Below are 63082 nucleotides of genomic sequence, written 5' to 3' on the forward strand. Positions count from 1 at the left end.
CCTGGCTGGTGCCAGAGTGATCCACAGAGACTGTTCAGCTTGGTTAGCCCTAGCATAGAGGCTGTCATCCAGGGGGTACTTATTCCTGACTCCAGGGAATGAAGTCTGTTATTGGAAAATCACTTGGCTTCTTGGGGCCTTAGTCTCTCTATCCTCTAGGTTTTGGTGGGACTACACTGGCAGGATTTTCTTTTTCTTTTTTTTAATATTTATTTATTTATCATGTATACAATATTCTGTCTGTGTGTATGTCTGCAGGCCAGAAGAGGGCACCAGACCTCATTACAGATGGTTGTGAGCCACCATGTGGTTGCCGGGAATTGAACTCAGGACCTTTGGAAGAGCAGACAATGCTCTTAACCTCTGAGCCATCTCTCCAGCCCCCACTGGCAGGATTTTCAATGAGCTTCTGCAAGCCTGAGAAATTAGATGAAGAACTTCAGGCCACGTTTGTTTCCTGCCTCATTTTGAAACTCACCTTGCTAATAACAAAACTATACAAAGGCAGCCGGGCAGCAGTGGCACAGGAGACAGAGGCAGGTGGATCTCCAGGTTTGAGACCAGCCTCGTCTACAGAGTGAGTTCTAGGATAGCCAGAGCTGCTACACAGAGAAACCCTATCTTGAAAACAAAACAAAAACCCGAAACTATATAAAGGCACAATAACAGAGGCAGCAGCAATCTATGGAAACTTAGTCTGATGTAGGCACTTGGCTAAGCCCTTCTCTTGTCTGAGTTCTGGGGGCTTAGAGGAAGCTACTATCAACACCATCTACAGATAAGGAAGCTGGAGTCAGAAAGGGAGAGTGACTTGCCCAAGGTCACGTAACTGAGTGACTGAGCTCCATAGATTAGCAACCCACAGTCCAAGGGGACTCTAGACCTTGGCCATTTTCCTTCCATATAACCTGTAATGTTGAGGCATGCCCTCTGCATGCTGACTTCTGACTGCTTTGGCAAGTTTAGATTCTGCGACCCGGCTAGATGCATGCAGAGGAACAGGTCAAGGACCCTACAGACAAACGTAGGACCTGGACTAATTTAGCCTTAGTCCCCTGTACCATCCTGTGTGGCCTCAGGCAAGGATTTCCCCAAGCCTTGCTTCCTTCATCTGTGGAAATTCACGAGTGGGAATATTTGAGGTACCCCAGAGGTAGGCCATTAATTAGACAGCAGGTGGGTCTCTTGTCTAGCCATTTGCAATCCCCTCTACTCAGAACACTGCCCGAGTCACCCCCTTTGGGCATGGGAGAGGCTCCTTGCCAAGGGCACAGAGGTAAGAGGAGCTACAGTTACTTGGGGTTCTTTCAGATCCCAGTGTGCAGCTGGGGAGAGAAAGAGGTAGAAAACCGGGGGTGGGGGTGGGGTGGAAGGTGGTGGTGTTGTAACCCTGCTCCTCCGCACCCTCAGTCTATATCTCATCGTATCTCATGACCACTGACAGTTGAAACACTCATCATCTTTTAGAGAAGCTGAGCTACATGTCTGAGGTCACATAGTAAAGGGGTGCTGGGCTGGGGGGCAGGGCCACATAGAGCCTAAACATCCCTGCCTCTGCAGTCAACAGGACTGGCCTTCCCAGACTGAGGGAACACGGCTGGGGCGTCAGACCTACGAAATGGCCTTGAGCAGACCTTTCTGAGCCCCGGCAGGGGTGGGGGGGTCTTCAGGGGTGCTCTGATCTGAGCATTGAACAAGCTGAACAACCCGGTCTAATATCCACTACCTACTGCTCATCTAGTCTCTCCTCACCATCATCCTCTAGGCTCCCCGGGATTGACTTCTTGTGGGAAGCATTCTCTGCCCTCACATCTTCCTGGTTATGTTCACACTTTCTCAGGAACCTGGGTTGAGGTGGAGCATCAGGATGGGGCTTGGCACCTGGACAGGGATGGTGACAGAGGCAGGGAAAACAGACATTTTACCTGAAGGTGGTCTCACCAAGCCAGTACTCACTTAAGCCTAGAGAGGGCTTAGTTAGGCGTTATATCTCAGGCAAAGTGAATGCCATGTGCAAAGGCTCAGAGGAAAGACGTTGTGGAATCTGTGTATTCATCTTCCTGGAGTTTGGAAACTGACAGGGGCGGGAGGAAAGCCTAGGTCACCTGTGTTAATGGCAGACCCGAACTTGGGATCTCACTCACTCTAAGAGGTTTGGGATCAGCCCCAGGGCCAGGAAGCAATTCCTGAATACTTTCTAAGGGGATCACACTGCTGCCAAGAAGAGAAAAGATTTCCAGGGCTGAGGGAGGCAGTCTCTTGAAAAGAGGGGACTGCAAAATGGGCAGACAAGAGACACAGGGCAGTGTGACAGTGGGGACAGGTGAATGGAGAAGTCAGGTGGAGGATACTGAAGCATGAGGGTGATACAATGTGTGCAAGTTCCCACAGTGCCTGGGGGTTGGCTGGGGTTGAGGCTAAGAATAGGGGCTGGAGTCAAAGACAGATCAGGGCAACGGCCTAGAAGCCTGCGCCTCTGGTGCCTTCTGACTTGAGAAGGCACATCCTAGGGAAGAAAGGTCATCCTGTATTCCTCAAGGTTGTAGCTTACTGAGAATGTGTCACCCCCGTGGGGGCCGAGACTGGGCTGACCCTGGCCTTCCTGAATGTCTGGCAGAGGGAGAAACATTCTTGGGGCTTCTGGAGGACTCCAGTGTCTGGTATGGATGGTGTGGAAGCAGAGGTTTGGAGACACAAGAGGAGAGGTAGACTACTTCCCCAGTCTCTATTCCTGCTAACCTTCCTATTCATAGGCCCCGCTGGCACCTCAAAACACATGCATGAAATCATCCCTACCGCAGCCCCTAGAGGCCAGCACTCTGAACCCACTGATCCCTTTGTGTTCCTTCCTGACCTCCAAATAGCGCCCCTTCCCCCATCCTGGCCAGAAGCAATCCACACCCAGGGAACCTAGCCTCCCATTCTACCAAGCCAGCAGGCTTGGTCTGGGAACATGAGGGAGCTAGGGCAGACCTCAGCATGAACTTCCCAAGCATCTAGGTTATAAAACCTGAGGACAAATTAAAAGTCTAATTCATCTTTTTCTTAGAGCTTTCAACTGGGTCCCAGATCTCCTTTGCACCTGGAAACTCCTATGATCCTGAGCCTGGTACCTGTGGCTAGGGCCTCGTTTCCAAAGCCTACTTTAAGAGAGTTCGGTATGGCTGGATGACAGAAGCCAGCTGACTCCCTACCTACATGTGGCCTACTTGAGAGCTTAAATTCTGTACTCCAGTCCTTGACCCAAATTCTACCCCATATCCAGAAATTATAGCCTTGTCCTGACACCTCATTTACCTTGTAGTCGTAGGTCCTGGGGTGCTGGCATCAGTACTGACTGTGGGGTTTTTTTTCTTCTTTTTTCTTTTTTTTTTTTAACCTCAAGGGCTCACAATTCCTCCTGTCCAAGCCTTTTCAACAACCTGGCTGCCTGCCTAGCCATTGCGGCCAAGATGGCCACAGCCTATGCCCACAAAAGGCTGTGGGCAGAAGCTTGGCCCAGACCTGTGAAGGTGGTGGGTTGGGGTTAGGTGGGCAGCAGCTGGAGGGGAGGATTCCTCTTACACTAAGGAGGCACCTCCCTTGCCAACTGCTGCCTACCATGAGCTGCTGGGATTGGCAAATGGGGCAAGGTCTGGAGCAGAGGGACGGGCAAGCCCAGCTGCCTGTTTCTAGTGCTGGACACAGGGTTGGGTTCTCTGTGGCTAATGTTAATTTCGTGTCCAGGCAGCCCCAGGGGGTGTGGCTCTTACAGCTGAGGAAGATGAGGCTGAGGGTGTTGGCACTTGCTCCAGGTCACACAGTCAGTTAACATGGTGACTGCATACTGCCTCTTCCCAGCCTGGGGCCTCTGTCCAGGGGTTAAGCTTCCGGAGAGGCCCTGGTCAGAATGTAGTGGGGTTGGGCTCATGAGAAACAAAGGCTTTCTCCAGAAGGGCCATGTGTGTGGGGCCTGGCTGGATGCTAAGAGCTGGATGGAAAGGCATTCCAGGGGCAAACCAGAAACTGAGCAGAGACGAGAGGGAGAGAGAGCGGGGCTTGGCAGAAGTGCCCCAGGGCCTCTCTACCTCCAAAGGACTTGACTGTAGGCTGCTGGGTCGGGCTCTGCTGGTCCAACTGGCCCAACCACTTTTCCTGGGCACTACCCACTGCCTCTTTGCAGAATCTTACCAGGAGATGCCAAATGAAGTCTGCCAGGGGCCTCAGCTCCCACTTCCCAGTCTCCAGACAAGGATAAAGAGGTCATGAGCTCCAGGCTGCTCTGTTCAGCCTGAAAGAGTCGGGGCCAGGTCATATTTCTCTGGAAGGGAATGTGGGGAAACTGTCTGGGGCGACCTGTGTGATTACACTCTCTTCTTTAAATGGGCTTCTTTTTGTTTTAAAGGACAGACACATTCTTTTCCCATTCAAACAGCCAATGGATCTTTTTTTTTTTTTTTTTGGTTTCTGTGGCTCTCCCTGCCTATCTGTCATCTCCAGCTTTGGGTCCTCACCGGGCTTGGTCCTCACCAGCAAGGCAGTGACAGGGCAGGTGTTGGTGTCTTGGCAGCGTCCAGGTAGCTATACGACCCAGGAATAGAGCTGGTCTTTTATAGTGCCGCCAGAATCACATGGAGGACTGGCACCTCCCCCTCCTTGCTGGGAAATGCTTCCCTAGGGCAGGGAGGGGCAAGGCTGCAGGCCTGATCATATCAGTGCACAGTCCCAGTGCACAGTACCAGCGCACAGTACCAGCGCACAGTCCCAGGGCAGCAAGGGAAGAGAGACTACAAGGTGGTACAGTAGAGGCTGGGGTGGAAGGGTGAAGGGTAGGGGTGTGGTGTGGTGGTCAGGGATGCAGTTGTAGGTGCGGGCTTGTGTGGCTTGAGTCTCTGGAGGGACTGTCTACAGCCCTTGGCTTCTTCAAGGACCTTTCATCCCAGGGATACTTCATCCCCTGTCCTTAGTTTCCTGTATCCGCCAAATGTTCAGGGAGCCATCATCCACAGAGGAGCTGAGACAACCACGCAGGAGCAAGTAAGGGACTGGTAAAGCCACCCCTGTCTCACTCTCCAGCCTTCACCTCTGTGGGCAGGCACACTAGTGGAACCCTGGCCTTCACCCCTGAGTGGGTTCTGGGGAGATCAGGATGTTCCTTGTAGTCTGTAGCTGACACTGGTGACCAACCCCAGCTCCACTGCCCATCTTTGCTGCTCCCAGGTCCCTGTGAGGAACTGGTACAAAAGGGGCTTGCTCAGGAGACAGCCTGGCCGGAATTGTGCTAAGGTCAGTGCTGGGCTCCACCCACGAGAACCACAGGAAAGCCCTGTGCTCTGCTGTCTCCCAGGCACTTTCCCCATTTCTTCCCAGGAATTCTCAAGTTCACTAAACAGATTTATGGAAGAGGAATTACAGGGAGGATTAGGCCAGCCCTGCTGACTTTGTGTTGACAGCTGGAACCAAGCCAGGTTGAGCTTGCTCCTCTGGTCTCAGAAGCCCCATCTCAACCACCAGATGTCATTATTAACATCTCCATTCCACAGATGAGGAAACCTACACATAGTAAAATCACAGGTTCAGGGCAGAGCAAGACAATCACCGTTCAGCTCTTCCCTGCCATGTGGCACCACCCATAAGGTCTTTCTGGTCTGACTTAGCTTGTCCCTCACCTGGTGCCAGAAGCTGAAGCCTCTGTGACTGCCTTGGTGACCTGAGGCCTAGGCATGCCCCACGCGTCCTTCCCATCTCACTACCCCCAAAAAACCCTGCCAGGCTCCGCTATTCCCAGCAGTTGCCCAAATATATCATTCCTCCTGCCTGTGTTTCCTGTCCCAGAAATATGAGTCTGCTCTCTTGAGCAGGCCAGTGTTCTGGGTGTGGTGGAGGTGGCTGCCCTGACAGCCAAAGCTTCAGGGCTAGAATAATGACACAGGCAGAACCAGAGCAAATGGTACTGAGCACAGGACAAAAACTAACTGCTGATCGAGATGAAATGGGCGACCCTGTCCCGTCTTTAGCTGGTGGCTCTCAGGAACAATGGCTGTTCTTTTCAGGTTGCTTCTTTGGATCCTAGACTTCTCCTTTAGAGGTCTTAGGACCCTATTTTGCTCATGGTTTGGGATAGTGCCAGGGTGGCAGGAATCTCTGTCCTTTTCTCTATACAAACCCTCCAGAGAGCCCTCAGTGGTTACTGTTCAGTTCCACCCACCTCTGGTCCCTTGGCTTTTCCTTAACCTGGAGAAGAAGGGATGAAGAGGAGGAAGTGGGGGGGAGGGAGGAAGAGAGAAGGAAAGAACTACTTCTGGGGGCTGCTTTGAGCCCAGCCTTCCTGAAGGATTTAAACCCGTGTCATGAGAGACAATCCAGAACCCCTTCAGGGCCAAAAGCCTGAGACTTAGCACAATGGCCATTCCTATAACCCTAAACATACAACATAGAGACCAAGTCCTTAGCAGACATCCACCCTGGCTGAGAGTGTATCTATTCTCTCCTTGCTCTCTCTCCTTTCTCCTATCTCTCTTTACATGGCATGGCCTCTTTCATAGGTGAGAATGGGTTGGGGAGGTGTGGTCCTGAGGATGCAGTCAGGGTCATAGACTCAGCATGTGATAAAGTTTCCTTCGTAGCCTCAATAGGCCCTTATTAGGTTGGCTGGCGACAGCTCATCTTGACCCTGCCCTGGACTACCCATGTTGTACCCAGCTCCACAATGCAGTGGTTCTAGCCAACCCGGTCTGAAGCCCTGACTTCTACACAAGCCTATCTTCTCTAAGGCCCTTTGGCCAGTCTCTGGAGCAAAGCCCACCTGCATCTCTCTTCTGCCCTTGCCAGAACATGGCCAGGTCAGTCTTAGCTGCTCTGCATGTCATTATGTCACAGTCCCCCTTGCTAGTCAGCAAAGTTGCCCTTAACTATGGTCCTCATTTCTTGGGTGCTTGAGGATCATACACAAGGCACATATCCAGCACCTAGGACAGAGCCATCCCCAGGTAGCCCCCATTATCAAACACAGTTATTCTTCATTGCCTTTTTCCAAGGCAGAAAGCAACAGGTGGGAAGAAAGGTTTGCTGGCTGGTCCGGAGCTCCCCAGTAGCTGGCTCTCTCGCTGTGGTCCCTGGCACGGGGTAGGTCCATTGTTGATGCTAATGGGAGAGGCTCAGTTTAGCTGCTGTGGATCTGGAGGAGGAGCTAGATAGGGTGATACCTGATTCCAGGTGGGCAAAGGTCACCTGAAGCTTACCTTGCACACCCTTTCCTTTAGTTCAGCCCCAGGAAAGCTAAATAGGGCCCCTCAGCTCAAGGAAAGGCCATGGATAACAACTGGGCATCAAGGAGGAGTCCTCTGTGAGGAGACAGAGCCAAGATAGGCAGAGAAATGTTGGTAGGAAATGACCCAGGACACATTCAAAAGCCTGATGAGAGAAGAACGTTGACTGTCTTTCCAAAAGGAATCCAATCTGGCTAGAGTCAGCTTTGTGGGAAGAATCCACTGTCACAGGATGGGGCTGGAGACCTAAATTTTCGAGCTCGGTCCATCTTTCTTCCAGGGAAAAGGGACCCAGGAACCTTCCTCTGTCTATAGCAGGATGAGTTGCTATGGTTTCTTCTCCCTAATCCAATCCTCACTGGACATTTAAAATAAGATTTGGAGCCCTCCATCACTGTCAGGTTCCCCTATCCCTGGAAGTCTCAGGCCTCCAGAGAGGGGTCCACTTCTCTGAGAGTCAGATCGCAAAGAGCTGTCTAGACTTTTATTTCTTCTAAGTGGTACCCCTAGAAGGAGTTCAGGTACCTCAGAATCCTAGAATCCTCTTTAGCCTCCTGGGAAGGGTCATCTTTTATCTATTTGTCTGTTTGTTTATTTATTGGGGCGGGGGTTCGAGACAGGGTTTTTCTGTGTAGCTTTGGTGCCTGTCCTGGAATTTGTAGACCAGGCCTGCCTCTGCCTCCCGAGTGCTGGGATTAAAGGCTTGCACCACCACCGCCTGGCTATATTGTTTCGTTTTTGGTTTTTTTTTGGAGACAGAGTCTTACATGCCCAGCCAGGCTAGCTTCCACTTGCTATGCAACTAAGTCTGAACTTGAACTCCTTTCCTGCCTTCGCCTCCTGAGTGATGGAGTCTCACTCTGACCCTCCATCTGTGGTTTACTCTGTAGTGGGAAACAAACTCAGGGCTTTCTGCAAGCGAGACAAATGCCCTATTATTCGACTTACATGCTCGGCCCGGGAAGTCACTTCTTTGGGTAAGTATAATGTAACATCTTAGTGCTCTGGGCTTTGGAGACAGAAAAATGGACTCCCTGGCTTCCATTTGGTTCTCAGACTTTGGGCCCAGGGGGCCCTTAATGAACAAATTAATGAATGAGTTATGGCCGATGATCAAGTTCCTCTTCTGGAAAGAAAGCTTATGCTCTGATGGAAACGAGGGGAGCTCGGGACCATGGGCACAGGAGAGATTGGGAAGATGGAGATAGAGGTAATTCCCAGAACTATCTGAGGGGCAGCGCCTAGCAGACTGGCTAGAGCCTTTCGCGCTGGAGACCTCCCAGCTCCTTCTCTCGGGCAGGGCTGGGATCGGTAGGCCTGGCGGCGGGCACTGAGCCCGTTCGTTCGCGGCCCGGCTCAAGCCAGCAGGAAGAGGAGTGAGGCCAGGCGAGGCGGGCCAGCTGGCCAGTGGGGAGTCCCGCGCGTGGGCGCGAGTAGTTGGGGAACCCCCGCCGGTGCCTCCCAGGCTCCATTGTATGTGCTGTGCCCCCACCTTGGCCTCAGAGTATAAAATAGTCCCCAGAGATGGGATGGCTTGCGTGCTACTGGCGGGCGAGGCGCAACTGAGAGCCAAAGAGGCCTGAGAGATCAGGGGACTGAGACCTGAGCTGAAAGAGGCTGAGACGCACCGGACCCCCAGTTCTCGTGGGCGGAGTTTCGAAGGGGTGGGCCCCGTGGGCGGGTCCTGAGTGTGGGCGGGGCCGGGGCCGGCACCTGGGTGAGGTCGCTCAGCCCCGCCCCCTCTCACTTCCGTGTGCCGCGGCGCCAGAGCAGGAGGCGGCGGCCGCGGGATCCCGCGAGCGGCCCCCGGACTTCTACCCTCAGTGCCGGGACCCTGCCGGTCCCCACTGGCCGCCGGGCCAATCCTCACCAGGCTGGTGCTGATCTCCCCGTCCACGCGCATCGGGGAAAGCCGCGCCGCGAGACAGACCCCGGTCCTCCGGGACCCCTGGCGGCTGGCCCTGCGTCGGGAGGTGAGTGCGAGCTGGGCCCGGGCGCGGGGTCCGAGCTAACTCGAGGGCGCAGCGGCCTTTTGCCCCTCTTCTCTCTCCGATGGCTTTCTTTCCCCTCTTCCTTCCCCGGTTCCTGGTTCTGAAACTGAGAAACTGAGCCATTAGAAGCCGGAGTCCCGCCGAGCACGGAGACCCGCCGGTGCCTTGGTCTCCTAGTTGTTTCTGACCTTCTCTTCGACGGCAGGAGCCCAGGCCTTACTGCTCCCGGCATCTTTACCCTTATGGGTGCCTTCAACCCCACCGAGGGTCCATGCGATCCTCCGGAATCTCCCTGGGGGCCTCTACACGTTCGTCGGTCCCCACCCCCTCTTGCCTGGTCCTCCTCTCCCAGGCCGTCTGCCTGCCCCCTTGCCGTCTGTGTACTCCGTCTCCCTACCCCCGCCAGGCCCGCCGCCCTCTCGACCCAGTCCTCCCGGAGCCGCGCCCCCGGCCCACGCTCGCAGGCCCCTGCCAGTCCAGCCTTCGGTCCTTTTCCACCACGGGGCGGAGGCCGGGCCGCCCGTCGTCCTAGCCTCCTGCGCCTGGGTCCCAGGCGGGCGGACCGGCGCGGCGCCTCCTCCTCGCCCTATCTCTTCTCTCGGTCTCAGTGTCTTTCTTGGCTCTCCGTCTGTCTCTGGGCTGGGCGTGGCTCCAGTTCTTACCATTTCCCCTGTCCTCTCCGCCCCTCGGAGCCCCCTCTCCCGGTAGCCTTTGCCTGGTGCTGTCAGTCTCTGTCCCACAAGAGAGACGCCACTCCCTCTGGGGGGCCTAGTAAGGTGATAGGGCAGCAGTGATGGGAGTGCCCTGCCCTGCTGGCTGGCATCGGAGAGGGAGACCAAAACCACCACCACAACGGTTCCCACTTCCCCAACTTCCCCGGTATAGGGGAGGGGAGGGAAGAGGGCCTCACTAAGCAACCCCACTTAAACCTGTCAGGAGGATTTAGAATGAGTGGGGGGCGTGGGATTCCTTTCTCCTCTGGTTCCTACCCTGGGCCCTTGGAGGAACTTAACTTCTGTTGCTGTCTGTGTTTGGGCCTGTGGATATGTTATGTATCTTGTCTTCTTGTGTATTGTTTGTCACTGTAGGACTTTCTCCGTGTGTCCTGTTCCACGTGTGACTTGCTTGTATGTTTATGACTGTCTGTGTGTCTTGAGGCTCCACGCGTGACCCTTACAACGTTATACGTCATGTCTTGGCAAAGGCGAATTGCCATTGGTCTCCCCTCTATTTTGTGATATGTGTCTTTGCTTGCTCATGTGTGTATATGTATTCCTATGTGTCCCAAAAGTCCTATGTGCACCATGTAATGGTGACCATCTGGTCTTTAATTATAGGAGCCCACACTATAGGCGGGCCAACCCACAAGGCTTGTGTGTGAGTGTGTCTGTTTAAGAGTGCCTACAATCGTTTTCGGTTCTTCCCCCGCTGCTGCTGATCTTCTATGCCCAGGCTGATCTGGTATAGAGGGAGGGGACTGGTCCTTGGGTTTCCTCGTTCCTGCTGTGGATCAGCCTGGGTGTGGTGAGCAGCCCAGCCGAGGGTGGTTGTGGTGTGCTGGTGTGTTTCCTAAGTGGCAGTATCTGTGTGATGGTGTAAAGGCTCTGGTATATGACAAGACCATGCTGAAGGTGACACTGGCAATCCGGGGCTGTAATGGGATAGTGTGACTGGTAGGAGACTTGTGGTCTGACAGTATGCAGGTGTTGAGGCGTGACAGTGGCTGCGGATAACAGCAACAGGAGGGTGTGAGAGGGTATGGGCAGTAGGACTAGGAGGGATGCTGGGTGCCCAGCTGTGGATAAGCTTACGGGAGAACAGGAGGTACTGGGTGTGTGTACTCTGCGTGCAGAAGCCCAGCCCTGGCTGCCGGAGAGAAGGAGAAACCTGGAGAAAGTTCTGGGTTTGCAGTGGTATGCTCAAGACTTCAGGTTCTGGACCAAAAAAGCCATGGGCTCTGTAAGAGTAGGAGTCCCTGGGAGGCAGAGGCAGGCGGATCTCTGTGAGTTCGAGGCCAGCCTGGTCTACAAGAGCTAGTTCCAGGACAGGCTCCAAAGCCACAGAGAAACCCTAACTCGAACCCCCCCCCCAAAAAAAAAGAGTAGGAGTCCCAAGCCAGGTCTCTGTATGCTGAGTTTTCTTTGTAGAGCAGAGAAATCGAGGACTCAGATTCTTCAGTAGTCTTGGCTACTGCACATATGAGGTCTTATGTGGGGACCGTTCCTGGCTGGCTGCCCTAGTCTTCTGGAATCTGGGACCATATTTCCCTCATAGCGTGTCGTTTGCCTCTTCCTGCCTCCCTGACTAGGCTGCAGGCAGGAAGGAGGATTCTCCAGAGTACCAGAACCCAGACCTGTTCAACCCTGCTCAGCCCCGCCCCAACCGACCCCCAATCTCTGTAGCTATGGTGGGGGGAGTGGGGGTGACTCAGAACTGTGATTATTGCAGGGTTCTGACACCATTTATCTGGCACAGCTAATTGGAGTTTAAATTTAAACCAGAAATTATTTAAGTACTGATGGCAAGATAAAGCCTGAGGCTGCTACTGCTTCAGGAAGTAGAGATGGGGTCTCTAGTTGGGGGAGTGGGACTTCTTTGTTGTTTTTCGAGAAAATGCTTCTCTATGTACCTGCCCTGAAACTCCCTCTGCAGACCGGGATGACCTCTGACTCGCAGAGATCCACCTGCCTCTGCCTCCCAAGTGCTGGGATTAAAAGTGTGCGCCACCACTGCCCTGCAAGGGGGTGGGACTTTTTGAGGAGACCTAGCTTGCAGTGGGAATGCCAGATACTTAGGCTAGGGCCCTGTGCTGCCTTTGCCATTCCTCCTGGTCAGGATATCTCTGGGCCTCAGTGTGTTCAGCTGTACAAGGGTGTGATAGTCATGTGGGAATCACTGAGACCACTGAACAAGGACCGAGATGAATTACTGTTACTATTCTGTCCTCTTGGTTTCTTAGTGGCACTGAAGACTGAACCCGGGACCCTACTTGGAAGATCACTGAACTCTTTTCTTTTTTAGTTTTTGAAACAATCACATTAGGTTGCCCAGTCTGGCCATGAACTTTCTTTCCATGTAGCACACATCCACCTTGAATTTTTGCTTTTTCTGCCTTGGGCCCCTGAGTAGCTAGACTTACAGGTTGTGTTTCACCGTATTACGGTCATCTCTTGCTTTCACTGTGAATCTAGCACAAGAGCTGGCAAGACATGTTTTGAAGCCTCAGAGCCACCTGGGGCATTGGAGCAGTAATATTCCCCCCCAGTTAAAAATTAGGCTTACAGTTGGGCATAGTGACACACCTTTAATCCGAGCACCCAGGAGGTAGAGGCAGGTGGATCTTGCAACCAGGGATACACAGAGAAGCTCAGTCTCAAAAAGGTAGGGGTGGGCAGAAAGGCTCACTCAGTTTACATAGTGAATTTGAAGCCAGTCTGGGTGACATGAGACCCTGTTCTTATCTAAAACAAGAAGGGGGGGTCAAAGGAATTGTCTGTGGTTGGTGCTTGATTGCACCCTGCAACTCCGAAACCTTTAGGTCCACCTCCTTGACAGGAGGGTCAGAACAGGTGTTCACCCCCCACCCCTACCGTGTTCCATGGTCTCCTTACCATACTCGAAATGTTCTGGGCAAGGACACAATGTTCTAGACCCTAACATGGAAGGGACATGTAGCTGGTTCCCAGGAGAATTTGAGCCTAACAGCCAGCTACAAAAGAGAAAGTCAAGCCCAGGGAAGCCTGACCTCCTTCGCCCAGCAATGCTGAGCCGGCCTGTGCTGGCTGTGCGGAGGCTGGCTGGTGCTGGAGCCTGTTTGGCTGAGCCTCCCAGCTCAGCTGTTTTCTCCTGTTCCTACAGGTCTGCTGGGAATTGGCCCAGGCAAGGGCGTTGGGCCTACTTACTTCTGGTGGTTAGTGAGTGACTGCTGTAGCAGGAGCCGGGAGGCCTGGGTAGGATGGATCGTCTAGGGCAGATGGGCACGGCACTGTGCCAGGGTACCCTTTCTCTTCAAGACTTGTTTTCTTCCATTGGGACTGGCTGGATTCCAAGTTGCATTAAAAAGCTGTGATCTGGGTGTGAAGCAGAGTGTCCAGCGGAGGTGCCCATTGCTTTGTCCATAAGGGGCTTCCTGCCTGATACCTGGCTATAGCTTTGACCTTGGAGTTCAGAGGACTGGAATCCCAGTACTGAGAGAGAAGATGCTATGACACTGCTTTTGGTCAGTTTGAGGGACAGTAGCATGTAAACCAAGGGTTGCGTCAGCTTTCCCGTGCTTCCTCAAATTGCCCTCATGTCGCAGGAAACAGGTTCACCTGTGCCCCGTGGTGTGTTGAGTGCTTGTCTGGAATAGGATGGCGTCTCCCAGGGGGACCGAGTGGTCTCCTTCTCCCTTGTCTCCTCAGCCTCCTGATTCAGAGCTGAGCTCTGCTGGGCACTGTCTTTGAGGGATGCCAGGGGAAGGCTGCAAGACTCTGAAGTTAGCAGTGCCCCTGTTGGGCCAGGCTTGCTTCCTTGAGCCCCTGTTGACATAAAGTCCTGTGACCTAGGTGCCCCAGCTCTGTGGTAGTGTGCTTAGTGTGTGAAGCCCTCGTATAAGCCCCAGCACCCAAAACAGAAAAAGAAAGAAGAAACAGGAGGAAGGAGGAAGGAAGTAGTTCTCTGTGTGCCTGGAGGAGCCCCCGTGAGCAGAGGTCTGCATGTGCGTACACACATGCATGTGTGTGTCCTGGAATCCGCGGACTGACAGGGCAGGCTGGCAAGGGTGGTTTCCCTTCAGGAGTCCCTTGATCAGCCCCCATTCCCACTCTCTGGCTGTTAGCCACTGTTAGTGCAGGGCTTGTGAAGGTGTTTGAAGCATCTCAGTGTGGAGAGGGAGAAGGTTGAGGTTCTCACTCCAGTGGGAATAGGATAAGGGTCTTCTCTGGGTCTTCTATCTATTCATCCTACCCCGGACTTGGTGGGGAGGGGTTGATCTGCTTGGGGCTTTCAGCTGCCTGAAGTCAGGGAAGCCAGCTCCTCCCAACACTTAAGCTTTAGGTTTATCTGTCGAGGACCCGCCTCCTGCAAACTCAGACATCCTCTGGCTGGCTGGCAGAGACTGCACGTGCTCACACAGGTAGACAATGCCAGGCTGCACTGGACATATTCGCCCCAGGCACACACTGCCTCCATGTAAGCACAGTTATTCACATGCACCTCCTCAAGGAACACACTTATATACTCCTGCAGAGACGTACTTCCTTCTCTGACTATCCACACACATCACACAATGCTCATGCTAGGTCAGATGGGGAGCCCTGGTCTGAATTGTTACCCACTCTGGCAGTCAGAGTCTGTCACCTGACTGTGAGGGTCTAGGTGGAGCTGAAATCACCAGGGCTAGCTGGGAGGTGGTAGTGCACGCCTTTAATCCCAGCACTCAGGAGGCAGAGGCAGGTGGATCTCTGAGTTCAAGGCCAGCCTGGTCAACATAGATTGCCAAATCCACATAGAGAAACCCTGTCTAAAAAAAAAAAAAAAAGAAATCACCAGGGTTGGAGGAAGTTAGGCCATAGTGTGAGGGGGATCTGCCCACATGACCTAGGCCCCCAGACTGACCAGGGTTTGACGTTGGAGATAAGGGCACAAGTGTGGAGGAGGGTTCTAGTCAGCTGCTGCAAGCTGTGGCTAATGCCACAGAAGAGGAAGTGAGTGGGCTGTTTGGTCATGGGGCCAAGGTCATCATAGGCCAATGGGGGACCTACAGCTGCTTTGTCCTCACATTCTACCTGGAGAGAGAGGAGTTGCTGAACTCTGCGGCCTGCCCAGCAGCACATTTTCCTCCTGGGGTCCAGTCTCCGAGGCTTGGGCCCAGGAAAGAGACCCAGCTGGTCCAAGATGTTTCTGGAGACTCACTTCCTCTGGGCTGCCCAGGAAGTGGTTTCAGAGTAGGACTGACCAGCTCTGCCTGAGGCTTGCTTCACCCCAGTTCTGCCTGTGAGGGGAGTAGTGTCTGACCCGTGGGTTAGGCCAGTTGACCAGGCTTTCTATACCAAGACTGTCCAGGCTTGTCTGAAACTCTGGTGGAAGACAAGGGCCTGAGACCAATAAGTTGCCTGCAGCCCCACAACCCCAGGTCCTCCCTTGTTCCAAGCCTGTAAGCCAGAGCACAGGAACTTCAGCACCAGTAGGCACTGCCACCTGCAAGGGGCTGTGTTCTGAAAATTAGGAAGCACCAAGCAGCCATGTGGATAAATCTGTGCAAGTGGTTTTCACACCCAGTACCTTGGTTTCTTTCTATGACAATGATGTTTAAATTCACTTTTATGAGCTACTTGGGAAACAGCAGATAATGTATGCAAAATAGCAGCAACTGGCTGAATGGTGGTGGTGCACTGCTTTGATCTAAGCCCTTGGGACACAGAGGCAGGTGGATCTCTGCGTTCAATGCCAGCCAGGTCTACAAAGTGAGTTCCAGGACAGTCAGGGCTACACAGAGAAACCCTGTCCTGAAAACAAAAACAAAAACAAAAAAACCCCACAACTATAAAACAAACAAACAATAGCAGGAACTGAAGGCACGGAAAGCACTTAGTGCTTGGTGCAGAGTGACTAACTATTCAGGTCTATTAAATGATATTAATAATGTGCCATTATTGTTTGATGGGCTGGGACTGGCCGGGTGCCACAGCTACCTGGCTATTAGGTCTGTGACTCTCTCATTCTGTTAGTTCTGCTGCCACCCACAATAGTAGGCATTGGGGAGGGCTCTATTGATTCGGTGTTCCTATGTCCTCTTCAGAAGGGGCCCCAGGGCAGAGTAGCTATGCCCAGTCAGCAGCACAGTCTGCTCCTATTTGTGTCCCCTTCACTCCCTTTCAAAATGAGGAAAACAGATCTCACAACAGTGTATGACGAGAAGGGAAAGGCAGCCCACAACTAGCTGCTTAGGGCTCTTCTCTGCTCCTCTCTGCTTGGGCCCATAATGAGGAGGTAGGTGGTGAGCCCTCTTATCCGGTTGCCTATCCTTGGGACCCCTGAAGTCACCCTTTGGGTCAGAGAATGGTCAGGCATTTGGAAATGATTAGGTTGGAAAGTGGGGCTTGTATGCCCATCCGCGTTGTATCACTGATGTGTAGCAGTTAGTGGAGGAACCGTCATGTCCCAGGAATACAGAGAAGGTCAACTTGTCTTTGCCCATTGCTGTTTGGGACCAAGAAGCTGAAAGTCTCTGGCGATGAAGAATGGTAAGGATGGTGGTGTAGCACACAGGCCCAGGAGGTTGGAGGGCTGGAGACCAATGGAAGCTTGTGCCAAATGGCTATCGTGAAGTTACAGGGGCAAAGGTGGGCAGAGCAGGGGTGTCCATGTGAGACGTGATGGGAAAGAGCCACTGTGATGGGTAAGGTGTAGGAAAAGAGAACACTGCACACACAGAAGCTCCTCATAGAAGGAACTTGGTTTCAAGGAAGTGAAAGGGTCCCTATAGCCAGGGCACAGGGATGAGGAGAAGGCAGCTGCCCTCAGGGAGGCCAAGGCTACAGGTAGATAGATCTGGTAGGAAACACTAGGAGCTGAGTCAGGGGTGACAGGGTTTACTTTGTCTTAAAAGTCTTGAAAGCCCTGTTGGGAGCTGGGACATCAGAATTAGTGGGGGAAGGTGAGCTGCAGGGAGGCAGGTATTCCAACTGGGCTTGGCAGTAGCGACCGGGTTGGGGTAGGAGGTGGAATCAGGAGAGGTCTGGAAGCTCGCTACAAAGGTAGGCTTGGGAGTGGACTGTGTGGGGAAGGCAGGCAAGCAGAAAACAAGCCCCAGGTTTCTTGCCTGATGACTGTGAACGTGGGCACTCTGGCACATGAAGACACATGGAAGCAGGGCATTAGTAGGCTGCTGTAGGCTAATTTGAACTTTTTTTTTGACTCATTTATGCGGTGAGGTTGGAGAGCCAGGTGGGCACGTATGCCTACAGTATAGGGTTCTAGGTCCAAAGTGAGACCTGAGAATCTAAAGCCAGGTTGGGGAGGAAAGGGCCTCCCTTTGGTGGGAAAACTTGGAAGACCTCAGATACAGGATAGAACAGCTGTCCCTCAGAGGTCCCTCTTGGGGCCAGGAGGGCAGGCCTGTGGTCGCTGAGCTGCTGTTTTCACAACAGCAGAAGCTTTGGATCACATCTCTAGACATGTTGAGTAAACAGGCCTGCCACTAGGCCTAGGCTGGATCAGATGTCTATGTGGTATAGACTGCAGGGCTGTTGGGGACATGGTAGGAGGGTGTCTGGGGTTCACCAGTGGCAGAGCCAGAGAAAGCCTATGAGTCTAGGTTATCAAGACATGGAGATTTCTGGGCCATGAGGAGCTATTGTTGACTGTGGACTCAACGACCCGTAGCCTAGCTGGGATCCTGGAGTAGCGGGCAGTTTAGGGCATCCCACAGCTGGATTAACCCCAAGAGGATCAAAGACAGCTGGAGATGGGTAGTGGGGCAGGTGGGAGAGAGAGGGCCAGATGGAGGATGGCAGTGTGTACAGCTTCTGTGTATATCTCTGCCTCACTCCAGGCCCCGTGCTCAGCATGGTCTATGGGTGTGATCATTTCCATATTGCAGATGGAGATACTAGAGAGGCTTGGCCATATTCTAAACTATATCCACCCAACCAACCCATTTAGGCCTGAGCTCACCAGTTCATTTATTAACTTGTGAAGGGGATGGCCCACATATGGGTGCTCCTAGCTTTTCCAGCTTTCTCCAGATCCCTGAAGTGCTGGGTCTGTCCTCCACACACTGCCCATCTTGGAGGTTATAGACAGCAAAAGACCAAAGTGGCCAGTTTGCCTTCTCCCAGACACAAAATAGTTTATTGTTATAAATCTGAACATTCTGGGGACCCTCTTTGAGAGAGGAGGGGGGAGAGACTTGGGACCACCAACTGGGGGGCACCAGAGCAGTCCTCCCCGCCCCCACAAACAAACATAGTCCCTCAGCCCTTATATGTCTGATGGGCAGGTCTAAGAGTTTGAGCTGGAAACTCTTTCCCCTCCCCTTTCCCTTCCCCCTCCTGGCCCCCATTGCCTTTGTGGCTTTGATTTAATTGCTCAGTCTCTTGGTCATCTTCTGTAGTGTGAGCCTGGGCTCATGGAGGGCATGTGTGGGCTGCCCCCACCACAACACTTAAAATCCTCCCTCAGTCACCAGGTCTGTGACTGCCACCTGTGAGCTCCAGCTTCAGCATTGGCTCACTTCCCCTCAGGGCCCTGCAGGCAAGTGGGCAAGCTGAGGCCTGCCTTGGGATGTGCTTGACCAGCCTGTCCTTTCTCTTCCATATTTTGGAATTCTCCTTGGATCTTCTGAAGAGGAAAACTCATCCTGGCCTGGTTCCTTGCTATCCTTCCCATTCCCTCCTTTTCTCTCCAGCCATTGTGCCCAAGGATCCTGTGACAGGAAAAGCCATACTCGGTGCCAGATCTATCAGGTATGCAAGTACCTTCCAGGCCTCTGAGTTTGTCTCTTTGCCTAGAGTGTGTCTGTTACTGTCTGTATATTATGACTTAGCACACTGTGTGTGTGTGTGTTATCCTAGGGTGGGGTGTGTGTAGCTCTGTGTGTGTCTGCCTTCGAAGGAGACTCCACATGCGTGTGTTTAGGTTAGCTGGTGTGCCCATGTGTGTACATGTGTGGTTGTTTTTGGAGAATCCTGGATGTTCCCCCTCCACATGGCTCCTCACAGAGAACCTCATGTCCTCAAAGGAGCTGGCTTCAGGCTTGGGCAATGAAGGGCTTTTGTTTTTCCGTCATGGATACCTGCAATTTTTCCATTCATTGAGCTCAGAGAGTCCTGATCCGGGGGTCTGTGAGAACACTACAGTTCTGAACCCAGTGCAGGCTCAAAGCGTTCCTACCCCATGTGTGTTGGCAGAGGACTTGTGAGCCATTGGACAGGAACCCAAGTCCTGGCCCTCAGGCTGGACGCCCTCCAGCCAGGAGACATTTGTGGCCTCGTTTCTACTTCAGTGCTCTCACTCCCGATCCTCACTGCCTGAGCAAACCCTGGCCCCATCCTGCTCAGTCCTCCTCTGCCTTCCACCACACTGTGTCCCATCAGCCTGTTCTGTCTGGGGTACTCACACATGGGACCAGCCTGGGACTGAGGCAAACTTTTGTGACTCCAGTCCCCACCCTGTTTTGTGCAGAGTCATGTCACTGCGTGCGTATTTTCCTGAGAAGATCCCAGCTTTCACTTGATTCTTAGGGTAGCCCGACCCCTGTGCAACTGGAAAGGTACGACTGTGCCACCCAGGACCCACTTCCTATGCCCATGCACTGTGTTTGGGATTCTTTTTGGTTTTGAGGTAGGGTCCTTCTGTAGCTCTTGCTGAGTGATGGAATTACAGACAGTGCCCACCACACTGGCATGTAACTTACCCAGGTTTTCATGGTTTGTTTTGTTTTGTGTGTGTGTGTGTGTGTGTGTTGGATTGAGTTGAATTGAGGGTCTTATACTGAGTTCTACCAGCATAAGCTCTTAGCAGTGAGAATCTTGAGCGGCCATCATGTAGCCAGGAGAGAGATGACGGAAGTCGAGGGAGAGACACCAGCCCACCTACAACAAACCCAAGTCCTCAGCACTTGAGACAGTGGCACAGGTTACTAGTCAGCAGCAGCTGCCTTCATCGGGAGTGAGGAAAGATTACCAGGGCGGACTTTTGGATTGGTACATGAGAAGAAGGCCATTCTGGCTAAGGGGACACGCACAGGTTCATGGGGGCTGACAGGTGACGTGCCAAGCAGCCAGAGGGATTTGAGATGGAGACCAAGATGGGGCCAGGGTGTAGGAAGCCTTAAATGGCAGGTTAAGGTATCTGACTTCTAGGAACAGTGCTAGCTGAGAAGGTTCCATGCTGTGGGAAGGTCACAGCTGAGAGAGGGTGCTGTGGTTGAAAGCAGGGAGGAATAAGAGTATTGAAGAGTCAGGGAAGGAGAGTACATGGTCCCGAGGGGTGGCAAGGACATGAGGCCAGTCCCATGGAAGGCATTCCCTGCTCTGGGACCTGGCTGTGACCTAAGACTATGGGCTCTGGTAGAGGCCATCTCTCTGCTCTTCCTGCTGGCCCTGTTTTCTGAATTGTGAAAGCCCATGGCCTCCTTGACTTGGTTCTGTCTGGGAATTCCACCATGGAGGTCAGCTTCCCAGGTGCTTCTGTTCACAGGCCCAGATTGGTTGTTCTTCATGCCGACTCTGTTCTTTACGACTGCAGGGCCAGCTTCTTCTGCTCTGCTTGTCACAGCACCTCTCAATCCATCCCATCCCATGAGCAGACCCATGTCTGCTCTTCTCTCCCTCGCAGACCTATACACCGAGTAGGGTGACAGCCCCAGGAGGCATCACTTTGCTGCACTGGCATCTAGTCAGCTCTGTACTACCAGGAGCTCTCATTTGGAGATGTCTCCAGCTCCTTGTAGTACATTGAAAACTAAGGTCAAGGTTCTGCATAAAAGGTCTCAGATCCCACAGGCTCCCTCTACCTGGTCTGGTTCTGTCTCACAAGCCGTAGGGTTTTGTCCACTGGACGGACAGTGGGGAAGGCTGGGGCTGGGGATGAGAACAGAGACCTCGATCAGACTCTATGGGAAAGTGTAGACAGGCTCAAGAAAACATCAGCTGAAGCGCCTGGTGGGTCATCTGACTTCTTCAACAGCTACCCGGGAGCAAAGCCCTGAGGAGCCCTGATCCTACTTCATGTAGCCTCTGCCACCCACACCTGCCTACCTCAGACTAGCACTCTCTGCCTGCCCATAGGAGGTGCCATTCTGCTGCCAGCCCTTGCCTCCCTTGTCACATTGAAGCTAGCCTCACTCAATACCTTGGGCTGTCTGGAAACAGGTTTCTATTTGCTCTGGAAAAGGTGACCTGTCTGCCGTGACTTACCTACTGCCTTCCTTACCTCAAGGCTTCTGATTTCTGGCAAGGATAGGGACCCAGGCCAGTTTATGTTTTCAGAAATGGAGGAAAGACAATAGTTAAGGTGTCTGTGCAAGAGGAGAGGAGTGGCCTTGAGGACAGGCCTAGGGCCAGTCCAGGATGCAGGATGAGTGTAGAAAGAACTGCAGCATCCAATAGGCCTGCGTTCAAATCTTCCCACCCTTTATTTACCACTTACCACTGTGTGACCTTGAGTAAGTCACTTACCCTCTTGAAACCTTGATTTCTTTCTCTAGAAAATCCTACCTAGGGCTGCGCGGGGATAAAGTGTGCAAATATAGCTACAAGGCTAATGCAGTATGTTCATCCTGGACAGCACAGATTCGCAGAAGCGCGTGAGCTGAGACTGACATCTTGGCTGTTTGGCTCTTTCCATTGGTCTCTTCCTCATAGACAGAATGGGAGAGCAAGAGCATAGAGGCTCAGAGCTCCCAACAATGGGGAAGGCCTGCTGCTCCCCCATGGAATGCTGTGAGGATAGCCCCCGCTGTCCCCTGGGCCTGCAAAGTCTGAGGCCCAGGCAGTATCCTTCCTTTGGGGCCTGTGACCCTGGGCCTATTTGCATGGGGTTTATAAATACTGGGCACACCTTGCCTTTGTGTTCTGCTCGCCCCTAGTCTTCCCACCACTGCACAGACCCAGCAGCCTGTGGACAGACCGACTTCCCTGTGCAGATGGGCACTGTTGCCCAGAGCCTCTCTCAGGATCACCCTGAGATGGCAGCAGATGCTAGCTTGTTTCCCTTCTAAGGTCTGAATACTCCAAATGAGAGCCAAATGGGCATTAGCACTGGCAGGCGCCTTTGCCTTCATTTTTGTCCCAGAAACTTGGGGCAAGGTGATTTGACTCCTGAATGATTCTTGGGTAGTCCATGGCAGCCCACAAAGACCACGACTCCCCAGTGCTGGTAGCACTGTGGCCTGGATGCAGGTTCAGGGCTGGGGCCCAGACCTGCTGTGGTTGTGGTTTTCCCTCCAGTGGCTTGTAACAGTAAGCTGTGATGAGTGGGAGCTGAAGTACAGACCTCAAGGGCAGCCCACGGGTCAGCTCCTGCATCACCCTCCTGTGGCTGCTCTGATTCTTTGTCTTCCACACAGCTCTGTGAGCCCAGGGCAAGCTAGGAGCAAGGAAAGCCTTGGGCCTGCTGGCAGAGCTAGACACCAGGGGGAGCTGTGGGAGAGGCTGGCCAGGATCAGTAGCCACATGCTCCTGCAGACATGATTTTCCATCTCAGAATTGGGGACACAGAAGAGACCCAGTAGGGTACATGAGCAGACTTAGAGAGGGTGTCCCGTAGGGCATGGGGTAGCATTAACAAAGGGGCGTGTCCTAGGCCTGTGGGCTGATGCTGGCTCTTATCCTAGTGGGCTTCTCATGAGCACCTAGAGACCAGGGACAGCCCTCACTGGAGGAGGAGGCTGCAGAAACTCAGAAGGCCTGCATAGCCACACAGCCAAGACAGCACTGGTGTCAAGGACCTGTGTCTAGCCAGCCTTACCATTTGCCACTGGGATGGCTCTAATCTCATGTCTCTGAGGAACCTAAGCCCCTTCTCTTATTTTTTCTATGCCTGTTCAGCTTTACCCTCTGAAGTACGAAGCCAGCTGCTCACTACCCTGCCTTCTTCCTGGTGATCTCATTGAGACTTGGGCCTGCTGTGATTTGGCCTTTGGTATGTGGCCTACAGCAAGTGTGTGCTAGGAGGGGCCCTACTTTTTACTTCAGACCCTGAAAGCACTCACTGGGGCACTTGATGCCTTAGACTCTGAGGTCAGTAGGAGGTCCAAGATGTCTTTTTTCCTTGGGGATTTGGGGCATCTGTCCAAGATTCCTACATGTGACCAATGCCAGTCCTCTGTATTGTGCTTTTCACGCCACCATTTACTGACCTCCCATCGTATCTTATTCCCATAGGGTCTCACAGATGCACTCACTTCTGTGACTCTCCTTGTGCTCATTAGTTTTTTGTGAGCTTAACCCAAACTGGGGGGGGGGATCCCCCGCTGAGAAAACACCTCCATCCGATTGGCCTACAGGCAAGTCTGTAGAGCATTTTCTTGATGGAAGTGGGAGAGCTCAGTTGACTGCAGGCAGTGCCACTGCTGAGCAGGTCGTCTTGCCAGGTATAAGAAAGGCAGCTGAGCTTGGTGTAGTGGCGCATGCCTTTAATCCCAGCACTCAGGCAGAGAAAGGTAGATCTCTGTGAGTTCGAGGCCAGCCTCTACAAAGCAAGTTCCAGGACAGGCTCCAAAGCTACATAGAGAAACCCTGTCTCTAAAAAGCAAAAAGACAAAACAAATAACAACAACAAAAAACAAAACTCAAGAAAGGCAGCTGATGGCCTGTAAAGCAAGCCAGGAAACAGCTTGGTCTCCACACTCCTGTACTTTATGATGGACTGTAGACTGTAAGATGAAACAAGCTACTCAAGCTGCTGTGGTGGTGGTGTCTGTCCTAGCCATGGAGAGCACACTAGGCCCCTTATTCTTGCTGATCTGTCGCCCTGCAAGCCCATGCTCATGCATACTCCAGGCCAGGAGCCCACGCAGCTTCTCTTTTCTTCCTTCCGGTCCAGTGCTCAACATTTGCCCACCTGCTGGTTTCAGATCAGAGACTGGGGGCAGGGGCACAGGCTGAGACTGCACACCTGCTCTGCCTTTTACCGAGTAGGTGCCAGACCTGGGCAGCATTTGGTGGAATCGACCTCTTTAGTCTGTCTGCTCTGGCGTGGGCCGTAAACTCTGGCTGGGCACTCTGGGCTGGTCAATGTTTCCTGTTGAGCTCATCTGGACTGGGAGCTCTGGGCAAACCTGGCTGCTGCTCTGATGGCCCTGCTGAGGAGATGGAGGGAGCTGCCTCGTGCAGGGCAACTGAGTTTTGGTGGTGGTTTTGTTTGTGGGGTGTGTGTATGTGTGTGTGTGTAAGGGTACCCTGAGTCCATCTTTGTATATTATAGTCAACATTAAAATATAGTTTTAGAATTGAAAGAAAATGTGAAACTGCACCCCTTTCCCACATCCCCCCACTGTGTCTCTTTCATACCTCCTTACCTGCCTGGAAGGGATCTTGGTTGCTGTCTCCATTCTCAGTTTGAAAAGACAGGAAATCTAAATAGGTAGGGGGCATGTGACCCAAGGGGCTTGTGTTCAGAAGGGTGGGGTGTGCTGAACCAAGTCAGGGTAGAGTTGGTAGAGCCTTCTAGTCTGGCTCAGCCTGGGTCTCAGTTTACCCATCTTAAGAGTGGGGTTCTTTGGTTGCTGAAGCAGGACTCAGTTTGGCCATGCTTCTTTGCTTGAGTGGTTATGAGCAAAAGCAGCAGAGAATCAAGAGGGCTTTCGTGAGCCCAGCCAAGAAGAGGGCATTGCTGACACTGTGAGGGGGCCCAGCACATACTGGATCCCTGGCCTGCTTAGGCCCCTGACCATGAGAGGAGCACTCAGTGACTTCCCACATGATTGTATCAGGATCACAGACTCAAATGTCTCCAGGGTCCATTTCAGGAATGAGGACAGCACCCTGGCCTGGCAGACTGACAAAATAGCAGTCACCATAGTGGCTATCACCCAATGGGTCTGGTGTCCCACCTTTTAGTTTTACCAGAGGTGCCTCACGTCCAGACTTAATGTTAGACTGCCCAGCTTTCCCCATTTGCACCATTACATTTGGTGTACCATGTGGGCAGTTCAGGTGGTGTGAGATCTGTGGAACGTGGGTGCCTGGGTATCCCCAGCAGCGGTCTCCACTGCCTCTACTCTACTGTCTTGCCGTCACCCATCATGTGTACAATCTCCCTGCAGGCTTCACCATGGCGCCGTTCCTGCGCATCTCCTTCAACTCCTATGAGCTGGGCTCGCTGCAGACAGAGGATGAGGCAAGCCAGCCATTCTGTGCTGTGAAGATGAAGGAGGCACTCAGCACAGGTAGTGTTGGAAGCTAGTCCCTAGAGAGACATGGGACCTTCTCACCTAGATTCTTCTTATCTCTCTCACCTACCCAGCTGAGGACTAGGAAGACAGAAGTAACCCAGTTCTCTCCAGGGTTCGGAACTGGTTGAACTGAGCCTCCTGTGTCTTAGGTTTCATCCCGCGATTTCCACATGTCTGCTGGGCCAGGCCCTGAGCTGGACACTGAGGCTATCGTGTTCCAGAACTGACTTGTCTTTGCCCTCTTCCCCCAGCAGGGATAGGTGGGCAGATCACAGGAGATGAGACATCCCCCTCCCACCTCTGAGGGAACCTGGGGTCAGGGTAGCTTACTGGGGATGCTTCCTTCACTCTGGTCTCACCTTCTGCTCCCTGCCAGCTACTGCCTACACCCATTAGGTTCTAGCTGAGCTGCTTCTTCCTCCAGGAAGTCTCTGAATATCAGGGTCACTTGATGGCAGGAAGGTTTAGAAACACTGTCACAATCTTTGTCCTCAATCCCATCATGGCTGTGGCTTAGTGGTTACCTGAGGAATACATTGACCCGTGTCTCTGTCTGGGACTCGTGACAAGGCCAGGCCATGTTCCTTGCCACCAGTCCTTGGCTGTCATGTGGCCATGCTTCCATGTGTTCACTGGGTAACAGAAAGGGAGGCTGAAATGGAGGTGGAGCTGAAGGGTTACAGGAGAGGGAAAAGCAGGAGTGAAGCACTGAGGGTGGGCTGCCAGAGTGCCCTGCAGGCACAGGAGGCTGCTGCATGCCCTGCGGGCTTGCTGGAGAGCCAGAGCAGACCCTCAGGACTGGGGAGAGAGTAGGTTGTGTGACAATGAGGGATTAGGAGGGAAGGAAGGACTTGAGTCCTAGCCTGATGTCATCTGTCTGGCCCTGGTTGCAGAGCGAGGGAAGACCTTGGTACAGAAGAAGCCCACCATGTATCCTGAGTGGAAGTCAACATTCGATGCCCACATCTACGAGGGCCGTGTCATCCAGATTGTGCTGATGAGGGCAGCTGAAGACCCACTGTCTGAGGTGACTGTGGGCGTGTCAGTACTGGCTGAGCGCTGCAAGAAGAACAATGGCAAGGCGGAGTTCTGGGTGAGAGGGTCATGTGCTGTGGTCCTGCATGTGCATTTGTGCTTTGGGGTGAAAACTGGTGAGTGGGCACACCTCTATACCAGTTACCAGTACGACTCGAGTCCCAGCCCTGACGTCACAGGTCCTCAACCCCGAGCCTCTGTACTTCCATTAAAAGGAGTAAAGACATTCCACCTCCGGGTCCCTTTGCGGAACGAGCACTAGTCTGCAGTGCTTTATTGCAAGTCAGCTGTGCTGTCCTGACTTCATAATCCTATGTCCTTGGGAGGCTGAGGCAGGATGGTCACAGCTTTAAGACCTGGTGGGTAACCTAATGAGATCCTGTCTCAAAATTTAAAAATGTAAAATTAGACTTGGGGATTACCTCAGTGGCAGAATGCTTGTCTAGCACGCACAAAACCATAGATTCAGTCTCCAGCAGCGCCAAGTATGGAGACACTGCAGAATGTGACACCTTGTAGGCGCTGAGGGAAATTATCATGACTACTGTGACTATTTTTCCCCACCTGTTAATTTTGGAAAGGTAGGATAAGCACTATAAAGTGATGTGCCCCCACTCAACGCCAGGCCTCCTACTTAGAGGTACCTGTTGTTTTATTTGGGAGTGTTTTAAAGATATTATTGAGATGGAGAGATCCTGAGTTCAATTCCCAACAACCACATGGTGGCTCACAACCATCTGTAATGAGCTCTGGTGCCCCCTTCTGGTGTGCAGGTACATGCAGGAAGAATACTCTACACATAATAAATACATCTTAAAAACAAAGCTATTACAGGTCTAGCCAGGCATGGGACCAACATCATGCTACTTAGCAATAAAGAGCTGAGAGAAGAAAGCGGCAGCTTGCCCACTCACCTGCTCTAGCTGGGACTCTAGACACGTGCATCTGTCCAGTATTCTGTCTGGTTTTCTTGGTGGCAGTAGAATGCCAGTGCTAATACAATCCTGTAGGCTTCTGCAGCCAAACTAAAAAGGCTTAGTGACCATTGGAAGCACTGGTCAGCCTTCAATGAGGAATGAAGACGCTCAGATGGAAGAGAGAGTGCTCAGATTCTTAGCCACAGGAGCACATGGGCATCTGCTCTCCCTAAGGAAATGCCCCTGGAATAGAGGCATAGGTCCTTCCTTCTAGATGGTCTGGGCTAGTGCAGAACCTGTGCCAGAGTACAGTGTGTGTGTTTCAGGCATGGTGGTGTGATGTCTGCATGTGCATAGGGGGATGGGGTGGGAGTTTCCCTCCATGCTGCTCTGGACCACATGGCTAACAGGGTGTGGGCTGAATCCTTTCACTTCCCCAAATGTAATAATACCCTGGGTGCAGAGTGGGGCGGGGCTTGGGCGGGGCCTCTCCTCCCTGTCCACCCTCTCCTCCCTGGCCACTGCCTGGCCAGGCTATAGGGCCCCCCTTGGCCTTGGGGGAGGCCTTGGGATGGGTTCTGAGTCTCACCTGGGCCAGGCCCACCCTCACTGATTTGACATCCCCCTCCCACCCCTGCAGCTGGACCTGCAGCCTCAGGCCAAGGTGCTGATGTCTGTGCAGTATTTCCTGGAGGATGGGGGTAAGACCCCCCACCTGGGCAGGGGCAAGCGCATTTGCCAGGTCAGGGGAAAACTTTGCACTGGTACCTAAGGAAGCAACTCCCATGGGGGCATGTTGGGACCATCTTGGGAGGTTTGCAGGGGGAGCTACTTTCATGAACCCTGGGGCTGACTTCACCCTATGGCTCACAGATTGCAAACAGTCTATGCGTAGTGAGGAGGACGCCAAGTTCCCAACCATGAACCGCCGTGGAGCCATTAAACAGGCCAAAATCCACTACATTAAGAACCACGAATTCATCGCCACCTTCTTTGGGCAACCCACCTTCTGCTCTGTGTGTAAAGAGTTTGTCTGGTGAGGGTGGCGACACCTGCTGGGGTGGCCCAGGAGGGAGGGGACTGCGTATCTTCACTAGAGTATCTACCTTCACTCACTCTTCTGGGGCTTTGCCTTCCAGGGGCCTCAACAAGCAAGGCTACAAATGCAGACGTAAGTCTCTCAGTGCATGTGTGTGTGTGTGCTTAAGCGCGTGCCGTTGTTTGTATCCCTGGGTCTGGATGGCATGTCTGGACAAGAGCCCTGTGTACATGAGTGTGTGTGCTTGAGTCGGTGAGTGCCAGGCTGGCTTGTTGCAGCTTGCCAAAGCCAGTTCTGTGCATTCCTTCCCAACTCTGTGTAGGTTCTCAGGTTGTTTCCAAAAATAGACTATTGTAGAATTTACACGGAAACCAACCCCAAACCAGCCACGGGCACACACGAGGTCTCTATCCTCGGGTGGATGTGAGATCTTCACTAGCACTCCCCTGACTTTGTGTGCTTGTGGATGCAAGTATCTCTGATGCACAGGTGTGAACACACCTTTTACCATGACACACACTGTGGAGCAGGCTTTGCAGACTGCAGGTGTGGGCAAGCATAAGCTGCTCTACCATTTGTTCACTGTGAGGCCAAGTTCTTCACACTGACCAGGTGTCTCTGTTTCCTTGTCCGTAAGCTAGGCTTAATAGATCCAAGTGTGAAGGCCCACTGGGATGAAATATGTAAGCTATGTTTTAAGGGCTTAGCAGGTGGTGAGCGTTTAATAAAAGAAGCCTATTGTTGTGATTATGCAAGCTTTGTATGCATGTACAGGTGTCTTTGTACTGGGGCATGTCATGTGTTCATGTAAAAGAGAGTTTACTTACTAGCTATTTGCTATCTTGAAATAAAGAAATGGGAAAGAGAGGCTCTCCGGCCCCTATACATCCTCCCTTCTGCCCACCCCCCACCCCACCCTAGGAGTCCTTGAGCCTTCTCTATTTTCTACAGCCCTTTAGATTGGCCCATCTCTTGCCCCATGCCTTCCAGGCCCTTTCTGGAAGGGCTGGCAGGAGGAGGGAAAAATGAAGCCCTGAGCTGATGCCTGTGTAGGGTGAGGGTGTGGGCGGCCAGTGAGAAGGCTGGCTTTGTGCAGAGGGCTGAGCTTGGCCAGCAGTGCCAGCTCAGACTCTGGTAACCCCCCCTTCCCTGTCCCGGGCCTGCGCCCCTTCAAGAATGCAACGCTGCCATCCACAAGAAATGCATTGACAAGATCATCGGCCGCTGCACTGGCACTGCTGCCAATAGCCGGGACACCATCGTGAGCTGGGCCCTTGGGGTCGGGGGATTGGTTAGATAGGAGGCTGTGGGTGCCCTAGCCTTCCTTTCCTTTTTGGGCCTTTGGGTTTCCCAGACCTTAGTAGAACTCTTTATGAATCTGACAACGTACAGGGTTGGGGGAGAACTGGCATGTGACCCCTGACCTATAATACCCTTCTCCTCTAGTTCCAGAAAGAACGCTTCAACATAGACATGCCACACCGGTTCAAGGTTTACAACTACATGAGCCCAACCTTCTGTGACCACTGTGGCAGCTTGCTCTGGGGACTGGTGAAGCAGGGGTTAAAGTGTGAAGGTGTGTGCTACCCAGCTCCCAGCTACCCCCAACCTCCTAAGCCCCAGCACCCACCATGATACCTTCACCCCTTTCCCTGATACTTCAAAGGATTCTTATCTGTCCACACTTCATTTGGGGTGAACCCTTCATTTAGGAGGAACCCCTCCCCACTGCCCTTCAAGTCTCCATCCTGAACTTTATCCTCAAGTGTGCATTTAGGGACTCACTGAGGAGAAGTCATTGGAAGTTCTTAACCAAGGCTTGCCACACACTAGCAGGCCCTACTCCTGGGCTCCCTTGTCCCAGGCTTCCCTTTAGGAGAGTCTCAAGGTCCTGAGGAAAGTGGCCTATCTCGCTTGTCCCAGATGTTAAAGGGATTATAACTAGCTTCCATTCTCTCTCCCTCGCTGTCCCCTCCTCTTCCTCCCCTCTCCCTCTCTTTTTCTCCCCCTTTTCTCTCCTTCACACCCTTTCTCTTTTTTTCCCCTTTCTCTTTCTCCCTTCCTGTCTCCCTCCTCCTTTCTTTCTCCCCCATCTCTCTCCTCCTCTCTTTCTCTGACCGGGATCTCTGTAGCCCAGGCTAATCTGCAACTGTATAGCTGAAGCTTGCCTCAAATGCAGAACAGTCTTGCTATCTCAGCTTCCCAATTGCTGGGATTATGGGTGTGAGTTACTGCATCCAGATATTTTCTTTATCTTTACTTAAACCATGAAATATTCGAAATGCTCATGATGGCTTCAGATGCCCTCATCCCTGAGAGGAAACTCAGAAGTCCAAGAGTTCTTCTGTCTCCTCCCCTCCCTGCCCCCCCTCCCCTTTTCTCTTCCTCCCTGCCCATTTTTGAGACCTAACACTGGTTGCTCTGCTTCTGTCTCTTACAGATTGTGGCATGAATGTGCACCATAAGTGCCGAGAGAAGGTGGCCAACTTATGTGGCATCAACCAGAAGCTCTTGGCTGAGGCCTTGAACCAAGTGAGCCAGGTAGGCAGGGGCATGGGGGTCTGGACCCAGGGTGATGCAAGCAGAGGCTCTCAGGGCTCACAGAGTGCCTGAGAGCCCTAAGGTGAGGCTGTAAGATGAATTTAGGTAACAGAGAGGTAGCCTTGTCATCTTGGGAAATTCCTCATTCAGGCAGTTCTTTACATGAGGGGAGACAGTGACTACAGAGCTGAGCATTGGGACATTCTGAACAAGAACAGGGTCTGTGTTATATATGTGTCATGTATGGTATATTGTGTGGTGTTTATATGTATCTTGTGTGTGTAAGGTGTGTGTGTTTGTGTGTGGTATTTATTTGGTATGTAGTGTGTCCAGAGTGTGTTATCTATGAGTGGGTGGTATATAGAGTATGTGGTATGTATATACATATGCTGTATGTGCATAGTGTATATGGTTTGTTTACATGGTGTGTGTGTGTATGTTGTATGTATGCAATGTGTGATATGTGGGGTGGGTGGTATGGCATGTGGAATGTATGTTGTGCATACATGTCTATGTTGTATATGCATAATATATATGATGGTTGCACGTGTGTATGGAGTATGAATGCACAGTGTGCGGTGTGTGTTAGGTATATAAGAAAGGGTTCTCATGATGTGTATGTATTTACCTATGACTGGAACTTAAGGGATAGTAAAACTTTAGAGTAAAATTCTAGAGCAGAAATGAAATGAGTGACTAGCAGGAGGTTTCATGGGTAAAGGCTCTTTCCACTCAGCCTGACAGCCTGAGTTCCTGCTGTAGAACCTATAGACTAGGAGAGAAGTGCCCCACAGGTTGTCCTGTGGCACATGCACGTGTGCGTATATGTGCTGCACGTATGCACAAATAAATGTAAAAAATGTTTGAAAATAGGAGATTAAACAATTTATTATTGCTTAGGAAGGTATGGTTCAATCACTAAAATCCTGTGCCTATAATCTGTGCCTTTTAGATCGCAGGGCCAGGGGAAAGGAGGAGTATGTCCGGGAGTCCTGGGCTCTGCCCATCTGACGCCATTGGGATCAAGGGGGATTGTGATTGGGGATCCTCTCACTGGCCTAGCAGTTCTGACAGTGGTCTTACCACTTGGCTTACTTCTTATGCCCTTTCCCTAGAGATCTTCACGGAAGCTGGATTCAGGACCATCAGAGACTGTTGGAATATACCAGGGATTTGAGAAGAAGACAGGAGTCTCTGGAGATGATTCCCTAGGTGAAGCTGGGTCAAATACCCCCATTAAATCTCCCATTCCCCAACAGTGCAAAGAAAGGTGCCAGTCTTTCATGCCGAGTGAGTCCTGAGATGAGGTACTGAGCCCCTTTCTCTCCAACTCCTTCCCCAACTCACCCTTGGGATTCCAATAAGTCTTTTTGTCTAGTAAGTTCTGGGAAGAGGTACCACCCATGGGGAGTGAGCTCCTTCTCTCCTCTCTGAGACCCTTGCCTCGCCTACTCCTAACCCCTGGGAAGGGAGTCATGTAGACTGAGACCTTAGTCTCTCCGTCTCTCTAACAGACAACAATGGGACCTATGGCAAGATCTGGGAGGGTAGCACCCGCTGCAACATTGATAACTTCACGTTCCACAAAGTGCTGGGCAAAGGCAGCTTTGGCAAGGTGAGAGCAGCCTGCGACCAGGGCTCAGGGCTTTCCTGTTGAGCACCAGAGGCTGGGTGCTGGTAACCTCAGGGCCGTTGCTCAACATCCTTCCCTTTGGTAGGTCCTGCTTGCAGAGCTAAAGGGCAAAGACCAGTACTTTGCCATCAAATGCCTGAAGAAGGATGTGGTGTTGATCGACGATGATGTGGAGTGCACCATGGTGGAGAAGCGGGTGCTGGCGCTCGCCTGGGAGAATCCCTTTCTCACCCACCTCATCTGTACCTTCCAGACCAAGGTTTCTGGCCTTCCCATTGTTGCCCGTGCCCGACCAACCCCGTCTTCCCCCATGGCAGGGCTGTGTCTGTTGCAGTCACACCTCCTAAGTTGTTACCCTCAGCCCAGGTCCTATGTCCCCTACTTCCTTTGGAGGCTCCATGAGCTTTACCTCTGCTTACCCTCACCCCACTCTAGGACCACCTCTTCTTCGTGATGGAGTTCCTCAATGGGGGTGACCTGATGTACCACATTCAGGACAAAGGCCGCTTCGAACTCTACCGTGCTACGTATGTGAGGACCCTGTGTGAGGAGAGGTCTAATGCCTCTTTGGCTGAGTCTAATGCCCTTTATCCTTCATTCCTTCCCCAGGAAAGGCTTGAGTCAGGACAGGGCTGGCACTGGGGACACTTGGGACACTGTGTGGGAAGCAAGCTCTGACTATGGGGCCAGCACAGGTCCTCTGGGCCCTCGTCCTCTCTTTGGGCCCCAGGCAGAACAGCAGAATGGATAGTGCCCTCTACAGACCCTGGTGTGTGACTCCCAGACTACAATAGTAATGCCTTCGAGCATATGTATACCCTAAACTAGTGGCATGTGTTTGCACACTTGTGTCACAGAAATGCCCTCCTACCTCAGAACATTGTCTAACTTTCCCTTCCAATTTGCTGCCTGGACTTCCAGCCTCCACTCACCTGATAAAGACTGTGCTTGGTTGGGTCTATGGTGTCAGTAGGGTTATTGATAGCATTTCCTGTCCTGGGGTGGGGGATGGGACTGATGGGCAAAAGCCTGGATCACTGTCTCTTCCTCAGGTTTTATGCGGCCGAGATCATCTGTGGGCTACAGTTTCTACACAGCAAAGGCGTCATTTACAGGTATTGGTGGTATTAGGGCCCCTAGACTTCTGGGAAGGTTGGTGCCTAGCCTGATCACAGTTCCAGCACTGCTTAGAATGAGTGTTTAGCTGAGTATCTGCTTAAACCCCTAACTCAGTACAAGGATTTTTCTGTCCCTTCAGCTGAGGCTGGTGCAGCTCTAGGAGCTGGGAGCTCACTGTCCATATTCAGTGCTCTTGGAAGGCGGCAGCCCTGCAGGCACAGAGTCTCCCTACTTTATGCTCAGCATATGCAGACGAGCCTGCGCTCTGTATCTCAATGTGGGATGACATTAAACTATTTATCAGGCAGGAACTAACTGTGGAGCCAAGTTGTGTTTTTACACCTCTGTAATCCCAGCACTTGGGAGGCAGAAGCAGGCAGACATCTGTGAATTTGAGGCCAGCCTGGGCTACATAGGACATCCAGAGCTACATAATGAGACCTTGTCTCAAACAAAAAAGAATTAAAAATCAGCCTGGGCTGTATATTGATACCCTATCTCATAAAAGAAAAGAAAACCAACCAAACCAAGCCATGTGACAGTATTATCAAATACTGGTGCTAACCAGTTTTCTGGGGTGGGAGTGAGGAGCTGCAGAGATAACAATTTAGAGAACCTGCTTCCCTTGCAGGGTTGGGTTCTTGGCATCCATGTCCAGTGGCTCACAACTGCTTGTAGCTCTCATTCTAAGGATCTGATGCCCTCTTCTGGCCTCTGTGGGCACCTACACTCATGTGCATTTACCCACCCACAGACACACATACATAATGTGTAAATCAAAAATAATAATAATAAATAAAAAGTGGGAGGGAGATACATACTACAATTTGCTTGTCCATGCCTAGAATGACTGGAGGCTGTCTGGTGGCTGAAGTTCAGGATACACCTTGTGCTGTGTGTACATTCAATTACTGTTCCCATTCAGATGACTAATGGGGAAATCAACACGGTCCCTGCCCTTGTTGAGTCAGATAAACCAGAGCTGGGAAGGGGGTGGGACATACCTGCCAGCCAGTTAGGGGACAAGGAGCAAGTGGTGTCAGTACCTCTGAACTTCACTCAAGGCTTCAGGAAGTAGGATACCGTGTGTCCCACATTTAGCATAGAGGCTGCTGCCAGAAGGCACCTGTGTTTAGCATGCTGAACTCACCTTTCTCCTCTGTGTTCTCTGTGCTCCAAGGAAAAGCTGTGGACTTGCAGGGCTGAAATCCGCATATGGCAGCAAGGCTAGGGATGATTAGAACTGGCACCCAGGGATATTCTGTCCCTTTTTTCCTCAGGGACCTCAAGCTAGACAATGTGATGCTGGACCGAGATGGCCACATCAAGATAGCTGATTTTGGGATGTGCAAAGAGAATATATTTGGGGAGAACCGGGCCAGCACCTTCTGTGGCACCCCTGACTACATCGCCCCTGAAGTGAGTAGACATCTCTCACTCAACTATGTGTTTGACCTTGTGTAGTGATGAGGCAAGCAGGCCTGCTTTTCGTCCCACCCAGCTCCCGCACGGCTAGCTTTACACCCAAAATAACAACACACAAATTGTATTCATTTAAACACTGCCTGGCCCATTAGTTTCAGCCACTTACTAGCTAACTCTCACATCTTGATTAACCCATATCTATTAATGTGTGTAGCACCACGAGGTGGTGGCTTACTGGGAAGATTCTAATCTACGTCCATCTCAGGAGAGGAGAGCTATAGCCTCTGCCTCACTGTCTTCTTCCTCCCAGCATTCTGTTAGGTCTACTCTGTCTATCTAAGCTGCTGTCCTATCAAAAAGCCAAGGCAGTTTCTTTATTAACCAATGAAATAACACATAGACAGATGACCCTCCTCCATCAACCTTGGTAGGGTAGAGTCATGGAAGCTTCCTAAAGAAGGCTGGTTCCCTACTCTGACCACTGTTGCCCCCAGATCCTGCAGGGCCTGAAGTACACATTCTCTGTGGACTGGTGGTCCTTTGGGGTCCTCCTCTATGAGATGCTCATTGGTCAGTCGCCCTTCCATGGTGATGATGAGGATGAACTCTTTGAGTCCATCCGGGTGGACACGCCACACTATCCCCGCTGGATCACCAAGGAGTCCAAGGACATCATGGAGAAGGTAAGCCTGGCTGACACATGGCTTTGGGGTTCCAGGAGATCCTGTCTCTGGAATAGGGCCTCCCTCGGGCTCCATGCCTGACATCCCACATCTTGATCTGTCCCTGTTCCCAGGGCACTCTTTTCTAGGCCTCCTGTCTGGAATCAGCAGGGTGTGGTGACTAAGGGTTCGGAGGGAGACAGACAGACCTGAGGCTGAGTCTGGCTTCATCTGTCTAGTGCTAGTGACCTTGGGTGGGTCACCTAACCTCCCTCTCTGCATCTTCAGACGGCCTCAGAATTAGTAGAAGCACTAGAGACTGGGAACACTCAGCACCTGACTAGTGGCAGTAAAACATAGAGCTTTAGCCCCAGCCTCAGAGTTCCTGGGCTGAGCCTGTCCGGCCTTGGAGCCCTTGATCTGCTAGCAGTTTGCAAAAGCTCCAGTTTCTCATGGCCTTGAGTCCTGACCGAGGCCCCTGTGGATTGCAGCTGTTTGAGAGGGAGCCAGTCAAGAGGCTGGGAATGACAGGAAACATCAGACTTCATCCCTTTTTCAAGACTATCAACTGGGTCCTGCTGGAGAAGAGGAAGGTGGAGCCACCCTTCAAGCCCAAAGTGGTATGACACCCACCCCTGTTCCAAGCCTGGTCCCACCCTTGGCCTGCCCCCTTCCTACACCATTCCCACACTTGCCCCTTTTCCTTTCCCAACAAACCGGCTTCCTGTTCTCCCCTGGCATGCTGTACCAAGCCTGTGCTCTCGTGTTCTCATAATCTCCCCAGTCTGACTCTGGCAGTCATTCACAGACACTTGGAACTGTGGACTCAGGGTCGTGAGCTGGAGAATATGGCTCAGGGGTAGAGCACTTAACCTAGTGTGTACAGAGCCATAGGTTTGATCCTCGGCACCACCAAATAAGAAGCAGAAACAGGCAGGCCTGATAGATCATGCCTCTAATCCCAGTACTTGGAAGGCAGAAGCAGGAGAGTAACCACAAATCTGAGGCCAGCCCAGTCTTCATAGTTACTTCTCAGCTGGCCAGGACTGTGCAGCAGAACCCTGTTTCAGAACAGCAACAAAGAAGTCGTGTAGTGGTGACAGTAGTGGTGGTGGCGGTGAGGCACCTGGTGCTGAGGCAAGAGATCATTGTAAGTCCAGGTCAGCTGGAGATGCATAGTGTGATCTTTTCCAAGAGGTCAGGGACCAGGAGACGGGACCTCACTGTATTGTTCAGTCTGACTCAGACTCCTGCACTTACGCTGGCCTCTTACAGGTGCACACCACCATAAGTCAGCCACCTTGTAACTAAACTCTTCAATACGTTGTGCTTTGGAAACCATGTCTTGGCCACCACAGTTAGGGTTTCACCTCCATCCATCTACTCATGAATCATATCCATTTTCCAATTGATATTGGACGTGCTGAGTCCTTGTTGGAGCAGAATGCTGTGCTGGGCTTTGGTGAAGTAAGAAAACACCCTAGTGCTGGAGGAGCCCAGACGAGGCATTTGCACACTGGTGACAGTCTGATAGACGAGGCATTTGCACACTGGTGACAGTCTGAAGACAACTGTACTGGAGATGTCACAGGGCACACATCTAGGGTTGCTTTGGGAGTGTATATCAGTAGGAGCCTGCGTCGCAGGGAGCAGAGTGGTCTGAAGGACTGCTTGGAAGAACTGCTCTGTGTTAGTAGGGCTTGGGATGTCTTCAGACCAGACAAAGGGCAGCTAGAGGGCATTCCTGGTAGTGAGTGATGATTCCATCAAGGTCCCAGGTCCTCAGAGGCCACTGGACTGGTTGGAATAGGGAGCGGATAGCACCTCTGGGAAGTTGGAACTTGCTGGTTGTGATGATGTACATTTGTGATCCTAACACTCATGCGGACACAGGAGGTTCTCAACTTGAAGCCAGAATACACAGCATGGTCCTGTCTTTTAAAAGAGAAGTTAGGGCACAGTATCCCTTTGTGATCACAGCGTCTTCTGCCTGTCTTTATCTTGCTTGTTTTCTGTCCTCTTCTGGGACACACTTTCCCACTGGGCAGTCTCTGTGACATGCCCCACATTTGTGCTTTGAAGCAGCAGGCCACTTTCCTGTGTGGATCTTATATTTATATAAGTTCCTGTGTATATCTTATATCTCCTTTTGTGGATCTTATATTCAGAGGCTCCTGGAGCAGGGTGACAAACTGGCCCAGCTCTTGCTACAGAGAAAAGTTTCTTCCTGCACACACTAGTCAGGTGTGATGCCCCACTGGGGGCAGGGCAGACATGTGAGCAAGGCAGTGGGCTCCCAGCCCCAAGAGTGGACCTAATAGGAATTGAGCCCAAGGGCCCTAGTGTAGCTAGCTCAGTGGCAGAGTGCTCACCTAGCATGTCAGTGTCCTCCCAAATAAAGGTAAAAATAAAAAACTAAAGCCAGGCATGGTAGCACATAACTGTAATCCCAGCCCTTAGGGAGTGGAGGCAGAAATATCATGGGTTCACCACACAGCAAGGCCTGACATCTCTGAGCCTGTTTTCCTGCAAATGAAAGAGTAGCATTTCTTCCTGGGACTGTGGTGTAGGGTAAGATGAAAAAGGGAAGTGAACCCAGGGCTCCCCTAATCTACCAGTTTTCAAAAGAAGCCAGAAATCTGAATTTCCCTGTTAAAAATATTGTTTTGGAGTCTATCAAAGCCTAGCACTAAGGGCTAGGAATGTAGCTCAGTCGTGAAGCACTTGCTACATGCACACGAGGCCCCGGATGTGATTCCCAACAATTTGCCAAACAAAACCAGTACTAGCTAAATGCTTGTGCCTTCCAGCTCAGTTTGGCCCGAGGGTCACCGCAACCTATCTCATCCAATCCTTCGGGGCAGTGAATTAGGAACTTTTCTTATAAACAGCCAGAGAATAAATATTTAGAGCTTTGCAGGCCAGGCAGTCCCGTGCAGCCGTACTCCGTGTTGACGAGTGTGGCTGTATAAAACTTGATTTGTGGGCACAGAAATGTGCATTTGACTTCATTTTCATGTGACATTGGATATCCTTTTATTTTTTTTCCCCTAACCATTAAAATCATAGAGGCTAGAGCTGGGGGTGCTTGGTGATGATGCCAGCACTGGGGAGGCTGAGGCAGGAGGATCATGAATTTGTAGGCAGCCTGGGCTACATGAGACTTTGTTTCAAAAACACCAAAACCAAAACCAACAAAAATAGCAAAAGCTATTCTTAGCTTATAGGCCCCTTTAAAAACAGAGCAGGAGACATGTGGCCCACAGGCTGAGTTCACCGGCTCCTGTCCTGAAGGGTGCCCCGTCTTTACTAACCCACGCTCCTCTCCCGCCTTTTTCATCCCTTGGGGAATTAGCAATACCCAAATGGTGGGACTGCCCTCAGGCCACCAGTGATACCCTCTTTCCTGACTGAGTAGACTGCCCTGGCTTTCCTGACCAGGGCCTCAGAGGCCTGGGTGCCTGTTGTGCCTGTGAGGGCAGACCTTGGAGATACCCTGGCGGTCACCCTCACCCTCTGCTGCCTTCCCTCACAGAAATCCCCCGCAGACTACAGCAACTTTGACCAAGAGTTCCTGAGTGAGAAGCCCCGCCTCTCCTACAGTGACAAGAACCTCATCGACTCCATGGACCAGGCAGCCTTCCGTGGCTTCTCCTTCGTAAACCCCAAGTTTGAGCAACTCCTGGACAAGTGAGCTCCCCGACCTGCTTTACACGCCAGTAGAGCAGGCCAGTCTGCCCTGGTTCTGCATCCGCATGCCCGTGGACAGCCGCGGGTGACTGGGTGTTTGCTGCTGCTGCCTCCTCACCTCAGAGGGTTCGGCTCTTGTTGCCTGGGCTCCCAGTACTCCCTCTGTGAACTGTTTGTGAATTTGCTTTCCCTTTGCCGTCCGAGGGAAACTGTAAATCCTGTGTTTCATTACTTGAATGTAGTTATTGAAATATATATTATATATATGCACATATATATAATAAGCTGTATATATTGCTTAGTATAGAAAGCATGTAGGGGACTGGTAATGTGTTGACTTTTTTAAAAAAATAAAAAACATGTATGTGTATGTATATGTTTATGTACATACTTATACATATATATGTATGTGTATATATATGTGACCAAAGGAAAAAGCACAAGCTGTCTGAACCACAAGGTTCTTTTATGTGTATCTAAATAAACACTGAATGGTACCAACCTGGCTATGGGGACATTTATGTCCCAGGAAGCTGGTGGCAGGTGCTCCTGCCACTTTTAACTGCAGTCACAGACCCGAGTCTTCATGCAAATATGTTTGTAATTAGGGGTTTCCTTATTCTCGAGGGCCCTGGGACTGCAGGAGCCCCAGATGTCTCTGTGGGGTGATGGTAGGAGGTGAGACTGGACAGAGAGGGTCAGCCCAGAAGTTGAGAGAAGCCGAAAGCCAGGTCTGAAAACTGGAGCCAAGGCTCTGAGTTGGGAGTCTCAGGGCTGGAGTACGTGCATAGCGTGCATAGAACTCTGGCTTCCAGCTGGCGCTCGATCACTGCACGCGTGCGCACTGTTGGTAGAGCGCTTGCAAACATGCATGAAACCTCATCCGCAGCAGTGCATAAACTCGGCCTTTGGGAGGGGAAGCAGGAAGATCAGGACTTCGGGTTCATTCTCAGCCACACAGTGAGTTTCAAGGCCAGTCTGGGCTATAAGAAACCCTGTCTCAAAAATAATAATTTTAAAAAGATTTAGAGGCTGCCCCCTGATTAGGCAGGAAGACAAAGAAAGGAAAAAGCTTTTAAGTATATCTGGATTCAAATCCCAAAGTAGCTATTCAGCAAAGATCATGACCCTTCATTGTTTTAAGCCTCAATTTCTTTCTCAATTTCTTTATCTGTGAAATGGGATCAGGGCAAGGAGGTAACAACTGTAACTGCACATCTCTTTTGGAGACAAGACCTCTCTGTGTAGTCCTGACTGTCCTCAAGCTCGCTGTGTAGACCAGGCTGGCCTCGAACTCAGAGATCCACCTGCCTTTGCCTTATGAGTGCTGGGATTAAAGGTGTGTGCCATATGCCTAATTGTAACTGCACATTGTATCATTGCTTCTCTTCTTTGGGAGATGAGTCAGCCTCTAAATTCTAGAATGATTCCACAAGAGTCCTTGCCTACCTGGAGGAGGAGAGGGGAATGCCTGGATGGGGTGGCTGTGAGGCTTGCTCCAGTCTGCTGGGAGCACAGACTGCACTGTCAGAGAACCTGGGGGCTGCCTGGGAACCAGCATGGCCTTGCTGTGCAGGGGTCCTGCCTGGGCTCTCTGTACCATTCCCATGCCTCCCATTCTACAAGCTACCAGTTTGTCCCTACCTCCCTTCCTGCCTGCCGCCTGGGGCACAGGTCTCAGACAGGGCCTTCCCTTGGGCCCCTCTGGTCCAGCCCCTGGGGCCCAGCTGGCTCTTTGTCCTGGAGGTGGCTGAGGCAGTCCTAGTATCTGATTGGCTGGTCCAGTAGCCATGCTGCTGACTGCCAGCAGTTCATTCTTCTGGGCTGAGGTACAAATTTCCATAGCCTGGGAAGGCAGGATGGACTGGGACTGACCCAGGGAGAGGGCTGTAGTGTTGGAGGTGTTGTTCCGTTCTCTCTCTCAGGAAACACTCCTGTCTCCCGCTGTACCTGCCCCGGCCAGCCGGGACACAGGGAGCAGTGATACTCATTCTCCTTACACTCGCAGACATGTGACACAGGCTGTGATGGAGAACACTGGGCTAACGGAAGCCTCGAGGAATGCAAAGGCCTCCAGAACCTCCACGAGGCCATGGGCGATGGCTGTAGCCCAGGAGTGATGGCGTTTATGTTTAGGCCACTCGCTCTCCTGCAGCTCCAAGTCAGATTTTTGTTCACAGCATGCATGCAAAGATGGGGTTCCTCCTCTGAAAGGAAGGGCTGAGTGGCTTATCAGTGTCAGGGCAGGCAGTGAGGAGAGGCTGGGACACAGTTTATGGGAACCAAGGCTGAGGTTTGAGTTTCCCTGTGCTACCCACACACTGGGTCATTCCTGCCAGTCCCAGTCTCCTCACCTGTGCAAGGGAACCACCAGTCCGGCGGAGTAGCCGGTTCGAGAAGCCTTCATCCAGGGCCAGTGGCTGGTGGGTACAGTCTAGGTGGGAACCTTCCTCAGGAAGCCTGATTCCCTGTGGAAGTGGCTCTCGGGGATGCCGTCACTGCCTGGTTACCTGGAAGGGCACATGTCTCTAGAAGGGCACATGTCTCTAGAAGGGCACATGTCTCTAGAAGGGCACATGTCTCTAGAAGGGCACATGTCTCTAGAAGGGCACATGTCTCTAGAAGGGCACATGTCTTCCCGGCTTTTGAGTAGGTGTCAGGTCTGGCCTGTGGCCCAAGGAAATAACTTCTCAGGCTAGACCCAAAGCCACTTTTCCTTGCCAGACATGTAGGCAAGAAGCAGGAAACTCCATTCTCAGTGTACAGGAAAAGCAAGTACCCCACTCAGTGTGGGACAGACGAACACAAGATGCTCCGGAGCCTGGGGAACAGGAGCACAGACTCCAAAGCCAAATTGTCCTGGTTTCAGTACTATGGATCCCGGTGACCTCAACAGGTGACTTAGTCTCCCAGAGCCCCACTTTGATTTTCTCCACTGGAAAAAGGGGACTGACTGGTCACGATATTGCTGTTGACCGTGATGACACAGTGGTGTCATGTATTGCATAGACTCAGCTTAGTGACCGTTAGCCACTGTGCCCTGCACTTCTACCCCACCCTGGACTCCTAGGGTGTCTGGCTAGACTGTAGATAGCCACCCAGTCACCCAGTGCTCCCCCTTCAGACAGGGGTGCTCAAGAACCTTAGGCCCAGACATACTAGGATGCCACTTCTGCATGTGGTACCCAGAGGAAACGGAAGTGAGCAGAACTCTGGGCATTTGGGGAACTGTTTAAATATTTTCCTGACAGGTGCAGGGCCAAGAGGTTGCAAAAAGATGCTCAGTAGAAAACTAGTGTTTCGATGGGGTTCTTCCACCTTATTGCTTCATATGTCCGCTTTAAAACATATTCTTAGCCGGGCGTGGTAACTCGTGCCTTTAACTCTGAGTTCAAGGCTAGCCTGGTCTACAAAATGAGTTCCAGGCAGCCAGAGCTGTTACATAGAGAAACTCTGTCTCAAAACAACAAATACTGTTTTATGTGTGTGTGTGTGTGTGTGTGTGCACGCGCACGCATGTTTGTGTAGGTACCCTCAGAGGCCAGGGGAGTCAGATCCTGTGGGTGGGGCTGGAATTACAGGGAGTTGTGAGCCACCTATTTCAGGTGATGGAAATCAGACTTGGGTCCTCTGAACCAATGAGCCATCTTTCCAGCCCCAGATATACCTGCTTTTGCGGGCACTGGCATCCCAGGGTACAGGACAGAGCTATGGAAAAGAAAGATACCCAGGCGAGTGAATGAGTGTGTCGATGGATGAAGGACCACCTGGAATTCCAGGGTCTGTCAGCAGTGCACAGTGATGAGGGGTACAGTCTCCGTGCCAAGTTCTGAGCGGGGGGCTCAGTCCTGGCTGGACCGTGGGACCCAGTGCCCAGGTTGGTCAGCTTGAAGGAGGCCCAGACAACACATTTTGAAAGCTTTCCTGATATTTATGTGCGTCAGGGTGGAGAGCCAGTTAGGCAAGGTGAGAATCTGCATATTTCCTACATTTCCCATATTTCCACACCTTGGAAATCGAAGTCACCTACCAGCATCGCCAAGCTAGCCCTTGTGTGGAGGACGCTCGGCTCTCTGGCCTCTGGAGCGTTGCCCTGTGTCTAGGACTGCAGTCAGAAAAATTGGTGGGTCTGTGAAGTGGCCAGGGCTGCACTGCTTGCTGCCTGCTTTGGCCACATCGCCCCCTAGTGGAGGCCATCTAGCAGGCGCTGCAGGGAGCATGATGAACACTTCTCACTTTGTTAGTCTCTAGCTGCTGGAGACCCGGAGGTATGGAGGCAATACCTCTTCTTCCATAAACAGTGACCTTTTTGTCCCAGAGAATGGTATCCATCCTAAAGTGGTAGCCGCATTCCCCAACACAGGCTTGTTGATGTATGAACAGCTGGTATAGTAGGGAGGGCCACATCTGCAATAGGTTCTACTAAGAGGAACTAGGGGGTTATTCAGAATTTGCCAGGGTGGGAATGTCTCAGAGGGCTCCGGGACTTCCCACGGCTGTCTTACCTTAGCAGGACGGTCCTCTACAGCTCTTCCAGGCACCTGCTTCCACTTTAGAATCATCAAAGCTGGATGGGACCTCTGGATCCCTCCGCCCGTGACTGTGCCTTGGGTGACTGCCTATGGGAGACCAGAGGCTGGAGGGCTGGGTCTGGTCTTCTGAATTCTGACCACCAACCAAAGAGGGAAGACATCACACGCAAGATCTGAAAACAAAGAAGGGGATCAAGGACAAATGTTCCCCAAATGGGGATCCTGGCTAGAGTCACCATGACCCAGATGGTATCAGGCTTCTGAGGTCTGAGGTGTTCTCTGAGTCTCATTATCTGACTGACTTCAGCCCTCCACTGCTATAGCCTCTGTAATTCCAGTCTTTGAAACTTAACGTCTGTTCCTAAATCAGGCTTTTTAAGTGGGTCTTAAAAGACCCATGGTTTCTTCCCTCTGCCTGTGTTAAATACACACTCAGCCCTGACATTTGCTGCTCAGCCCACGTTAAGCGCTGCACAAAGGCCAAGGCCCTGCGGGAAAGAGCTCTTCTCTTCCGAAATGCCTGCTGGAGTCTGCCTTTCCTCTGATGTCACTCGAATAGTGGTGTGGGCGGTGATGGTGTATCCGCTGTGTTCCTGAGTTCTTATCTGCCTTGGTAGAAGTGGGTGCCTGCCTTGTGCCCGGAGCTCGACAGGTGTCTCTTGGAGCCTTCACCCAGCAGATGTGAATGAACATGCTTAGCATGCGCTGTGTGTGGCCTACAGGCTCCTGACAATGACACTATGTGAAGCTGTTCTGACTTCTTCCCTGCACCGTGGCCTGTAATTAATCTTTACAGCAGCCCCTGCGGAGATGGGTGTTGAGCCCCACAGTTCACCAATGAGTCAGCAGAGGGTCCGAAGAGTGAAGAAGGGTTTGCCCCATAGCTCTGGGAGGCTCCTTGGAGTCTGTGAGTTAGTTCCCTGATCATGCTTTCTTTGGCAATGAGCATAATTGCTCACAGGCCACTGGGTTTGCTCAACACTAGTCAGGGGGAGAATGGGAAAATGCCCCTCCCTGGTCCACAGAGGCCCCGAGAAGAGAGAACATGAGCAGGAACTGCAGAGGATACCCAGGAGGGGGCATAGACAGCTACGAGGGGACATAGACAACTACAAGGGGACATAGACAGCCACGAGGGGACATAGACAGCCACGAGGGGACATAGACAGCCACGAGGGGACGTAGACAGCTTGGCCCTGGAAAGCCCTTGAAGATTATAGATCCCCAGTGGATACCTTTGTGGATTCACATTTCGGTAACTAGAGCCAAAGGGGAAAGGGGTGGTGTTGGACCAGGTTTTCACAAGTAGTCACTGGGAAACTTTCAAAAGGGACAGTCAGCTATGTCCCCAACATACTACCTCCTGTAGGTCAGAAGCCTGGCTCCTCCTTTCTGTCCTCCACAGATTCCCAGACAGCACAGTGAGCCTAGATCACAGCTAGAGGTAGATACTGTGTCCAGATGATTTTGGGTGAGCGAGTGTGAGCACACGGCAAAAGAGAACTTTTCACCTAGGCATGGCCCTGCCCCCTGAGGAAGCAGAGCGGATCTTCAGGCCTGCCTTGTACATTACAGTGGCCAGCAGAGGCCTAGAAACTGACTCAGGGCTGAGACAGCCACAGGAGGCCCCAGCTTATTAGACACCTGCCAGCAACAGCGCAGCAAGGCTGCTCTAAGCCGCTTCCTGGCCTTTAAGTCCTAGGTTCAGAAATAAGCCAAGCAGACACACTCTGCCTCAATAGTGAGTCAAAGACAACACATTTCACAAAATAGGTTTTGTTAGCTTAATTGTTCTTAAATATCCTGTTTGGAAACAAGGTTTTATGTTTCAAATGTTTAAAGGATTTTTTTAAAACTCTGGCTCAGGTATGTTAATAGCTCAGTAGTAAAGGCCCTGTTGATAATGGACCCATACCCAACCTCCACCTGGCAATGTCTAGGAATTAGCATTGCTGGTGGTCAAATTATAGAGTATAGGCTTAGAGTGGAATCTGGGTCTATACCGGCTTGCTCCATTCCATGCATCAGACCTTAGCGGGTTCCTTGTTGCTGCTGTTGTTTGGGTCTTAGGCAGTCTCCAAAGGCTTCTGTGGAGTTTTGTTTCTTTCTAAGCTATGTTTATTTAATTGTATGTGCATGTGCACACATTCACATTAGTGTGTCATGGCATGTCTATGGACATGAGGGTACAACCTTCGGGGGTTGGTTCTCTCTTTCTACCATTTGGGTTCCAAGGATAGAACTCAGGTCATCAGTCTTGGTAGCAAGTACCCTTATCTGCTGAGCCATCTTGCAGGCCCTATTTCTTTCTTTTTAAAATCTATTCTCTCTCTCTCTCTCTCCTCTCTCTCTCTCCTCTCTCTCTCTCTCTCTCTCTCTCTCTCTCTGTGTGTGTGTGTGTGTGTGTGTGTGCATGCACATATATGCCCATGGAGGCCAGAAGTGTGGCACTGGATCCCCTTGAGCTGCAGTAAGGTGTGGATAGTCTTAGTAGGGCCAGGAATCCTACAAGGTAGGGGGGCACATTCCAGGCACAACAATAGGGTAAGAAGCCCTGGATTGGGAGTCAGAAGTCTACAGCAGGGTCCTTCATCTTGCTATCCCCCTCTCCCCCACACCCGTGGACTCAGTCATCAGCCAGCTCCAACAGTATGAAAATAAGTGCCTGAGGCTTATAGGAATGGCAAACAGATCCCATGCGGCTTTAAATTATGAGAAAGAAAATTTGAATGTCAAATGTCCCAGTTCTTGGCACAATTTAAAATAAACTGATATGAACAGCGGTAGTCCCACTGTCACAGAACTCTACCGCAAGTGGCAGCGGCGGTAAGAGCCAGCGATGCCTGCGGTGTGTTCCTTCTCTGCCCTGGTTTGGTGTCGTGACCCACACAGAACTCTTGTCCCTTCACTCTCAGGACCTTCTGCTCCTGTTCCAAGAGCGAGCGCCGCTGGACAGTCAGGAGGCCTCCAGATCCCCGGCTTGGAGCATCTAGGGCCTGGAGACACAGGTCGCTACAGTGTTGCAGGCCTGGAGGTACAGGTCGCTACAGTGTTGCAGGCCTGGAGGTACAGGTTGCTACAGTGTTGCAGGCCTGGAGGTACAGGTTGCTACAGTGTTTCTTAAGTAGGTTTCTAAAGGCAGATCCTGCACTAGAAGATTCCCTGGTGCAGGAGGGGTCATGACCCTGAATTCTTGAGCAATTAGTAAACACTAACTGTGTGTGAGGGAAATGGGCAGATAAGGAGCAGGCCTGGAGGTCTCATGAAGATAAGGTTTTGTGAGCATGAAGATATGCTAGCTTTTCTTGAGTGGGCACCAGCAACCAAGGAATGTTCCCTGGAAGAGGGTACAGCTTATTCCTGATACCCCCAAATAAGTAAGTCCCACAGTAGGATATGTTTTAAGTTGTGATAATACCAAGTGCTGGTGGGATGCAAAACACTGGTCCCTGTTGGCAGCAGTGGGAATAGAAACTGGCCTCATTTCCCACTGAAAGCAGTTTGGCATCAACGCTGTAGCCCCCCAGTGACTCCATTCAGAGACAGTTTGGTGGTGGCCTAGAGCGCCTCACAGGCAAGAAATACTTGTGGCCAAATGTGTGTAAGGAAGCAATTAGAAATGACTGGAATATCCACAGAGGACGCCTAGAACAAGGAACACAGTGCATTCCCTATACAATACTGGTTCTTTCTATTTTGAGATCCAAGCACCAAGCCTCCTGCTTCAATTCCACTAACATTCCCAGCTTCTATGAAAGGAGTGGTTCGTACCTGTAATCCAGGTACTGTGGGCCTCAGCCAGCCTGTACTACATGGTGAAACCATGTGACCCAAACCTAACCTCCAAAACACTTTATTTATTTATTTTGGTTTTTTGAGGCAAGGTTTCTCTGTAGCTTTGGGACCTGTCCTGGATCTAGCTTTTGTAGACAAAGCTGGCCTTGAACTCACAGAGATCTGCCTGCCTCTGCCTCCTGAGTACTAGAATTAAAGGCGTGTACCACCACTGCTCGGCTTCCAAAACATTTTAAAAAGGGGTACAGGGAATAAGAAGGAAATAGAGGGGAATTGTGAAGCCCTCTTTCCTCCTCTTCCTCTTGCTCCACCTCTTTTATCTAGAAGGATATCATTCAGTAGCCCAGGCTGACTTCAAACCCACGATCCTACTGCCTCAGCCTCCTGAATGCTGGGACTGCAGGTGCATGCCACTCCTTGCGACTTGTGATACCCTCTGCCTGGACCAATGCAGACTCTGAACCAATTCAGGAGACTAGGGCCACATGGGGATCCAGGCTCTAGAGGTGAAGGGCCTGAGAGTCTGAGGGACCCTCACGACCTTGGCTTCCATCAGTAACATTTTACTTATTAAAATCTGTGGTCTAGGGCATGGCTTCATGGTAGCTCACTTGAGCAAAGGCAGGCCAAGGTTCTAGTCTAACAGAGTGGAACATGCAAGGGAAGATATTAGAATTTTACCTCGGAGCACAGCAAAGATCTAGAAAGGCTTATTTTAGTCTCTGTGCTTATGTTCAAAAGGGCTTGTGATTTAAAAGTGCTTTTAAAACAACAGCTGTCCTAACTCTTGACCTGCCAGCTGGCTACCTGGGTCCTTTCAGAATGGTTCTGTACTCGGTGCCTTTGCTCTACGTCTTCCTTCTTTATGGATGTGACATTTCCAAGTTTTGAAACATTAAAAAGAATGAGTAGGAGAGAGCCCGAGGTCAGGAAAGCAACCAGGGGCAGAGAAGCTACAGCAGCAGAGAGGCCTGGGGCCCATGGGTATAGAATGTGGGGATGTGAATGCAAGATCCCTGAAGGTACATCCATCCTGGTGGCTGTCCTCTGTCCCCATTGTTGAGGGGAGTACTGGCACCGAGAGCACAGGCCTGGCAGTCCTTTCAACCCGGGCCAAAGGGGAGCTGCCAGGTTTAAGTTACCAGAGTGGTTTAACCAGCACCTGGGGTGGTAAGAGATGGGCATTGGAACCTGCAGGTGGTGGGAATTATGCCTGAACTCCCCCCGCCTTTTTTTTTTTTTTTTTTTTTTGGTTTTGAGACAGGGTTTCTCTGCATAACCCTAGCTGTCTGGAACTAGCTCAGTAGACCAGGCTGGCCTCAAACTCACAGAGTTCAGCCTGCCTCTGCCTCCCAGGTGCTAGGATTAAAGGCACGGGCGCCACCACTGCCTGGCCAAGTCTGACACTTCTGATTAGAGGAGTGACCATTTTTATGGGAACTCAGCTTGGCCTTGTGACTCTTGCCCCGGGGACAGAGGACAAGCATGCCCCAGCCCTAGCTGTCCTCTGTCAATTCAAAGGCCTCAGGGGTTCAGGGGAAAGCGAAGATTTCCTCAGAAAGCAAACAGTAAACTTCAGCCCAAGAGGCTACAGCACAGTGCACAGTAAACTTCAGCCCAAGAGGCTACAGCACAGTGCACTATGCGTCTGTGACCTTTCTGAGGCCGTGAGAAGAAAGCAAACCCTGCATGGGCCTTCTCCACATGCAGACGGACGGGGCCCAGACACTGGGGAGGTGGAGGCTCTTTCTGACCAATAAAATAGTTCTGCAAACTTTCAGATACTAAGAACTTATAAAGACTGTCCCGGATCAGGAAATAAAATACTGGAGATGTAATTGCAGCCCTCTGAACCTACTTGGAAACTCCCGCCCAGCTCCAGCCCATTTCCTCTTTCACCAAGAGCCAGCACCTACTTCTAGTTGTCCTATAGGCCCCAGGCTTTCCCTAGCCTGACTTGTGTGACTTTTCCAGGGTGCACACCCACTCACCTCAGATAGGACCCTGACAGACCAAAGAATGATTCCACCCAGGTCTACCCTGGTGAACTCGGGAGTTTATTGGGGTTACCTACAGGAGCATGGTTACTCACTGTCAGCTGTCATCGGAATCTTGGCTGGATGGTGACTCACCCAGGCTGTGTCCCTGCAGTTGTCTACAAAGCAGCAGGTGACTCCGGAGAAGAGCCACTCCCCAGGCAGCCCTTGGCTGCTTTTGTCTCTTTGGGGAGGGGCCTTGAAGTCCTGAGTCTCTGAGCTTCCAGAGTCTTCTAAACTTCCTGAGTTTCCCACACCTTTGAACGTCACCTCAGGAGGGAATGTTCCACCTGGGGGGAAATAGCACAACAGCACCATCCAGAGGAATGTTTCTCAACTTGTGGGTCATGATTTCTTTGGGGGGTCAAAAGACCCTTTCACAGGGGTTGCCCAAAGCCATTGGAAAAAAACAGATATTTGAGGGTTCATAAGAGAAGCAAAATTACAGTTATGAAGTAGCAACAGAAATAATGTTATGCCTGGGGGTCATCACAACATGAGGAACTGAATTAAAGGGTCACAGCATTAGGAAGGTTGAGAACCACTGTATTAAAGGGTCACAGCATTAGGAAGGTTGAGAACCACTGTATTAAAGGATTGCAGCATTAGGAAGGTTGAGAATGTTTTGTTTTTGTTTTACAAGACAGGGTTTCTCTGTGTAGACCTGGCTGTCCTGGAACTCTGTAGAACATGCTAGTCCCAAACTCAGAGATCCACCGCCCAGTTCATATCACATTGTTTTATACTTATTTATTAGTGTGTGGGGCTGCATGTGTCACAGTTTGAGCCTGAGGGTCGGAGGACCACTTGCAGAAGTCAGTTCCTGCCTTCCACTGTATGAATCTCGGGGACTGAACCCAGGTCATCAGGCTTGGGGATAAGCGCCTTTACTCCTGAACCAGCTCATCATACCGCACACATTGGTTTTTATTTAATATATTTTCAAGCCTCGTATAAATAATGCCTGTATGCATTCTACCGCTAGCCTATGGAACAGACATGCTCCACACTCTAAAGGAGGTGTTGTTCTGTATATGTTTTTGATATTGGTCTTTCCAAAGCCTACTCACTCAAGCATTTCTTTCCTTACTTGTTCCTGATCTCAATAATTTTATTGAGAAAGCCATATAACCCACCCACTTAAGGTACCCAGCTCAGAGCTTGTTATGATGGTGTGTGCCTTTGATCCCAGCACTTGGCAGGCAGATGCAGCTCTGGGAGCTGCAGCCTAGCCTCGTCTATAGAGCCAGACCAGGACACCCAGGACTGCCGTGCACACCCCCCCCCCCCCCCGTGTCTGTGCTCTCTGTGCTCTGGCACCCAGTTACCAAGCTTCAGGCAAGGGGTTGGAGGTTAAAATACACAAACACACACACAGACAGACAATGACACAAGTCATCCTTGAATTTCCCAAGAATGCCCCCTTTATTGTGTTCAGGGGCAGACTATATAGAATAGAGATAGCCACGCCCCAGCCAAACCCACCAGAAACCACTCTCCTGCCATCAGGAACTCCTGAAGGTCTCGTGCTCAGAGCAGCTGTAGGAACTCAGATCAGGGGAAAACAAATTCAGGATCTGGGGTCTCACTGCTCCCAACATCTCCCCCCCTAAATTTTTTGTAAAACAGAAGATCCTCCTGACCACACAGCCTTTGGTCACTTTGAACCTGTACTCAGGAGAGAGTAACAGCATCTCCTCAGGAGAATAGTGGCTTTTAGAGAACACAAGAGAGCAACTTAAGCCTGTAAGACAGGTAGATTCAAGTATCCCAGAGACTGTTGGTTCCTCATACTATTTCCCACACACCCTCTTCTCCTCAAGTGAACAGAGGTGTGTGACCATTTCAGACTCGGGACTTTTAGGGAATTTGGGCGTTGTCAATTTGTCTAGCAACTTCCTGCTGACATTCTTGGGGGTATTTACTGCAATTTACTGCCATTTTCCAGCAGCGCTGGAACGCGGGTCATAGCAGCGGGAGAGAGGCGGAGGCTCCACCTCCCCACAGAGCTGGAAGGTGGAGGCCTGGCGCGGGCCACGACTCCGTCGGGGTGGGGCGGATCCTGTCCCAGCCGGTTGCTCCGGGCTGGGACAGAGGTCCAGGCCGTTGGGCCTTGTCGCAGTCCTGCTGCGCTTCTGTGTCCTGAGGCCCGCCCTGGAAGTGGGCCTAGCGTTTTTGCCTTGTCGGTCCTCGAGGCAGGTCCCAGGGTTTGCACGCATTGCAGCCCCTCAGCGCCCGCAGCCTGGAGCCGCTTGGTCTTGGAGCCACCGCTCACACTCCACTGCAACATTTCAGGAGGTCTCGGTAATTCAAACCACGTGAATATTGAATAAATCCTTAGGCTCTCATCGTCTGTGGAGTCAAAAACAGAGCCTCCTTTCCAAAGCATCAAATTCTTAAGCCCATATTTTAAAGTCAAAATACCTTAACAGTTCCTAGAATCAAATGTCTTCAGTCCAGAACACAAAAGACAACACAATCAACATACATCTGTACACATTTATCTTTTTAAGCTATATATATTCTATCTTTTCCCAATACATACGTCCCCTCCGGCCGGGGACAACCCTGTTTGCTTACCCCTCTTTCTCGTGAAGGAAGTCAGGATTAACACATACACCCCAATCCACCCTCACCTTCTGAGGGTGACCTCTCAGCGTTCCCTAGTTCCTGATATCTCGGCTGGGACCTCCAAATGCCGTGTACCGTGCTCCCGTGTCTGCGCTCTGTGCGCTGGCACCCAGTTACCGAGCTTCGGGCAAGGGGCTGGAGGTTAAAATACACAAACACACACAGACAGAGAGACAACGACACAAATCATCCTTGAATTCCCCAAGAATGCCCCCTTTATTGTGTTCAGGGGCAGATTATATAGAGATAGCCACGCCCCAGGCAAACCCACCAGAAACCACTCTCCTGCCATCAGGAATTCCTGAAGGTCTCGTGCTCAGAGCAGCTGTAGGCACTCAGATCAGGGGAAAACAAGAAATTCAGGATCTGGGGTCTCACTGCTCCCAACACAGGACCACACAGGAGACCCTGTTTCAAAGATACAGAAAGTATTTTGGAACTGGAGACATGGGTCAGCCATTCTGACCTCTGTGGGCACCAGTAGCACATATGGTACCACACATACACATGAAGACAAAACACTCATGTACACAAAATCAATCTGATAAAAATGGGGCTTAAGAGTTGGCTCCATGGCTAAGGACGCTTGCTGCTCCTGTAGCGGTTCGAGTCCCAGCAACCATACAGTGCCTCACTGTCTGGAACTCTTCTGACCTTTGCAGGCACCAGGCACACGTGTGATACACACACATACCATTCATGTAGGCAAAGCACTGATTCACATAAAGAAATCTTGACAATTTAAAAAAGTCCCCACTCCGCACACCTTTAATCTCAGCACTCGGGAGGCAGAGGCAGGCGGATCTCTGTGAGTTCAAGGCCAGCCTGGTCTAGAAGAACTAGTTCCAGGACAGGAACCAAAAGCTACAGAGAAACCCTGTCTCGGGGGGAAAAAAAAAGTCCCGCTGGGCGGTGGTGGTGCACACCTTTAATCCCAGCACTCGGGAGGCAGAGGCAGGCGGATCTCTGTGAGTTCGAGACCAGCCTGGTCTACAAGAGCTAGTTCCAGGACAGGCTCCAAAACCACAGAGAAACCCTGTCTCGAAAAACCAAAAAAAAAAAAAAAAAAAAGTCCCCACTCTAGTGGCTTTTACTCTTGTCAGAGCTTATATTAGCACAGTTACAGAAAATTTCTGTCACCTAAATGGAAACCCATACCCTCCCACCATTGCTCCAAGCCCCTGCGCTCCTGGAACTAGGTGTAGGTGTCCACTGATGTCTGTCTCTGCAGACAGGCCTGTCTGGAACACCTCAGACCATTTTGTGTGCATGTGACTGGTTAAATATATCCCTTCCCATGGTTATATGGTGTTCCATCATCTAAACTTACCATAGTTTATTTATTCAGTAAAAAGTGATGTGAAATTCTGCTTTCAGCCAAGATGAAATTAAAGAGATCTTATTTACCTCCTTCCTGGAATGAACAAGCAAACAAACATTTAAAAGCCTGTAAAAGGGTATGAAATGACACTTCTAAGCAGACCCAGTGGTAGGCAACCAAGGCCAGGGTTATCCAAGACAGCAGAAACAAGCTTGTGGCCAGCCCAGCCTCACTGCTTGTCAGTGGCCTCAGGCTGCAGACAGGGAAAGGGACCACATGCAGCAGTGGTCCAAGATGAGGATAAACGTGGACATCCAGGAGGCCAACGTGGATGCAAACCCAGGACCATGACCACAGCGATCTCTCTGTGGAGACAAGAGAGCCATGGAGAGAGAAAGATAAGCCGGGATGCCTGCAGAGGCCCCGCTTCAAATCCTCGTCAGAGAGTACTACATGAGGCCAGGCAAGAGAACCATCTGAATGAATTGGTACAATCCTTAGACCTCATGTGGGTCTGGGAGTGGAGCCTGATGCAGCATCCAGACTGGAGAGCCTCGTGATTCAAGGGTCATAGTGTACTGTACCCAGAGAGGTTTACTACAGTAGCAGAATAAAAATTTACTCTAGGCTAGATATTGTTGTGGTCCTGCCTAATAAAACTTAGAAGCAAAACCCAAAGGTTTTTTTTTTAGTTTCTCTTGGCTTAGTAGATGTCTTTTCAGAAATTTCATCCCATTTGTCTACACTGCAGAATGCTGCAAACCAGATGTGGGGACATTTTAGGGGTGTTCTCCCCTTCTACCTTTCCATGGGTTCTAGGAATTGAAGCATGGGTAGTAAGTGCCTTTATCCGCTGAGTCACCAAGTCATCTCACCGTACCTGATATTCTTTTTTAAAAAGGATTTATTTATTTATTATGTATACAGCATTCTGCCTGCATGTGTGCCTGCAGGCCTGAAGAGGGCACTAGATCTCATTACAGATGGTTGGGAGCCACCATATGATTGCTGGGAATTAAACTCAGGATGTCTGGAAGAGCAGCCAGTGCTCTTAACCCCTAAGCCATCTCTCCAGCCCCTTGACATTCTTTTAAAGATCACATGTCATAAAACAATTCTCAAAGCCTGGTGTGGATTATACTACTGTAATTTCAGCATTTGGGAGCTGAAGGCAAGAGGATTTCCATAAATACATGGCTCAGATTACATAGGGAGACTCTAATATAAAACAAAACAAAGCCAGCCCCTCAAAATAAAACAAAACAAACAAACAAAAAAACACAATTTGCAATAAATTTTAAGTATTCAGATCACATGAGACATGTTTTCTGACCACGTGATATTGAATAGGTGGACAACATAGGAAGATCTCGGGAAAGCCACTGAATGTTTGCAAACTTAAATAATATAACTGCAAATAATCCATGAATAAAAGAAGAGATTAAAAATAGGAACTCCTGGCCGGGCGATAGTGGCGCACGCCTTTAATCCCAGCACTCGGGAGGCAGAGGCAGGCGGATCTCTGTGAGTTCGAGACCAGCCTGGTCTACAGAGCTAGTTCCAGGACAGGAACCAAAACCACAGAGAAACCCTGTCTCGAAAAACCAAAAAAAAAAAAAAAAAAAATAGGAACTCCTAGAGTAGAAGCAGTTAAAGTAACAGCACAGAAGAGATCATGTTGGGCTGGAGAGATGGCTCAAAGGGTAAGAGCACTGGCTGCTCTTCCAGAGATCCTGAGTTCAATTCCCAGCAACCACATGGTGGCTCACAACCATCTATGAGGTCTGGTGTCCTCTTCTGGCGGGAAGGCATACATGTAGACAGAACATTGTATACATAATAAAAAAATTAATTAATTTTAAAAAATTTTTAAAAAAGAATAGATCATGGGCTGGAGAGATGGCTCAGAGGTTAAGAACACTGACTGCTCTTCCTGAGGTCCTGAGTTCAATTCCCAGCAACCACATGGTGGCTCACAGCCATCTGTAATGAGATCTGGTGCCCTCTTCTGGCCTGCAAGCATACATGGAAGGAATGTTGTACACATAATAAATAAATATTAAAAAAAAAAAAAAAAGAATAGATCATGTCTTAGTCAGGGTTTCTATTGCTGTGAAGAGACCCTGTGACCACAGCAACTCTTATAAAGGAAAGCATTTAATTGGGGGTGGCTCGCTTACAGTTCAAAGGTTCAGTCTATTATCATCACAGCAAGGAGCATGACGGTGTGCAGGCAGACATGATACTGACTACATCTTGATCAGAAGGCAACTGGAAATGGACTCCCAGACACTGGGCAGTATCTTGAAACCCCAAAGCCTGTCCCCACAGTGACACACTTCTTCCAACAAGGCCACACCCACCCCAAAAAAAACCACACCTCCTACTAGTGCCATTCTCCATATGAGTTTATGGAGGCTAATTACATTCGAACTGCCACAGATGAGAAGAACAAATCCCCAGAAGGATGCATTGCAGAAACTTACCCATGAAGAGGTAAAAAGACCAGGTAGTCCTATAGCTGAAAGAATTGATTCTGGCGATTGGACCTAAGGCCTCAAGCATTCAAAGCAAGTCCTCTATTACTGAGCTATAACCCCAGGTCTTGAAATTAGAGAAGTCTATCAAGCATGTAAGCTGTGCTTACTTCAAGTGGTACATACATTAAAACTGGAATGCTCCAGAGAAGACTAGAGTGAGAGGATGACATGAGAATTTATGAAGTATATTTATTTTCTTCAGAAAGACAAACAGCACATGTTCTCTTGAATGTAGACTCGTGTGTGTGTGTGTAAAATGAAAGCAAAAGTTGGACCGTTTGGTGCAAGTTAGTGGGCAGTGTTAGAGGCGGGAAGGGTGAAAGGAGAATGCATGCGATCAGACTATAATGATCTACTTATATGAAAATATCATAATGATCCACTGCCTCATGAGCTTTGTTTAAACACTCATTTCATCTTTCGCGTGGGTATTCTGCCTGCGTGTATTTCTGTGCACTGTGTGCATGGCATGTCTGTGGAGGCCAGGAGAAGGCACTGGACCCCATGCAATAGGGTTGTGAGCTGCTATGTGGGTGCTGGAAATTTAACCTCTAAAATTTAACCTACATTATTTTCTATATGAACTAAAAATTATAACCATTTTAAAAATTAAGTAAGGGATAATACCAAGACTACAAATTAAATGATGTAAAAGGTTATTTTTAAACTACATTTTATAGAGTAAGAAGCAATATTTTCCTGTTGTATACATACAAATTATATATATATGTATATATATATATAATTATATATACACACATATATATATATACACACAATCTTTTTAAGAGAGAGGTCTTACTAGGTAAGTCACACTGACTTTGAATTTAGAATCTTACTTCAACTTCCAGAGTGCCAAGATCACAGGTGGTCACTGAGGCAAGCTTTTCTAAAAATATTTTTATCTTTCACATTTGTTTCTATTAGTATTAGTATTAGTATTATTGTGTGTGTGTTATGTATGATGTGTGTAGGGGTTCAAGAATGTCATGGAGTATGCGTATACAGATTAGAGGAAGACAGCTTTCGAGAGTCTATGGGATCCTGGGATCAAACTCAGGTAATCAGGTTAGCTTAGCAAAGGTTGTTCTTATCGAACAGCCATGCTGATCCCAGAGATGGAATTTGAGTCATCATGCACAGTGGCACATATCTTTCCCTACCAAACCATATGTCAGCCCTCTGGCCAGCTCACTGATGGCATTGTCACCTTCTATGGTCTCAGAGGTATTAGATGGAGTTACGTCTTGATTCCTATGTGGCCATTTTCTGCTGTACCCATATTTGTTGTACCTAGTTTTACACAGAGGGCAGCTATCCTGCTGTTCTTGGCAAAGCCATTCTTGGGCTAGTGGCTGACTGCTCTGGGATTAACCTGCTGTCTCAGCACTTGGCAGCTACTGCCCTCCCTAGCTTTCAGCAGCAGTGACTGCAGCAGAGCCAGCAGCACCTCCTAGTGCCACGGCTCTTGTCCAAACCTAGTTTTACATTTATTTATTTATTTATTGATTGATTGTTTGTTTTTTTTGAGACAGGGTTTCTATTATTTGTTTATTGATTGTTTTTGTTTGTTTGTTTTGAGACAGGATTTCTTTGTGTAACAGTCCTGGCTGTCCTGGAACTCTCTTTGTAGACCAGGCTGGCCTCCAACACCCAGAGATCCACCTGCCTCTGCCTTCCAAGTGCTGGGATTAAAGGCGTGTGCCACCACTGCCTGGAGATTTTTTTTTTTTCTTTCTGAGACAAGTTTTTTTTTTTTTTTCCTGTGTAAAAGCCCTGACTGTCCTAGAACTTGCTCTGTATAGCAGACTTCCCTCTAACTCACAAAGATCTACCTGCCTCTGTTGGGATCAAAGGTATGGGCCACCGCACTAGGCTTAATTTTACTTTTAAAATAGCATTGTAACAGGGGCAAAAGTCTCTTGTGGCTTTCATTTGCATTTTCCTTATTTTGAGACATAATAATTCAAATAATCTTTTGTTCTGATTTTGTGTGTGTGTGTGTGTGTGTGTGTGTGTGTGTGTGTGTGTTTGGAGCCAGGATCACATGATATAGCCCAGGCTAACCTCAAACTTAAAATCCTCTTGCCTCAGCCACCTGGATGCCCCAGTTTCTTTGAATGATGTGGTCCACTGTGGAGGAAGGAACGTCCACAGACACAGAACCAAGGGGAGTCATGGGTCAGTACATTCAGCACGCAGGCTGCTGGTGGGTGGAGACGCCTCTCCCGTAAACTTCAGGTGCATTCTCAGCTTTGGAGTGGGTGGGGGCCAGAGGCCTCTCCGGTTAGTGATGCTTTCTTAGCAAGTTTACCTACTAGTCACAATAATGTTAAGTAGATGCAGAAGTTAAGCTAAGTAGTTGTCAAAGGGCCCAAGGCAGAATAAGAGCTGAAGGTAACTGTTCTGTTCATTTTTATTTTTATTAATTAATTAATTTATTTATTTCTGAGATGGTCTCTCTGTGTATGTAGATCTGGCTGTCCTGAACTTGCTCTGAAGATCAGGCTGGCCTCAAATTCACAGCTCTCAGAGATCTGTCTGCCTCTGCCTCAATTGCTGGATTTAAAGGCATTTACCACCATGCTCAGCTGGTAACTTTGTTCCTTTTTTGTTGGATTTTTGTGTTTTGGAGACAGGGTTTCACTCTGTAGACCAAGCTGGCCTTGAACTCACAGAGGCAGAGAGAGTTCACTGCTTCTGCCTCCCGAATGCTGGGATTAAAGGCATGTGGCAGTGGTTTTCAGTCTTTTGGACATGCAGCAAAAATGGAAAGTTCTAGAAGTTAAAGTGTGGGCTATGGATATTTTGTTGTTGAAACTCCGTCAAATGTCTTTCCTCCATGGACATAGGTGGAAAACCCTGAGTGTGGTCAGGTCTGAAGTCACGGCAGGGGTCATGGAGTCAGGGAAGGAAGGCGTGACTACTGATTTTGGAAATAATGGGATCTGGGCTTCATTCTGCCCTGGGTTTGGGTCTATTGGGGCAGTTAGGGGCCTGTTGATAGATCCCCGCTCCCTCTGTGTGTGTCTGGGGGAATGTATGAGTCACGCACATGTATGTACTGGTGTACTCACCAGGGTGAGGGCATATGTGGAGGCCAGAGGTGGGTATCAGGTGTCTTCCTCAATCCCTTCTCTACCTTACTTTTTTGAGACGGAATCTCTCAGTGAAACTGAAGTGGAATTTAAACTAGAATGGCTTGCCAGCAGCCACCCTCTAGGCCCTGCCATCTCTACTCCCCAGTGCTGGGTTAGACACGTGCCGCCTGGCCGTGTTGGGTTAGACACATGCTGCCGCCTGGCATTATGTGGGTTTTGCGGTCCCCATGAACAGCAAGTCTTTAGCCTCTGAGTCCTCGCCCCAGCTTTCCCTTTAAAAAAAAAAAAGATTTATTTATTATGTATACAACATGTGTTCCTGCAGGCCAGAAGAGGGAACCAGATCTCATTACAGGTGGTTGTGAGGCACCATGTGGTTGCTGGGACTTGAACTCAGGACCTCTGGAAGAGCAGCCAGTGTTCTTAACCTCTGAGCCATCTCTCCAGTCCTTCTCTTTTATGTCTGATGACTCCTCCCTCTCCATTTCAACCCCAGATACTTTCCTTTTCCTCTTAAGCCGCAGGTTCTAGACTGGTCTTAGCCTGTGAGAAGATGGGTAAACCTGGAGATGGACAGATTGGAAACGATATTTGGCCAGATGATATCCTTCAAAATTCCTCTGCAGAAACCACTCTTCTTTGTTCTCATTCGTTCCTCTCCCCCACTGCATGCCCGTGACCCTTCCTTCCCCTTCCCTTTCTTCCTCCAGTTAGTTCTCACTTCTGCTTTTCTATTACATCAATTCCATATTCTTCTCTATTTCCCACCCTCCCTTAAAAGCTGGTCCACTCTCACGATCCCTTTTCTAGCTCACCGACCTATATAAACACACATCTGAATCCATATATGCCTGCAAATTTAAATTTAATTTCCATATCCAGGCATATGCAGCATCTCCTCCTGAGTGCTGCAGGACTCAGTCCTGAGGGAAACAGCCACCATCTTCATCAGATCAGCTAACCCTGCTTTGGGGATGCCATCAGATGCCTGCCTGTTGTGGGGGGTGGGGAGGTTTGTGATGGTCACTGGACCTCCACCTCAGAGTCTAGCCATTTCCAATTGTTCCTTGAAGTCTTATGCATACAATTCTGCCCTAACTGCAAGTACCTAAGGGTAGGTGCTACAGTATACAGATGGGGGTTAAACTGATGTTTGTGCAGGAACAGCACATAAAGAGGCTCTATGTGGCTACGGGCCAGCCATTGTTCATGCTGGACGAAGGCTGTTTTGGGGTCCTAAATGCTCCTCTCAGTATACTCTTACCCACAGACAAAAAAAGCAAATTTTACTTTTTTCCTTTTTTGGTTTTTTGTGACAGGGTCTCTCTGTATAGCCCTGGCTGTCCTGGAATTTACCTGCCTCTGGCTCCTAAATGCTGGGATGCATGTGTGCCCACTTCTTTCTTAAATTAACTTTTGTGCATTTGGTGTTTTGCCTGTGTGTATGTCTATGTAAGGGTGTCGGGAATTGAACCCAGGTCCTTTGGAAGAGCAATCAGAGCTCTTAACAATGAACCACCTCTCCAGCTCCCTATTGGCTTTTCTTATTCTCCCTTTCTCCTTCACTGGCTCTCATAGATGTGGCTTCTAAGTCTTCATTGTGTTTTATTATGTAGTCAGAGCCTAAGACTGGCATTTCTGTGGCTTTGGACTCCTCCCTACCAGACTGGGACGTTAGTTTCAGTCCAGAGGGCTGGGAACAGGACCCTTCCTGTGTCAGGTTCAGGCTCTTGGGGGACAGCTCCTAGGACAGACTTTTCCTGCCTTGCTGACTGAAACAAAAGGCTCATGCTTCCCAAGACTATGACTTACCTAGCCCATGTCTGTTCCCAAGCTAGCTCCAATGAAGAACTGGGTGTCCATGCTGCAAGGGCTCCATTAGCACCCATCCCAATCCAGGTTTGGGGGATTCTACTGAGTCCCCACATGGGAAGGAGAAGTCTCGTGACTGACACTGGCTGCACCCCTGCACTTACGTCTGTAAATCCCAGGTCTCCAGAGAGGCCGATTTCTGGAACCTCACCCAGAATTTCTGCTGTGGCTTTTATCTCACCTTTTTCCATTCTCAAAGGGAGGACACTCAGGACAGAGGTCCAGAGTGCCTCCACATGCCACCACCTAGGAAGGGACACTTGAGAGGAGTGAGGATGGACAACACCCAAGCTCTGCAGACAGAAGTGTGGACCCCAGCCATGAGGGTGCTGGCTGAAGCTGCATGTCTCCCATTTAGGGATGATAGAAATGCTATCCAACTCCATGAGTAGTGTACTGAGAAACCACTGACTTGTATTTTGAAAGGGTGAAATTGTATAGCATGTCATTAGATCTCAACAAGCATGACAGGGCCGTGTTCATAACAGTCATCATGTCTAATAGCCAAGAATTCTGGGAAGCTTCCTGAGTTCTGGACCTGACTCACATATTACAGACGGCCCCATGTCTGTAATCTCAGGAAACCTGGTGCCAAAGGCTACTTGCCCTGAATGAAGGGCTATGAAAATCAGCATCTTCAAGCCCTTATCAGTCTCACAATGTCTGATGCATTATTTAATACCCATCTCATCTTCCCAGTAGCCTACGGAAGTTGTCATTATTCCTATTGCACAGATGAGGCAGCAGGAACCTGGGGACAATGGAGGTGGGACCCCACAGATCTGTTCTCCGGAACTGTGAGCATCCACCACCCTGCCACCTGTGTAGCTGGCGGCTGAGAAATGAGCAAGGGACCCTCCTCTGCTGCTTTGTCACATGGCCTGGCCACGAGGCAGTGCGAGTTCTGCCAGCTGCAGGAGGCTCTCACTGGTGGAGGAAAAGTCAGACTTGTGACCTTTGTGCAGCCTGGAGCCTTGGCTCTGAGCAAGCCCAGAAGCTACAAGGATGCCTCAGATGCTCTGCCCAGGCTTCCCACCTCTCCGGGGGCTACAAGAGGAGTGAGGGGGTTCCCCAGGCTCTCAAGGCTGGAGTGTCTGGGATTCTAGCACACTCTGGAAACCTGCATAGCAAAAAAGCAGCAGCAATTTCATTCACTCCTCGGAGCCCCTGGGTCCCTGAAGGTCATAGCTTCCTGAGTCTTTGACGTTGTAGAACTGGATCTAAGTGACTGCCACAGGCCTTGGGGGTTCTGCTAGCCCGCTCCCTTCCCAGGCATCTGCCTGCCTGCTCAAGCTCTCACGGTCTCCTTGGAGAGAGTGTGGGCCTTGGGGAGGCTGGGCAGTCTGAAGGTAAGGGAGCATCCCCTCCCATCTCTGCTCTGGAAGTCAAGTGTTCCCTTGACTCTCACCCCTTGCTGTGCTAGGGACATAATCCAGAGCCTTATACAAGCTAGTAAGTAGAGCAGCCCCACCTGCTCCTCCCTCCATCCATATACAAGTCTGCCCCAACTGTACTGGACAGCTGACCCAGGCACCCAGGACATTCTCACCACACCAACTCAAGCCCTTGCCCCTCTAGTTCCCATCACACTGCCTTGCATTCATTAGCTAATTCTGCTCAGATCCTTGGTTCACAGCAGGGGGAGGCTCAGCAGAGCCTCGTGGATCCTGCAGCTGGGTGTATATGTCCCATTTTGCTTTGGAAACATCTTTACATAGGCCTGTAACCTCTACATAGTGCAGCAACTTTGTTGACACATACGGGCACTAAGCTGAAGGCTGCTCCCATCATCCTTCAGGAAAAAGACTGCATAGTTTCTCCTATAAGGAGGCCATAGGGACAAAAAATGTAGAGTCACAAAAATCCAAGCTGTAGTCCTTTACTGTCCACACTGGGCCAAGGGTCACATTGTCTTGTAGTAAGAAGTAAATAAAGTGTGTGTGTATGAAGTAGTACCAGAGGTTTTCAGTAATGCCACCGTCACTCCTCCACCTGCTGCAAGCAGTTGCCCAGAGCTCAGAACACAGCACCTTCCCCAATCTCCTTCCTCTGATTCCTATGTATGGGGTGTG

General features: G+C 50.6%; 1 protein-coding gene across 4 annotated transcripts; it reads left to right on the forward strand.

Moving 5' to 3' along the window:
* The first annotated feature begins 8893 nt into the window (after window positions 1–8893).
* On the forward strand, window positions 8894–40556 carry Prkcd (protein kinase C delta). 4 transcript variants are annotated; one of them, XM_057769646.1, is made up of 19 exons: window positions 8894–9220; window positions 18569–18687; window positions 24993–25115; window positions 26015–26214; window positions 27714–27774; window positions 27947–28109; window positions 28213–28244; window positions 29288–29373; window positions 29559–29688; window positions 30553–30653; window positions 31769–31943; window positions 32168–32268; window positions 32372–32545; window positions 32722–32813; window positions 33339–33401; window positions 34686–34824; window positions 35325–35513; window positions 35984–36112; window positions 39028–40556. In XM_057769646.1, the coding sequence occupies exons 3-19, from the start codon at window positions 25001–25003 to the stop codon at window positions 39184–39186; spliced, it is 2109 nt and encodes a 702-aa protein (XP_057625629.1). In that variant the 5' UTR covers window positions 8894–9220; window positions 18569–18687; window positions 24993–25000; the 3' UTR covers window positions 39187–40556. The 4 variants fall into 4 exon arrangements, with proteins under 4 accessions (XP_057625629.1, XP_057625628.1, XP_057625627.1 ...); XM_057769645.1 differs by having other exon boundaries at window positions 18630–18687; XM_057769644.1 differs by lacking the exon at window positions 18569–18687 and having other exon boundaries at window positions 39028–40555.
* The last annotated feature ends 22526 nt before the right edge of the window (window positions 40557–63082 follow it).

The sequence above is a fragment of the Chionomys nivalis genome, chromosome 5 (assembly GCF_950005125.1).
Source record: "Chionomys nivalis chromosome 5, mChiNiv1.1, whole genome shotgun sequence".
Taxonomy (NCBI): domain Eukaryota; kingdom Metazoa; phylum Chordata; class Mammalia; order Rodentia; family Cricetidae; genus Chionomys; species Chionomys nivalis.

Coding starts and splice junctions, on each gene's coding strand:
- Prkcd (XM_057769646.1), top strand. CDS start 25,001: ATGGCGCCGTTCCTGCGCATCTCCTTCAACTCCTATGAGCTGGGCTCG. Junction 26,215..27,713: donor ATGGCAAGGCGGAGTTCTGG/GTGAGAGGGTCA, acceptor CCACCCCTGCAG/CTGGACCTGCAGCCTCAGGC. Junction 29,374..29,558: donor CCAATAGCCGGGACACCATC/GTGAGCTGGGCC, acceptor CTTCTCCTCTAG/TTCCAGAAAGAACGCTTCAA.